Genomic DNA, 59,514 nt, shown 5'->3' with positions numbered 1-59,514 from the left:
GGAAGGGGGGGGAAGAGAGCGAGCGACTGGGGGGAAGAGAGAGCACGACTGGGGGGAAGAGAGAGAGCGACTGGAGGAAGGGGGGAAGGGGGGGGAAGAGTGGGGAACAAGGGGAGGGGGAAGAAGGGGAGGGGGAAGAAGGGGGAAGGGGGAGAGGGGAAGGGGAGTGGGAAGGGGAGGGTAGGGAGGGAGGAGGGAAGGGGAGGGGAGGGAGGAGGGAAGGGGAGGGAGGGGGGAAGGGGGAAGGGGAGGGAGGGGGGAGGGGAGGGGAGGGGGGAAGGGGAGGAGGGGGGAAGTGGAGGGGGGGAGGGGAAGGGGGAAGTGGAGGGGGGAGGGGAAGGGGGGGAAGTGGAGGGGGAGGGGGGAAGTGGAGGGGGGAGGGGAGGGGGAAAGGGGGAAGGGGGAAGGGAAGAGGGAGGGGGGGAAGGGGGAGGGGAGGAAGGGGGGAGGGGAGGGGGGAAGGGAGGAGAGGGGGGGAGTGTGGGAAGGGGAGGGGGGTAAGGGGGGAGGGGAGGGGGGAGGGAGGGGAGGCCCGCCGTAAGGGGATGCATCGCACGCCAGTCTGATTGGCAGTGATGGGTTGTAATGAGCCAAAACTTCCTTGGACGTGATCAAGCCTTTGCATTTATGGAAGGCACGTTTACAGTCTTCGCTCCATTTCCAATTTACTCCCGTTTGTAGCAGTTCGTTAAGGGGGTGTAGAACAGTTGACAAGTTCGGTAAAAATTTATGATGGTAATTTATCAATCCCAGGAACTACCTTAATTGTGAGACATTTTCAGCTGCTGGGGCTTTTATGACCGCTTCAATTTTTTCAGGTGACTTATGCAACCCTTCTTCGTTAATTATGTGGTCACAATATGATATTTGTTTCTGGAAAAATTCGCACTTGGGGCGATTTGCTCGTAGGCCCCGTTCTCTCAGCCTAGTGAGCACCTGCTCCAAATTGGCACGGTGCTCGTTGTCGTTTTCTCCTGTTACAAGGATGTCGTCTAGGTAGCATTGAGTCCCCGGAATCCCTTGCAGGACTTGCTCCATAGCTCTTTGCCGGATAGCTGGAGCTGATGCTACTCCGAAAACCAGTCGATTGTACTGGTACAGGCCTTTGTGTGTGTTTATCGTGAGATACTTTTTAGAGGCCTCCTCAACCTCCATCTGTAGATATGCCTGTGCCAAGTCAATTTTTGGTGAAACGTTTCCCTCCGGATAGTGAGGCGAAAATATCTTCTATCCTCGGAAGAGGATACTGTACCGTGTGAAGGACCGGGTTTACAGGCACCTTGAAGTCCCCACAGATGCGAATTTTTCTCTGTTCTTCAGCTTTATCATTATGCAACGTTTTCTTCATGACCGGGACAATGGTGTTGCCCACTCACTCCAATCTATCTTGGATAACACGCCTGCCTTTCCAAATTCTCCAGCTCTGCCTCGACTGCTGGACGAATTGCGTATGGCACCGGCCTTGCCTTAAAAAACTTGGGAATTGCTGCATCTTCCACTTTTGAGGCGGTGACGCCTTTCAAGGTTCCTAGTTCCTGTTGAAACACTTCTTTGGCGTTGGCCAAGATGTCTTTTAATCGTTCAGGTATGACGTCATCATCATTTTGTTTCTTACTGGTCACCGTCAGTGCCTGAATGGAGTGCCAGTCTAAACGTATCTTCCTGATCCATTCACGTCCCAACAGCGGTGGACCACCATCTTGCAGAACGTATAAATACAACTTCTGTATTTCCTTGCCGTTGTATACAACAGGCACCCTTATTTTCCCTCTGGGGTATACTTTCTGCCCCGTATATGATTTCAAGATAATGGATGTGTCTTTCAAAGGTATATGCGGAAATAGCTGCTCGTAATCCCGTCGACTTATGACGGTCAGAGCTGATCCTGTATCTAGCTCCATTTTAACTGGGGACCCCGCTATCGTGAGGGTAACCCAAATGGTCTGGTAATCTTCTTTGGCAATTACATAATGTAATTTGAGACAGCTTAGTCTCTTGTTTCCGGAGTCGCTATCGCTCTTCTGGTCTTCGGAGCTACTGTCCGTCATCATTTGTACCTTTCTGTACTTTTCCTTATTGATTTTTTTTCTGTCAGTGGATTTTTTGTTTCCAGATCGGCATACACGTGCAATGTGTCCCATCTTTCTGCATTGCCTGCATGCTTTGTCCTTGAACCAGCAGTCCCTCTGGTCATGGGTGGATCTGCCGCAGCGATAACATCTCTCGAAACCCTGTGTCATTTCATGGGTGCCGAAGTCCTGTGGCTTTTGCTGTATCTCTGCAGCTCCTCTTGCTGCTGCTTCGTATGATACAGCCACACTGAAAGCCTTGTCCAGTGTTAAATCTTTCTCAGAAAGTAGCCGTTTCTGTGTTCCTTCACTTAGGAGACCGCAGACGAATTTGTCTCGAAGAGAATCTGCTAGTCCTGCCCCGAATTGGCAGTGCTTTGACAGCTTTCTTAATTCGGTGAGGTAATCAGCGTTACTTTCATTCTTGTGCTGATTCCTCCTGAAGAATTTAAATCATTCCGCTATCAGCAGCGGTGTTGGGTTTAAGTGCTCCTGTAGGGTATCAACAATCTCTTTAAAATTCTTGTCCATCGGTTTGGCTGGAGTGATTAAGTTTCGTAACAGCCCGTATGTCCTTGCGCCCATTAGATTTAGAAGTACCGATGCCTTTTTATCATCCTCTATTTCATTCGCTGTGCAATATACCTCCACTCTTTCCACATATGTGGTCCAATCCTCTACATCACTATCGAAAGCAGTAATATTGCCAGTCTTAGGCATCCTGAAAAAAAAAATGGCGCCTCCCGCGCTTTCCTTTCTTCCCTGCCAAGAAGAAATGGCGCCTCCCGCGCTTTCCCGCCGCTGACAACGCTGTTCTCCGCGGTTTTTATTTATACAGATATTTTTAATAGTTGGAGACTCGTTCCCACCGGACTCTCTGGGACTTTTCCCTCCCTCTGCTTGGTCCGAACGCCGACCTGCTTTGCAGCGCTGGCCGTCTCCCGAGTGCTCCACCCTCCGTCTCTGTTTGCCTCCGCCTTCGCTGCTCGGCCCCGCTGCAGTGCCAGCAGATCGAGCCCCAGCCCGCTGCCCAGGAAGGATTATTGCAGTACCTGCCACCAGCCCGGCTAGCTGGTGAAACCAGAGTTTTTTCTTTTTTTTTCTTCGACCTTCGTCTGAGGAATCGATCTCCTTGAGGTGCTGCTGAATTGCAGGTAAGTCCGTTTCCAATTCGTCGCCACTGTTGTATCCGTGTGTTAATGGAGACACGGAATGCAGGAGCTGGTTTAACAGGTGTTTACTGACACTAAAAGATACAAGACACTATACAGGCTTATATAGCCCGAGTGGCCACTACCGGCATTACAGTACACAGGGGCTCTTAAAGGCACATACACCACACACCGCACTTTAGGAAGGATGTGAAGGCCTTAGAGAGGGTGCAGAAAAGATTTATGAGAATGATCCCAGGGATGAGGGACTTCAGTTACGTGGATAGGCTGGAGAAGCTGGGCTTGTTCTCCTTAGAGCAGAGAAGGTTGAGAGAAAATTTGATAGAGGTATTCAAAATCATGAGGGGCCTAGACAGAGTAGATAGAGAGAAACTGTTCCCATTGGCGGAAGGGTCAAGAACCAGAGGTCACAGATTCAAGGTGATTGGCAAAAGAACCAAAGGCAACGTGAGGAAAAACTTTTTTACGTTGCATGTGGTTAGGATCTGGAATGCACTGCCTGAAAGGGTGGTGGAGGCAGTCTCAAACACGGCTTTCAAAAGGGAATGGAAAAGTAACCAAGGGGAAAGAATTTGCAGGGCTATGGGGAAAAGGCAGGGGAGTGGGACTAGCAGAAGTGCTCTTGCAGAGAGCTGGCATGGATCGACAGGTCGAATGGCCTCCTTCTTTGCTGTGACCATTTTATGATTCTACCTCACCACCACTTCTCTCGAACCCTCTAAATTGTCAGGCTGCTTGTCCGACATCCAGAACTGGATGAGCAGGAATTTTCTCCAATTAAATACTGTATTGGGGAGACCAAAGCAATTGTTTTCGGTTCCCGCCACAAACTCCGTTCCCTAGCCACTGACTCCATCTCTCTTCCTAACATCTGTCTGAGGCTAAACCACACCGTTCGCAACCTTGGTGTCATATTTGCCCCTTAAATGAGTTTCCGACCACATATCCGCAGCATAACTAAACTGCCTATTTCCACCTCCGTAACATCGCCCATCTCCGCTCATCCGCTGCTGAAACCCTCATCCATGCCTTTGTCACCTCTAGACTTGACTATTCCAACGCACTCCTAGCTGGCATCCCACATTAGAGTCATAGAGTTATACAGCACAGAAAGAGGCCCTTCGGCCCATCGTGTCTGCGCCGTCCATCAAGCCCTGTCCAATCTAATCCCATTTTCCAGCATTTGGTCCATAACCTTGTATGCAATGGCATTTCAAGTGCTCATCCAAATGCTTCTTGAATGTTGTGAGGGTTCCTGCCTCTACCACCCTTTCAGGCAGTGAGTTCCAGACTCCAACCACCCTCTGGATGAAAAAGTTCCTCCGCAAATCCCCTCTAAACCTCCTGCCCCTTACCTTGAATCTATGCCCCCTTGTTATTGACCCCCCTACTGAGGGGAAAAGTTCCTCTTTATCTACCCTATCTATGCCCCTCATCATTTTGTACACCTCAATCAGGTCCCCCCTCAGCCTTCTTTGCTCCAAGGAAAACAACCCCAGCCTGTTTAGTCTTTCTTCATAGCTGAGGCGCTCCATCCCAGGTAACATCCTGGTGAATCTCCTCTGCACCCTCTCCAAAGCAATCACATCCTTCCTATAGTGTGGCGACCAGAACTGCACACAGTACTCCAGCTGTGGCCTTACCAGCGTTTTGTACAGCTCCATCATAACCTCCCTGCTCTTATATTCTATGCCTCGGCTAATGAAGGCAAGTATCCCATATGCCTTTTTAACCACCTTATCTACCTGTTCCGCTGCCTTCAGGGATCTATGTACATGTACACCAAGGTCCCTCTGACCCTCTGTGCTTCCTAGGGTCCTACCACTCATTATGTATTCCCTTGCCTTATTTGTCCGTCCAAAATGCATCACCTTGCACTTTTCAGGGTTAAATTCCATTTGCCACTTTTCCGCCCATCTGACCAACCCGTTTATATCGTCCTGTAGCCTGAGGCTTTCCTCCTCGCAATTTACCACCCCACCAATTTTCGTGTCATCTGCGAACTTACTTATCATACCTTTTACATTCTCATCCAAATCATTTATGTAGATCACAAACAGCAAGGGACCCAGCACTGATCCCTGAGGTACCCCACTGGACACAGGCTTCCAGTCACAAAAGCAACCTTCGACCATCACCCTCTGCCTCCTGCCACTCAGCCAGTTTAGGATCCAACATGCCAAGGCACCCTGGATCCCATGGGCGCTAACCTTCTTGACCAGTCTCCTATGCGGGACTTTGTCAAAAGCCTTACTGAAGTCCATGTATACCACATCCACAGCATTTCCCTCATCCACACACCTAGTCACCCCCTCGAAAAATTCAATCAGATTGGTCAGACACGATTTACCCTTGACAAAGCCATGCTGACTATCCCCGATTAATCCTTGTCTCTCCAAGTGGAGACTAATTTTGTCCCTCAGAATTTTTTCCAATAATTTCCCTACCACAGATTTTAGGCTCACTGGCCTGTAATTCCCTGGTTTATCCCTGCTACCCTTCTTGAATAATGGTACTACGTTAGCTGTTCTCCAGTCCTCTGGTACATCCCCTGTGGCCAGAGAGGTTCTGAAAATTTGTGTCAGAGCCCCTGCAATCTCCTCCTTTGCCTCACACAGCAGCCTGGGATACATCTCGTCCGGGCCTGGGGATTTATCCACTTTTTGGCCTGCTAAAACCGCTAGTACCTCCTCCCTCTCGATGCTAATATGTTCAAGTATATCACAGTCCCCTTGCCCGATTTCTATGTCTACATCGTCTTTCTCCATAGTGAACACAGATGCAAAAAAATTCATTTAAAACCCCGCCTACATCATCTGGCTCTACACACAGATTGCCACTTTGGTCCCTAATGGGCCCTACCCTTTCCCTGGTTATCCTCTTGCCCTTAATATACTTATAAAACATCTTAGGATTTTCCTTTATTTTGCTCGCCAGTGTTATTTCATGGCCCCTCCTCGCTCTCCTAATTTCTTTTTTAAATATGCCCCTGCACTTTTTATACTCCTCTAGGGCTTCCTCCGTCTTTAGTCTTTTGTAACTGCCAAAAGCCCCCCTTTTTTTCCTAATGCATTTTTGTATATCCCTTGTCATCCAAGGTTCCCTTTGCTTGTTGGTCCCACCCTTGACCTTTACGGGAACATGTTGGCGTTGTACTCTCTTTATTTCCCTTCTGAAAGTCTCCCACTGCTTTGATGTGGATTTTCCTATAAGTAGCTGCTCCCAGTCCACTTTGGCCAGATCCTGCCTTATCATATTAAAATCAGCCTTCCCCCAATTTAGAACCCTTATTTCCGGGCCATCTTTGTCTTTTTCCATGACCACCTTAAATCTCACCGAATTATGGTCACTGTCACCAAAATGCTCTCCTACTGACACTTCCACCACTTGCCCGGCTACATTCCCTAGAATTAGGTCCAGTACCGCCCCCTCTCTTGTAGGACTTTCTACATGTTGGCTCAAAAAGCTCTCCTGGATGCACTTTAAGAATTCTGCACCCTCTAAGCCTTTCACACTCTGACTATCCCAATTAATATTGGGGAAGTTGAAATCCCCCACTATTATTACCCTATTATTTTCGCACTTCTCTGAGATTTGCCTACATATCTCTTCCTCTATCTCTCCCTGACTGTTTGGGGGCCTATAGTACACTCCCAGCAAAGTGCTTGCCCCCTTTTTGTTTTTAAGTTCTACCCATATGGCCTCATTAGAGGAACCCGCTAATATATCATCCCTCCTTACAGCAGTAATTGACTCCTTAATTAATATTGCAACACCCCCTCCCCTTTTACACCCCCCTCTGTCTCGCCTGAAGATTCTATACCCCGGAATATTGAGCTGCCAGTCCTGACCCTCCCTCAACCATGTCTCCGTGATAGCAACAATATCGTACTCCCATGTGTTCAACAACAACTTCAGTTCATCCACCTTATTTGCAAGACTCCTTGCATTAAAATAAATGCCTTCCAGCCCTGCCATATTCCCTTTTGCCTTCACATATTTGCTCTGCCTTCCCAGCTGACTTGTTCTTTCCTCCGTATTTGGCTGTAAATCACCCCCTACTATAGCTCCACTCTGTATCCCATCCCCCTGCCAAGTTAGTTTAAACCCCCCCCAACAGTGCTGGCAAACCTCCCCGCAAGGATATTGGTCCCCCTCTGGTTCAGGTGTAAACCGTCCGACTTGTACAAGTCCCACCTTTCCCAGAAGCAGACCGTGTGATCCAGGAAACTAAAGCCCTCCCTCCTGCACCATCCCTTTAGCCACGCATTCATCTGTTCTATCTTCCTATTCCTATACTCACTAGCACGTGGCACCGTAAACTTGAGGTCATCCAAAACTCAGCTGCCCATGTCCTAACTCGCACCAAGTCCTGCTCACTCATCATCCCTGTGCTCGCTAACAACCTACATTGGCTCCGGGTTAAGCAACGTCTCGATTTCAAAATTCTCATCCTCATTTTCAAATCCCTCCATGGCCTCACCCCTCCCTATCTCTGTAATCTCCTCTAGCCCCACAAACCCCTGCCCCCCACCCACCCCGAGATATCTGCGCTCCTCTAATTCTGCCCTCTTGAGCATCCCTGATTATAATCGCTCAACATTTGGTGGCCGTGCCTTCAGCTGTCTAGGCCCTAAGCTCTGGAATTCTCTCCCTAAATCTCACCGCCTCTCTACCTTTCTTTCCTCCTTTAAGACGCTCTTTAACATCTACCTCTTTGACTAAGCTTTTGGTCATCTGCCCTAATTACTCCTTATGTCTCTCGGTGTCAATTTAAATTTTTTTTTTTATTTTTTTTAAATTCATTGATGGGATGTGGGCGTCGCTGGCTAGGCCTGCATTTAGTGCCCATCCCTAATTGCCCTCGAGAAGATGGTGGTGAGCCGCCTTCTTGAACCGCTGCAGTCCATATGGTGTAGGTACACCCACAGTGCTGTTAGGAAGGGAGTTCCAGGATTTTGGCCCAGCGACAGTGAAGGATCGGCGATACAGGTCCAAGTCAGGATGGTGTGTGGCTTGGAGGGGAACTTGTAGGTGGTGATGTTCCCATGCGTCTGCTGCCCTTGTCCTTCTAAGTGGTAGAGGTCGCGGGTTTGGAATGTGCTGTTGAAGGAGCTTTGGCGAGTTGCTGCAGTGCATCTTGTAGATGGTACACACTGCAGCCACAGTGCGCTGGTGGTGGAGGGAGTGAATGTTGAAGGTGGTGGATGGAGTGCCAATCAAGCGGGCTGCTTTATCCTGAATGGTGTCGAGCGTCTTGAGTGTTGTTGGAGCTGCACTCATCCAGGCAAGTGGAGAGTATTCCATCACACTCCTGACTTGTGCCTTGTAGATGGTGGAAAGGCTTTGGGGAGTCAAGAGGTGAGACACTCGCCACAGAATTCCCAGCCTCTGGCCTGCTCTTGTAGCCACAGTATTTATATGGCTGGTCCAGTTCAGTTTCTGATCAATGGTAACCCCCCAGGATGTTGATAGTGGGGGATTCAGCGATGGTAATGCCATTGAATGTCAAGGGGAGATGGTTAGAGTCTCGCTTGTTGGAGATGGTCATTGCCTGGCACTTGTGTGGTGCGAATGTTACTTGCCACTTGTCAGCCCAAGTCTGAATGTTGTCCAGGTCTTGCTGCATATGGACACGGACTGCGTCAGTATCTGACGAGTCTCGAATGGTGCTGAACAGTGTGCAATCATCAGCAAACATCCCCACTTCTGACCTTATGATGGAGGGAAGGTCATTGATGAAACAGCTGAAGATGGTTGGGCCTAGGGCACTGCCCTGAGGAACTCCTGCAGTGATGTCATGTGATTGAGATGAATGACCTCCAACAACCACAGCCAACTTCCTTTGTGCTAGGTATGATTCCAACCAATGGAGAGTTTTCCCCTTGATTCCCATTGACTTCAGTTTTGCTAGGGCTCCTTGATGCCACACTCGATCAAACGCTGCCTTGATGTCAAGGGCAGTCACTCTCACCTCACCTCTTGAGTTCAGCTCTTTTGTCCATGTTTGGACCAAGGCTGTAATGAGGTCAGGAGCTGAGTGGCCCTGGCGGAGCCCAAACTGGGCGTCAGTTAGCAGGTTATTGCTGAGTAAGTGCCGCTTGATAGCACTGTCGACGACACCTTCCATCACTTTGCTGATGCTTGAGAGTAGACTGATGGGACGGTAATTGGCCGGGTCGGATTTGTCCTGCTTTTTGTAGACAGGACCTACTTGGGCAATTTTCCACATTGCCGGGTAGATGCCAGTGTTGTAGCTGTACTGGAACAGCTTGGCTAGGGGCGCAGCTAGTTCTGGAGCACAAGTCTTCAGTACTATTGCCGGAATGTTGTCAGGGCCCATTGTCTTATAATGCTCCTGTGAAGCACCTTGGGGCGTTTTACTATGTTTAAGGTGCTATATAAATACAAGTTGTTGTAGATGTTCAACAATTGTTTAAGTTTGATCTGTAATCAGTTGATGGAAGCTAGGCTATATAGTAACTGACAGGAATGAGCAAACCTGACACATCCGCAGCTAGCGAAAATATAAAACATACATAAAAAATAAAATAAAGTATAAAAAATATAGTTCTGTATATTGTTTTTTAAATGTTTTTTATTTTTTTTTTTTAAACAGGTTAGCATAGTTTAACACCTACTGTAAATATAAAATTATTTATTCACTTGTTCAGCGATTGCTCAATAAATTTCATTAGCAATTTAAGCCTATAAAGCAAAGTCAAGCATTGTGTCACTCCTCATAGGCACAGGATAGAAGCAGTAGTTAAAGTAAATCTAAAGAAGAGTTTTCTGTTCATTATTAAAATTACTTGGATATGGGGCAAATGTGAACACATTTGATGATGTAAGGAGCAAGGACTAATTTATGAGAGTACTCTGAAACAAAGATGCCAAAAGTATATCTAGAGTAAGAAGAATAACAAAACACAAAAAATGCAACAGTGGTGTTAGCGTAGATGAGTTTTCCGATGCTTTGGCAACATAAGATGTAACTTGTCATGCCAATAAAGCGATTTGAATTGAATTGAATTGAATTGATAGCCTTCCCAGACAGACCAACAGCTGAAATTTAAAACAAGCAAAGAAACAGATTACAAGAGTTAAAAAATGATGACCACAGGAGCTCAAAAAGATATAGTCAGAGTTAGAATTAGTTCAGCTGCTGAGGAAAAAAGCTAGAGGTACTGAAACTTGACACAGCGAAGGAACGTGAACAAGAGAAAGAATATAGCAGGTTTAAAATGGATGAAAAGATCTCCAATTCTGGCCTCTTGCGCATCCCCGATTTCCTTCGCCCCACCACTGCCGGCCATGCCTTCAGCGGTCTAGGCCCCAAGGTCTGGAATTCCCTCCCTCTCTACCACTCTCCTCCTTTAAGACGCTGCTTAAAACCTACTTCTTTGACCAAGCGTTTGGTCACCTGTCCCAATATCTCATGCGGCTCCTGTGAAGTGCCTTGGGACATTTTACTAAGTTAAAGGTGCTATAGAAATGCAAGCTGTTGTTGCAAAGACAAGCAGCATTAACATGAGATAGAGGAGAAGGAAAAGACAGAGGAGAGGCAGCATCATTAACAGTGAGTCCAATAAGTGAGGGTACAATTCATTTCGCCCATAATCCTGATCGGGGTCATTTAATTAGATCTAATTTTGAAAGAAGGGAACAATATTGGTATTTTATTAGAGCTTTCGAATTATTGGTAAACCATAAATGGAACAAAGTAGTTCAGATTAGACTGCTGATATCAACACTTAACAGTAAAACATTCACTACTTTTTCACATGTCGACCTGGTATTAGCTGTGGCTCAGTGGTAGCACTCTCTCCTCCAAGTCAGTGGGTTCAAGTCTCATTCAGAGACTTGGGCATACAATCGAGACTGACACTTCTAGTGCAGTACTGAGGGAGTGCCAAACTGTTGTAGTTGCTGTCTTTCAGATGAGTCGTTAAACCGAGGCCCAGTCTGCCTTCTCTGGTAGACATAGAAGATCCCATGACACCATTTCGAAGAAGAGCAGGGGAGTTCTTCCCGGTGTCCTAGGCAACATTTATCTCTCAACCAACATCACTAAACTAGATTATTCAGTCATTATCACACTGCTGTTTCTGGGACCTTGCTGTGCGCAAATTGACCGCCATGTTTCCAACATTACAACAGTAAAGCGTTTTGGCACGTCCCGAGATCGTGAAAGGCACTAAATAAATGCAAATTTTTCTTTTTAATGGACACCATGGATTATGAAACTGTAAAATGTGCTATTCTTCCTGCTTATGACATAACGTTCACAAACCCACCGGTCAGTTGCAACAAAACCCATCCAGCTGTCTATAGCTCCAAGAGCCCTGGGGTGCCCAACATTTATTTTAAAAAGTGATCCATTTCCTAGCACATCTCTCACCTTGAACAAAAACAAAATAAAGACGAGTTTGATATCTTTGTACAAATATCTACATTGGACTCCTCAACTCACCAATGTCTAGTAATGATTACATTCACATCACACAAGTATAAAATTGAATGTCTTAATAAAAACCATTGAAGATGAAAAAATATATTGTGTTTCACAGAAAAGAAGAGCACAAAGTAACTCTGGCACCAAACTGTTTTATACAACAATCCATTACTTGTTTTGTCACAATGTCGAACAGTTTGGGCTTTGTGCAAAGAGATAATGGCCCAGAAATTCGGGTCTCCACGGGTGAGTACGCACGAGGTACTCACCCGTAGGCCCAATGGAAGTGCCAGTTTCGTACATGCACTGCGCATGCGTGGGAAACCGGAACTTCCGATCCCTTAAAGGAAAGGGTTCAGAGGTCGAACGCATGCGCCGGAGAGGCAGCGCATGCGCATGGAACTTACATTTTTTTTTGCAGGTTTTTCCGGGAGGGTAAGTCTCCAGGAGTTACACTTTTAAAAAGCAGGCGCAAGGCCTGCTTTTAACAAGGTAAGTGGTGAATTAATTAAAATTAAAACATTTTTTCCACAGGTTCATTATTTTTAAATACTTTAAAGAAAGGTAAGTTTATTTTTAGCCCCGTTAGAAAATGTAATTAATTTTTTCAAAAATTTAAATTATTGTTTAAAATAGTTATTTTATGTCATTTATAGTTATTTTAAAAATGTGATTTTTTAAAAATTCATTTGAAGTTTAGTGATGTTTTGGGGCTTATAGGATTTATAGTTTTGACAGCTCTTCCTGTCAATTTTATGAATGGGCATTTCCCTGCTACCGTTGGCTCTCCATGGCCCACGTGATCCCAGGGGACGCATCGAACTAACTGCGTCCCTGGGATACGCAAGCACTGCGCGCCGGCAGTTGGAGCAGGCCCAGGATCGGAATCTCACGTGGGCCCACAGCACAACGGCCGGCGCGCTAGGTAAGTGCAGGTCGGAGGCTTGCACCCGCGGGAAGCCTCCGACCCGAATTTCTGGGCCAATGTTTTGAAACTTTTGTATCATCTGGAGCTGTGACTGAGTGATTTGTATAACAAAAGTTTAGATCGCTACTCAGAATAATCATCAGTAAACAGCATCTCAGAGTCGAAGTACGGGTACTTGGAGTTAAATCTGTTTTTTGTCATGGATTTAAAAAGTTGGTTAATAATAGATTGCACCTTCACGATGCAATCAAGATAGGAGAGCAAAGATATGCGGCGTTCCTTGCGGTCCTACTTTATTAAGCTGTATTTGCATTGGGAGAGCTAGAATCTGATAACTCTCATTAATATTACAATGTATATTATTAAAATGGTGCCAGACATTACACACTGTTGTACTTTTTTGACATTTCTGACCTCCAAAGAAGATTTGACTCAACCGGATGTATTCTGTTGCACAAGTCAAACAGAAATACAACTGCACCCAAGAATTTTGTTGCTTCTTCCACTAGTTAAAGCAAAATGATCTTGGTAAGGCTTTTGATCTGGTTCATGAAGAAACTGGAAGCTAAGTGGGTACATGGCCAAATCGTGGATTTTATCTGGGTCATGTACTCCAGCTCAAGATATGCGTATGGGAAGGTGGAAGACCCATCTTATCCGATGTCTTGATCAATGAGGGGTTTCAAGAGGGGTGGTCACGGAATGTCTGTTCCAGCATTCTGAAGAACCTGTACCATTCCCAATTGTAGATAATTGTGTTTTTGTTGGTGGACTCATCCGAGATTTGCTACCCTTTACTCATCGTCATAACAAGGGATGCAGCAGTCAGCGCCCTGAAGTGCAGTATTATAGCTTGGCATGGCTTAAAAAGGAACTCGGAAGGTGTTGTTTGGAAGGTACATGAAGTGCCTGTCCTAATTGTTGATTGATAATGGGTAACTGGGGGCTCTGCCAGATGCCAACTTTAGCTTGTAAAGATTGGAAAGGGAAGCAGCAGCAGATGCAAAGCACCACTGTAAAAATGCTTTCCAATATTACACCAGGAGGTTTGTCAGGGCAGATGTTAAACCCCAAGAGATTCAAATGGAGTTGAACACAAGGATGAACAGAAAGAGTTAACATGCGAAATGACTCCTTCCTGGTGGCTTTTAACTGGGATGGCGGGAATATCACACTAACAATATCCTTATCCCCCAACATCAACTTAATTTTAAAAGACCACCTACCTTGTATAGCTCGACCCTGTGATCCCCACCTCTGCAGACAAATAAAAAAGGCAAATTACAACAACTTTCAAATAAACGAATTTTCCTGAATCTTTTTGATTTTACCGGTTTGTCATTTTCAATCCCAATTTAAAATTTAAATAATTGAAATTATCCTCTCTTCCATTATTAAAATGCAAAAGATATCATGATGATTATTACTAATAATAAAAATACAATATAAAATGTATCACCATTATAATAAAAACTTCCACCACAATAAATACTTCTCAGGGTGATCGTCTTTAAAAACTTCCAATCCGATCATACTAAATGAATGCTAACTAAGAAAATAAAGATAGTTTTAAAAAACAAAAACAATTTTAAGAAATATTTTGCAGCATTACCCAAATACTCATTTTTCTGTAGAAATTTAAATCATCACTTTAAAAATAATTGCCGTTGTTACTGAGGTACAGGATGATTCATGCAGATCTTAATTCTGAATAACAGGTTAAACTCTCAATCACAGACAGTTTTTTAAAATAAATTATATTTCAAGACAGTTTGGGCCCGCATGGTCCTTTTTAAATTAAAGAACAGGCTCCTACAGACAGAAATTAAAAGGGAAAAGGAAAATCACAGCTACTGGCTATAATGTAGACAGTAGCAAACATGGTATTAGAAGAACAAGTGACAGATCTGACGAGTGTATTGGACTATCAATTCAAATTGAAACAGCAGATATACAAATTGGTAATGGGACAGTGGGTTTGAGATAGACGCAACAAAATAAAAAATAAATTCCATTTGCCACTGTTGGCCTTCTTAGCATTTTTAGTGGAAGTGTAACTTGGGTAATCCTTCTAATAACTAAGTTATCAGCGATGGATAGCTAGCTTACTTTGGGGTTAAGACGCTGACACTCTCCCCAAGATAACAGATCCTCACTCCATGGGAGACATGTACAAGGATGGAATGAGAAGTCTTAGAGGATCTGCAAATTCAGTTAATTAAATAAATCTGGAATAAAAAGCTATTATCAGTGATGGGAACCATGAAACTATCGGATTGTCGTAAAAACCCATCTGGTTCACTAACGTACGTTAGGGAAGAAAATCCGCCCTCCTTACCTGGTCTGGCCTATATCTGTGACTCCAGATCCACAGCAATGTGGTTGACTCTAACTGCCCCCTGAAATGGCCGAGCAAGTCACTCAGTTGTAACAAACCGCTACAAAACACAGTAAGAAGCCACACGGACTGCAGCGGTTCAAGTAGGCGGCTCACCACCACCTTCTCAAAGGCAATTAGGGATTGGCAATAAATGCTGGCCTTGCCAGCGATGCCCACATCCCATGAACGAATAAAAAAAAAAAAAAAAATCTACAAACCAGAGTTGGCTGATCCAATGAAGCAATAGAATACCGGCCGCCATTCCATCAGCAATCGGTCTACCCGACACATTGTGGAGCACAACAGGAACAGCTGACCACAGAAGGATGGCCACAATTTCATTAGGGCAATCCTAATCTTAGTGTAATAGCCAACTTGGATCAGCACTGCAGCTGAACCTCAGGCAATTGATCCGGATGAAGGCACTGGAATCACTTTAAACACTCTGGTTGCAGAGTAAGAATCAGCATTGGGCAGTACCAGTCTCTGAACATGAAGTCCTGGCAGACCTGTGATTAATGCTAGAGGAGGTTGATTAGATCCGATGAGGAGGACGACACTTTTGCCCTAGACGTATAAGCCAATGCAGAATGCAGCTAATCCGGTGTGTGTATACTGTATGGGCCATTGTTGCGTTATGTTCCCTGTTAATATTCAACTCCTTATCTGATCAAGGATTGGATCTGTGGTTCTGTGCAGAAAGTGAACCCAAGGTCTTCTGCCTAAAGAAATCAGGCTTCAACATCCTTCTAGTAAGTTTAGCCTCTCAGCAAATGAACTGATTAAGCAGGCTTGATAAATTAAGCCTTGATGAAATACGGCAAAGACAGTCATCATGTGTCACCGGAAATAATCAATGTGATGTGATGCCAATTTTAAAACTTTGAAAGCTGGCATTAACCAGAAGCTGAGGCAGAGGATTGAACAGGACCAATCCAACTGAAATAGGCCTGGTGGCTGACACTATACAAGGCAGCATCAGTGACTTTACATGAAGGAAAGCTTTGCAAAAGGCAATCTAACTACAAAACTTCACCACAAAACTGAAATAGACCATGGGCATAGCGAGACTGTAAAAATATATTTTTTAAATACACACAACAAATTTATGATGTAGGATTCAGTGGTGAAAAAACTTATGGAAAGCCCAAAAAGAGGACTTGTACATTGCAGTGGGAGAACCTTTGCACAGCATGAAGCTTTTAAATGAAACAGTGCCCCTAGGCGATTATCCAACATAGAATAACAGATCTATCTATTTGTATGTGGGAGTTGAACAAATGATGATGTATTTACTAAAGGCTAAGAGGCTTATAAGCTAGAAACCCATCTCTCAATCCATGAAACAGGCTAGAACTAGAAATAGTACATGTGCTGAATGAAATGAGAGAAACTTCATGAGCAGTTGCAATTAACTGACCTCATAACCAACTCTTCTTACAGAAGAACATATGAATTAGGAGCAGGAATAGGCCATACGGCCCCTCGAGCCTGCTCCGCCATTCAATAAGATCATGGCTCATCTTCAACTTCAACTCCACTTTCCCGCCCGATCCCCATATCCCTTGATTCCCCTAGAGTCCAAAAATCTATCGATCTCAGCCTTGAATATACTCAATGACTCAGCATTCACAGCCCTCTGGGGCAGAGAATTCCAAAGATTCACAACCCTCAGAAGAAATTCCTCCTAATCTCAGTCTTAATGGCCGACCCCTTATCTTGAGACTATGCCCCCTAGTTCTAGACTCTCCAGCCAGGGGACACAACCTCCCAGCATCTACTCTGTCAATCTCCCTCAGTATCTTATATGTTTCAATGAGATTACCTCTCATTCTTCTAAACTCCATAGACTATAGGCCCAATCTACTCAATCTCTCCTCATAGGACAACCCTCTCATCCCAGGGATCAATCTAGTGAACCTTCGTTGCACCGCCTCTAAGGCAAGTATGGCCTTCCTCAGATAAGGAGACCAAAACTATGCACAGTACTCCAGGTGTGGTCTCACCAAAGCCCTGTACAATTCATAGAATCAGAGAAATTTACAGCACGGAAGGAGGCCATTTCGGCTCATCGTGTCCACGCCAGCCGACAAAGAGCTATCCAGCCTAATCTCACTTTCCAGCTCTTGGTCCGTAGCCCTGTAGGTTACGGCACTTCAAGTGTACATCCAAGCACTTTTTAAATGTGGTGAGGGTTTCTGCCTCTACCACCCTTTCAGGCAGTGAGTTCCAGACCCCCACCACACACTGGGTGAAGAAATTTCTCCTCAAATCTCCTACCAATTACTTTAAATTGTAGTAAGACTTCCTTACTCTTGTACTCCAAGCCCCTGGCAATAAAGGCCAACACGCCATGTGCCTTCCTAATTGCTTGCTGTACCTGCATGCTGACTTTCTGTGTTTCCTGTTTGAGGACACCTAAATCTCTCTGAACACCAACATTTAATAGTTCCTCACCATTTAAAAAATATTCTGTTTTTCTATTCTTCCTACCAAATTGAATAACCTCACATTATACTCCATCTGCCACCTTATTGCCCACTCACTTAATCTGTCTATATCCCTTTGCAGACTCTTTGTGCCCTCACAGCTTACTTTCCCACCTAGCTTTGTATCATCAGCAAACTTGGATACATTGCACTTGGTCCCTTCATCTAAGTCATTAATATAGATTGTAAATAGCTGAGACCCAAGCACTGATCCTTGCGGCACCCCATTAGTTACAGCCTGCCAACTGGAAAATGACCCATTTATCCCTACTCTTTGTTTTCTGTCCGTTAACCAATCCTCTATCCATGCTAATATATTACCCCCAACCCCACCAACTCTTATCTTGCGTAGCAACCGTTTATGTGGCACCTTATCGAATGCTTTTTGGAAATCCAAATATACTACATCCACTGGTTCCCCTTTACCTACACTGCAAGTGACATTCTCAAAAAGCTCAAATTTGTTAAACATGATTCCCCTTTCATAAAACCATGTTGACTCTGCCCAATCATAGTTTGATTTTCTAAGTGCCCTGTTACCACTTCCTCGTTAATGGATTCCAGCATTTTCCCGGGACTGATCTCAGGCTAACTGGCCTGTAGTTTCCTATTTTATCCCTCCCTCCTTTCTTGAATAGCGGGGTTACATTTGCTACCTTCCAATCCGCTGGGACCGTTCTAGAATCTAGGGAATTTTGGAAGATCACAACCAATGCATCCATTATCTCTGCAGCCACCTCTTTTAGAATCCTAGGACGTCGGCCATCAGGTCCAGGGGATTTGTTGGCTTTTAGTCCCATTAGTTTCTCAAGTACTTTTTCTCTACTGATATTAATTACTTTAAGTTCCTCACTCTTATTACCCCCTGGTTCCCCATCATTTTTGGTATGCTTTTTGTGTCTTTGTTTAAAGTCTCTGCCATTTCCTTATTCCGCATTATAATTTCACCTATCTCAGCCTCTAAGGGGCCAAGGATTACTTTGCTACTCTCTTCCTTTTTACATATTTGTAGAAGCTCTTACAATCTGTTTTTATATTTCTTGCTAGTTTACTTTCGTATTCTATTTTCTCTCTTTTAAATCAATTTTTTGGTCATCCTTTGCTGGTTTCTAAATTTCTCAGGCTTACTACTATTCTTCGCAATATTATAAGCCTCTTCTTTTAATCCAATATTATCCTTAACTTCTTTAGTTACCCACGGATGGATCATTTTTCCCGGGGAGTTTTTATTTCTCAATGGAATGCATATCCGTTGAGAATTTTGGAATATTTCTTTAAATGTCTGCCACTGCTTATCTACCGTCATACCTTTTAATCTAACTTCCCAATCTACCTTAGCCAACTCGCTCCTCATACTTATGTAATTGGCTTTATTTAAGTTTAAGACTCTTGTTTCGGATTTAAGTATTTCACTCTCAAACTCAATGTGAATTCTATCATATTATGATCACTCTTCCCCAGAGGATCCTTTACTATGAGATTATTAATTAACCCTGTCTCATTACACATTACAAGATCAAAATAGCCTATTCCCTGGTTGGTTCCATGACGTATTGTTCTAGGAAACTGTCTCAAATGCATTCCATGAACTCATCCTCCAGACTACCTTTGCCAATTACACGTGATGATTGATGACTTTCTTAGTACTCAGCTGAGCTACAATGAGTTGCTCCAGCTGCTGATGAATAAAAGTTTCTTTAAACAAAAGTCAAGTCCTCCTCTCTCTCCTGCCTATAATACAAATTCTTTCTACTATATGGGGAAGCCTTCCTCTGTTTGTTATTTGTAATGCAATTGTGAACTTTTTTTTTACACCCACATTTATGATTTAGCTACAAATAACAAACAGGATATCTTCCCCTATGGATGTCCCTAATTTTTGACTCTAGGAGTACAGAATTACCTCTGCAGTTTTTTTTTTTTTTTTTAAAAAGGTGAACATTCATGGTTTAAAAGTATTATCCCTCTCCTTACCTGGTGCCTGCATTGCCGTGGAAGTAAAGAATGATAGGGTAGCCTGATGCCAAGGTTTCTTCATACCACGTCTGGTCCTTTCCCCGAGATTCCTTCCATAGACTGGCAGGTACTGTGTGCCTATCAGTAAACAGAATGGATTAGTATTCTACACAGATACAGCACTGACTTTAGCAGAAGAAATACATTTTTATGAAATAAATGGGACTCTGCTGATTACAGAATCGAGTGACTAGTAGACTCAAACTGCTGGAATTATCTTTGGACTTTATTTTTGTCCTATGTCCCCCTTCCCCTCACCACAGGACCACAATCCTTGCTTCAGCCATGGCTGTGATGTACTCCATGACTGCTACCAATGGCACTGTACTAACAGCTGAGAGGAGGTGCACCTGCGGTAGATAAAAAGGGTATCAGCGAGCTTTTATCCTGTCTCACCAAAGGATACCACATCATGCTGCAGCAAAGTTATCTGAAACCTGAAAAAGTTATATTACCATAGGCAAATGCATGGAGCAAACAGCCCTGGATTCACACTCCTGATTGTAGCACGGGCATTTCACCATTGCCCCGATCAACACGCACATAACTAGCTAAACTGTGAATGCATGTGGGCGGGGCTGCCCATTAACTTGAACATTAGAAAAATGGATTTCAGATTCTAAAGTCAGGAGTTCAAGTACCAGGCTGGCCTGAGGGCGCTCCGCTTCTTCCTTGAACAGAGGCCCAACCAGTCCCCATCCACCACCACCCTCCTCCGCCTGGCTGAACTTGTTCTCACATTGAACAACTTCTCCTTTGACTCCACTCATTTCCTCCAAATTAAAGGTGTTGCTATGGGTACCCGCATGGGTCCAAGCTATGCCTGCCTTTTCGTGGGATATGTGGAACACTCTTTGTTCCAGTCCTATTCGGGTCCCCTCCCTCACCTCTTTTTCCAGTACATTGATGACTGTATCGGTGCCGTTTCCTGCTCTCGTTCTGAACTGGACAATTTCATTCACTTTGCCTCCAATTTCCACCCTTCCCTCACCTTCACATGGTCCATCTTCGACTCTTCCCTTCCCTTCCTCGACTTCTCCGTCTCCATCTCTGGGGATAGGTTATTGACCAACATTCACTACAAGTCCACTGACTCCCACAGCTACCTGGGCTATACTTCCTCCCACCCCGCCTCCTGTAAGAACTCTATTCCTTTCTCCCAGTTTCTCCGTCTCCGCCGCATCTGCTCCGACAGTGCCACCTTCCACACCAGTGCTTCTAACATGTCTTCCTTTTTCCTCAACTGAGGATTCCCCTCTACCGTGGTTGACACGGCCCTCGACCGGGTCCGTTCTATCTCCCGCACTTCTGCCCTCACCTCTGCCCCTCCCTCCCGGAACCACGATAGGGTTCCCCTTGTCCTCACCTTTCACCCCACCAGCCTCCACATTCAACGGATCATCCTCCGCCATTTTCACCACCTCCAACGTGATCCCACCACCAAACGCATCTTCCCCTCCCCTCCCCTTTCAGCATTCTGTAGGGACCACTCGCTCCGAGACACCCTAGTCCACTCCTCTATCACCCCCAGCACCCCTTCTCCTTCGCCCGGCACCTTCCCATGCAAGCGCAGGAGATGCAACACCTGCCCATATACCTCCCCCCTTCCCACTGTTCAGGGCCCAACACCCCTTCCAGATGAAACAGCGATTTACTTGTACTTCTTGCAATCTAGTATACTGTATTCGCTGCTCACGATGTGGTCTCCTCTACATTGGGGAGACCAAACGCAGATTGGGTGACCGCTTTGCGGAACACCTCCGTTCAGTCCGTAAGGGTGACCCTGAGCTTCCGGTCGCCTGTCATTTCAATTCATCGTTCCATTCCCACTCAGACCTCACCATCTGCGACCTCTTGCATTGTTCCACGGAAGCTCAGCGTAAACTCGAGGAACAGCACCTCATCTTCCGATTAGGCACTTTACAGCCTTCCGGACTCAATATCGAGTTCAACAATTTCAGATCATAACCTCGGCCCCTATTATATTTTTAATCCACACTTTTGGTTTGTGCCTTTTCCTTTTTTTCTTTCTCTCCCACACGGCAGCTGTCTTTCACTCTGCCGGCGCATTTCACACTTCATCTAGAGCCATTGTTGTTTCTTTACCTGTCCTATTACTATCTCGTCTCACCTTGAATATCTCTTAATGTCTCTTCTTTCATCCCTTCCCCCATTTCCCAGCCCCCAAACTGCCTTTTAATCTGTTTCATTTCCTGCCTTTTTTTCTCAGTTCTGAAGAAGGGTTTCGACCTGAAACGTTGACTCTGTTTCTCTCTCCACGGATGTTGCCTGGCCTGCTGAGTTTTTCCAGCATTTTCTGTTGTTATTTCGGATTTCCAGCACCCGCAGTATTTTGCTATCATTCAAATACCAGGCTGCCCGTCACTCATAAAGTCACTTTCCTCACATCAGTTTGGATTGGATTTAAGCCACAAACCCAGAGATCCAGACTGAGTGGTACAATGGCCTTTGATCTCCAGGATCTTGGCTTAAATCCAGTGCTGAGTGCAGTCTCCTCCAGCTACTGACTGAAAACATCTTCTATGTAATGAGTTTCGGCAGTCTCAGTACAGTTCCACTAGGCACAACAAAATCTTGGTAGTAAATTGAAAATTTCACTCCAAGAGGCCACAGAACAGCCTGTATGGGAAAACATCACAACAGCGCAGGAGGAGGAGGTACTCTTCTGAAGTTGAAGCGGAGGCATGTTGTTGGAGGAAAATGGATGGAGTTTGACTCTGCATCTAATTGCGTTATATCTGATCTTAAACTTTATGATGTTGACACCGGGTATCAATATGAAAATGCTCCATTCCTCCAGCATTAACATTCTTCACAGCAATGAATACAAAAAAATGAATCCTAAAAAGTCACTTTCCTCATTTGGGTGAGTTTCAGCAATGCATAGCTCAGGCTGCTGTATGGACCCACTGTACCGAACCAAGTTGGTTCGCCGTACAATGTGCCGTGCTTGCAAAGGCGTCGCGATTAACACATCAGGTCACCGAAACAGCCAAGATCCAAGCTGAAGAAGCATGCACAAGAAAATAAACGAGGAAGGCAGGTTTTGTTTTAAAAACAAAGGATTTAAGCTACTGTCCTGTAATTAAACCAGATGATCAGGAGTATGGTACTAAGCACATTTGACCTGATTGTTCAGATCCGGTTCTACAGAAGACTGCTGGCATCTTTTTAACAGCAAAGATTTTTTTTTTTGTTGATCTTTTGTTTCCCAGTTGAGCAGTAGCATATATACTGGCAGTAAAAGTTAACTTGAACAAGTTGGGCTTTGTTTAGTACAGCATCAACGCACCATTGTTAAGCTGCAAAAATGCAGATTTAAACCAGATCTGGTACCATTGTTTTGATGCTTCAATAAATATTAAATGCTCATGTCACTACGGCAAGCTTTTATAAGATCTATAATAAACAAATGGACTTTAATTTGTGTTATTTGTTAAGATTCAGTCGGAAAATGTCTCAATATCGGAACTGCACAGGTTTCAATTTCAGCAGGAAGTAAAGGGATATGGGTTTTAAAAGGATAAAAATAGGCAGATATGGTTCCTGGGTGAATGACTGAGCTGATGTGCTGAACTGTATTTTCTTGTTCCTACAATATTGGATTCAATAGCATTTTCTACAACACTTAATGGTATATTGATTCCAAAAATAAAAATTGGATAAGACTCTGGAATCTAAATCAACTGCTACAGTTCTTCACGTGATATGTTCCCAATCTGAGCTAATGAGGAATCATCTTATCTCTAATTAGTAGAAAAGGAACAACAATCAAACAAACAGCTTGCATTTATGTAGCACCTTACACATAGCAAACAAAATCCCAATGCGGTTCAGATGCTTAAGGAAAATGAATGTCAGACAAGCAGTCTGGCAGCACAGACTGAGGGATTGAGAAAGGTTGTGGAAAGGTACATCTGGGTGCCATCAGTGTACATGTAGAAAGCTGACACCATGTCTGCGGATGATGCCGCCAAGGGGCAGAAGGTAGATGAGAAAGAGGAGCGGACCAAAGCTAGATCCTTGGAGGATTCCAGAGATGACAGTGTGGGGGACACGAGGCAGGAGAAGAGGAGTGGCCATTGCTAGAGATGGTCTGGCATTGATCATATATGTGAGGGCAGTCCCACCAATCTGGACTACAGAGAGGAGGCAATTATATTGAAGACTGCAGAGAGGTCAAGGAGAACAAGGAGGGATATTGCAACATGATCACAGAGAATGTCATTCATGACATTAAAGGCCATTCCGATGCTGTGGAGCGGCAGAAACCTGATTGGAGGGATCCAAACAGGGAATTGCAGCAGTGATGGACATGGATTCAGGAGGCGACAACATATTCAAGAACTTTGCAGAGGAAAGGGAGGATGTAGATGATGCGGTAGTTTGTCAGGACAGAGGCGCTGAGGGTTTTTTGAGGGTCTGGGTGGAAAGAGAGAGGTATGACTGGCTTTGAAAGGATGGGGAACAGTGCTTGAGGAGAGGGAGCCATCTGTAATGTCAACTAGCACTGGGGCCATGCATTTAGTGGGAATGGGGTAGAGGTGTGCCTCATGGGCGAGATGAGAGAGAAACTAGGGAAATAAAGGAAGAAAGAACGACTTCCATTTATATAACGCCTTTCACAACCTCAGGATGTCCCAGAGCACTTTACAGCCAATTAAGTACTTTTGAAGTGTAGTCACTGTTGTAATGTAGGAAACCCGGCAGCCAATTTGCACACAACAAAATCCCACAAACAGCAATGAGATAATGACCAGATAATCTGTTTTAGTGATGTCGGTTAAGGGATAATTACTGACTAGGACACCAGGGAGAACTCCCCTGATCTTCAAATAGTCCCATGGGGTCTTTTGCATCCACCTGAGAAAGCAGGCGGGGCCTTCGTTTAAAAGTTCCTCCAAAAAAACGGCACCTGCGATAGTGCAGCACTCCCTCAGTACTGCACTGGGAGTGTCAGCCTAGATTTTGTGCTCAAGTCTTTGAAGTGGGACTTGAACCCACAATCTTCTGACTCAGAGGCAAGAGTGGTACCACTGAGCCACGACTGACAGTAGAGACAAGCAACTTAAAATTAGAGGGCAAGTCAACCATCACCACTTTCACTCCTCTCCCAGTAGCCCAGGTTAAGAGTACTAGTGGCAAAAAACTGAACACAGGTCCTCTGCTCAACCTCTCAGTGAGGGAATGATGCACAGCGTAATGGAAACAGAAAATGGGGAGGAAAAGTAACAAAAATCAAAGTTTCTCTCTTACGATACATTTTACACAACCTAGCCTGAAAAACATACATACCTATTCTACCCCTGTTATTATTTATTTCATTGACACTGAGGGTAGATATTCTGGCCTCTTATCCAGATATTCTTCCTGGACTTGATTTCTGCTTGGATCTCCTGACTGTGCTGTACTGATTGTCAGTAAAACAGTGGTTGTGGGATGGTCGCAAGTTTAGAGAGTTTTCTAAATCAAAATTAAATAGAAAATGGAAGACACAAGAACTGACTATAACAAACAGAAAATAGTAACAGAAGACTATACTTATATCTATTTAAAACTATAGATGTTGGTGATTAGTCTGTCACAGTTGCTGCAATTTTAACAATTTACAAAATTTATGTCTACTGTAGCCAAAACTATTATTCTGTTTGCTGAAAAATTCTCATTTTAAAGATGGCTCTTAAAAAAAAAAAAAAAAAAAAAAAAAAAAAAATTAAAAACTGCACAACTTATTTTCATTGAAATGTTATGCTTGGGTTCGGATTACCACATAATGAGGGAAAATGTGATACTAGGTTCTAATTCCTGCATCAGATTATTTTGGTATTGCTGCACATTTTTTAAAAATTTCTCGGGATGCGGCCTCGCTGGCAAGGCCAGCATTTATTGCCCATCCCCAATTGCCCCGAGAAGGTGGAGGTGGGCCTTCTTTTGGAACCACTGGTAGTGGTTTGATACAACTGAGTGGCTTGCTGGGCCACTTCAAAGAGCAATTAAGAGTCAACCACGTTGGTGTAGAACTGGAATCACATTTAGGGCAGACCGGGTAAGGACGGCAGGTTTCCTTCCCTACAGGGACATTAGTGAACCAGTTGGGTTTTTACGCCAATCCAACAGCTTCATGGTCATGTTAATGTGGTGCTGGACTCCACTATATGGCAGACTGGGTAAAGACGGCTGGTTTCCTTCTCTAAAGGACATTTAGCGAAAGTTTATTGTGCTTTCAATGTTAAAAGAAATTACAAGCATTTTATCATCGAATCATAAAGGATTTTTCCATTAACAGTCAGAAGCATGTCATTTAACAGCTCCAGTGCTTGGATGAGAATAGTCTGCTTTCAACCATCTGTTTGATCTTGCCACTAATGGATATATCTTATTAGCAATGCAAGGCTAGTTGCCATATAAAGTTGCATTTATTTTAGCAATAAATACAAGGGGAGAACAATTCAATCTAAATTCTTTAATAAAAGTAAATCATAAAAGCTTAGAATGGTGGTTTTACAACAGGTAAAGGCTCCTGGGGATTTGCTGGACAGTTTGCTAAAGCTGTTGGCTCAGTGTTCAGTGGCAGTTAGGAAGGCAAGCAGAATGTTGAGATATATGGATAGGAGTGTAACCTATAACTTGAGAAGTAATTCTAAAATTACACCTAGTCTTGGTGAGACCACATCCAGAGTATTGCATGCAGTTTTGATCCCAATTTTAAAAAGCTGCTAGCTTCATTTCCAGAACTAAGGCAACAGAGCTATGAGGACAGGTTAACTATCTTGGGACATTTCTCTCTTCCAAGAAGATCTATCTTTTCAGTAAGAACATAACATAAGAAATAGGAGCAGGAGTAGGCCATTTGGCCCCTCGAGCCTGCTCCGCCATTCAATAAGATCATGGCTGATCTGGTCTTGGCCTCAACTCCACTTCCCTGGCCGCTCTGCATTACCCTTGACTCCTTTATCGTTCAAAAATCTGTCTATCTCCACCTTAAATATATTCAATGACCCAGTCTCCACAGGTCTCTGGGGTAGAGAATTTCAAAGATTCACGACCCTCAGAGAAGAAATTCATTTCTTCATAAGACAACCCCTTCATCTCAGGAATTAACCTCGTGAACCTTCTCTGAACCGCCTCCAATGCAAATATATCCCTCCTTAAATAAGGAGACCAAAACTGTACGCAGTACTCCAAGTGTGGTTTCACCAACGCCCTGTACAGTTGTAGTAAAACTTCCCTACTTTTATACTCCATCCCCCTTGCAGTAAAGGCCAACATTCCATTTGCCTTCCTAATTATTTGCAGTACCTGCATGCTAACTTTTTGTGTTCCATGTACAAGGACCCCCAGATCCCTCTGTGCCACAGCATTTTGTAGCCTCTCACCATTTAAATAATAATTAGCTCTTTTATTTTTCCTACCAAAGTGGATAACCTCACATTTTCCCACATTATATTCCATCTGCCAAATTTTTGCCCACTCACTTAACCTGTCTATATCCCTTTGCAGATTCTTTGTGTCCTCTTCACAACTTGCTTTCTCACCTATCTTTGTATCATCAGCAAATTTGTCTACATTACACTCGGTCCCTTCATCCAAGTCATTAATATAGATTGTAAACAGCTGAGGCCCCAGCACTGATCCCTGTTACAGTTTGCCAACCTGAAAATTACCCATTTATCCCGACTCTCTGTTTCCTATTAGTTAAACAATCCTCTATCCATGCTAATATATTACCCCAACCCCATGAGCTCTTATCTTCTTCAGTAACCTATTATGTGGCACATTATCGAATGCCTTCAGGAAATCCAAATACACTACATCTACTGGTTCCCCTTTATCCACCCTGCTCGTTACATCCTCAAAGAACTCTAGCAAATTTGTCAAATAAGATTTTCCTTTCATTAAACCATGCTGACTCTGCTTGACAGTATTATGATTTCCTAAATGTCCTGCTACTATTTCCTTAATAATGGACTCCAGCATTTTCCCAATGACAGATGTTAAGCTACCCAGCAAGAGGATAGTCCGTTGTACATGTTTATCAGTAAGGGTCGTGGAACAAGAAACTATATTTGGGAACGGTAGCATAGTGGTTATGTTACTGAACTAGTAATCCAGAGCCCTGGTAGTAATAATCCGGAGACGTGAGTTCAAATCCCACCATGGCAGCTGGGGAATTTAAATTCTTTTAAAGAGCTAGTATCAGTAATGGTGACCATGTCGTAAAAACCCATCTGGTTCACTAATGTCCTTTATGGAAGGAAATCTGCCGTCCTTACCCGGTCTGGCCTATATGTGACTCCAGACCCACAGCAATGTGGTTGACTCTTAACTGCCCTCTGAAATGGCCCAGCAAGCCACTCAGTTCTACCAAACTGCTATGACAAATGCAGTGCTGTGGGAGTACCTTCACCACACGGTCTGCAGCGGTTCAAGAAGGCGACTCACCACCACCTTCTCGAGGGCAATTAGGGATGGGCAATAAATGCCGGCCTTTCCAGCGACGCCCACATCCCAGAAACGAATAAAAAATTCAGAAAGGGACTAAACAGGTTCCTGTTTGCAAACGGGATTCAGGGCTTTTAGATTTAGAATTGCATCATCAACAACAACTTGCATTTTATATAGTGCCTTTAATGTAGTAAAATGACCTGACAAAAATTGACTTCGATAATCTCATGAGAGTTTAAAATAGGTAGACTAGATGGAGCAGTGGTCTACTGTTGCCTGAAAATTTCTACTAGGTAAAAGTGTTTTTAATGTATTTTTAAGAGATTATGAAAGTTAAGTAAATTAGTTCAGATTCAATAGAAAAATAATCAATTTAAATAGCAAAATAAAAAAAATAGCTGCAAGTGAGAACAGAGAATGCAGAATAAAAAAAACAGGGGTCAGCCAATCTAAAGTCTTCAAAATGTAATACTTAAATTATTTTGTGTTTATCTCTGTAGTTTAAATATTACAATAATATAGCTACTTTTAATACTGGAGTTGCTTTATAACTGTAATATTAGTCAGGGAAATGGGGTTGAGGTACAGATCAGCCATGATCCATTCGAATGACAGAGCGGGCTCGATGGGCTGACCGGCCTACTCCTGTTCCTATGCTCCACTGAAATTTAACGAGTCGAACCTTCTCTTTTAATATAGAAGGGCAGCAGACTAGGAGATCTGTTTTTAACGGAGTCTTGCTGGGGCAAGGAAATGTGCTGACCTAGCAGCAGCAAAGCATTTACTGGCGGTGGAATCACAACCGCCTCACGCAATTTCCAGCGGTTAGGTCGTGACGTCAATTTTCATTGGCATGATGCCAGTTCTTCAGGCATTCACGCCGGCCAAACTGTCATGGCCACTCTGCGACTGCACGAAACAGCAAGACTCATGGGTATAGCTTGTCTCCAAGTAAATCAGCTGCATCATCCACAAGTAAAAATGGGAAAGAGGTGCCCTTGGACTACTCTCTCAAGATCGAGGCTTGCAATATAAAAGCAGCTTTAGAAGAAACAAAATCAGCGAACTCCATTAAAAAAAAAAAAAATTCTCGGGATGTGGGCGTCGCTGGCAAGACCAGCATTTATTGCCCATCCCTAGTTGCCCTTGAGAAGGTGGTGGTGAGCCACCTTCTTGAACCACTGCAGTCCGTGTGGTGAAGGTACTCCCGCTGTGCTGTTAGGGAGGGAGTTCCAGGATTTTGACCCAGCAACAATGAAGGAACCGCAATATATGTCCAGGATGGTGTGCAACTTGGAAGTGATGGTGTTCCCTTGTGCCTGATGCCCTGGTCCTTCTAGGTGGTGGAGGTTGCGGGTTTGGGAGGTACTTCTGTAAATAAGAATTGTATCGTCTAGCAATAGCCATAGTGGGCACTGACATTCCCTCTAAGCTGTGCAGTTGCGCAGCTGTCTCCTGGTCCTGCACAGCCCAGGACCGGGTTTTCCCAATGTGAAATGTCGGACATGCGCAAAGCTTTGAATGGGCCAAGCAGCCCGTTAAAGGGACCGCGCACCTAAAGTTTAAATTAGGGGGAACATTGGTGGGCACCATGATTCCAGATAATAGAAACCATGCTGGTTTTCATGGGAAAAGGCACTCAAGTCATTTATGCAATCTCTCAGGCTGTACAACAATATTCAAGCTAGAGGAAGGAGAAAAAAATATATATATTTTGATTACATAATCTAAGGTGGAAATAAAAACCTTAAAAGTAAACCAGTAGCCTAGTAGTTATGACTCTGGCTTTCAAGCCAAACAGAGATCCTTGGCCCAGAGAAGACTGCATTAAAATCTAGTTAGTAAAATGGGGCTAACTAGTCAGCTCTCTGCCAGACACAATGCCTCAAAATATCAGAGCATTCACAGAGAAGGCTCAAGAAACAGGGTGACCATTTCATTCTAGCCAGGTCTCTTCTTGACGGATCACAAGAGCTGCAAGCATGCTCCACAGCCTGGACAAGTCTGTCCTTCTACCTGAAGGCGTTCACATTGCAGCAAGTCTTTTTAATGAAAAATAAATGCAAGAAAGTGGCACAAAAACACTTTGCTACTGTGAATAGCATCAAACTATTATACAGAGAAAGAACAGGTTGTGTTGGGGACTGAACTACGTACATCTGGTCCAGGTATCCCCTGCCCTCTAACCTCACTTCACCTGAACACTGCACTTGGTCTCGACTCCCTATGTGAAATGCCACAGGAGAGCCACAATGTATTAAACAAAACCATTCTAGATACAAAAAATGCACAGCAAAAGTTTGCTTCTATCATTCTCCGCATGGCAAATGCTGACCTTAGCCATGCTGGAGAGCCAACACTACCCCAAAGGAAGGGGGATATCAGAGGGTGTAACTCAATGGTGCTGTTATGTATTTGATAATAGCCAACATAGGCAGCATTACTGGAGGCATTGGAGGGTCTCACCAGCTCTCTCCTTCAACTGAGGAATTACGTGCAGTCTAAGGAGACCTGGGGCAGGGGAAACAATTCATTAAAAAAGAGGTAAAGGAAAAACATTTCAAAACAGATGTAACTAAAATCAGATTTCTATTTACCTGAAAGTAAACAGCTTAAAAGTTTACATTTTAAAAAAAGATAAAGATAATAGAAAGCAATGAAATATGTAACAGTTAATGAGTCTTTTAAAAGGCATCTCACAATTGAGGGGTGCTGATGACAGAATCATACAGCACAGAAGGAGGCCATTCGATCCATCGTGCCTGTGCCGGCTCTTTGAAAGAGCGGTCCAATTAGACCCACTTCCCCTGATCTTTCCCCATAGACATGCAATTTTTGTTTCCTTTTCAAGTATATATCCAATGCCCTTTGAAAGTTACTATTGAATCTGCTTCCACCATGCTTTCAGGCAGTGCATTCCAGATCATATCATCGTCAATCATTATGGCAAAGTCCAAGTGTTAAGTTATCAGCACTCTGTTACTGCGTGCAACTCACTCCAGGGCAATTAGGTACCACATGACCAGAATGTCAATGTAGTAGCTCTGCAAAGGTTTGTGACAAGTGAAATCCTACAGGAATCCAGGCTGGAGCCACTGCTCTTCACCTTCTTCATAAATGATATGGATGAAGGAACAATCCTCAAACTTGTTGAGGCGAGAACTGGGGGCATCAGTATAAAATACAAAAGCAAAACACTAGGTTGGATGCCAAGAGGTATTTCATTTCAGTCATCAACCTGTGCAACCAATTAGCAAAATGTGAGGTAAGTATCAGTTCCTTCAGACCTTCAAAAGGGGAACTGGACCCGTGCAAACCTCGAGTTATAGAAGGTAGGTTGCAGGATAGCCGGGATTAGGGATATTCAGTGAGTTACTGTGGTCTCCTGGAGCTTTGCTTGATTGACTTTGGGGGTTGGAGAAGAAATTCCCAAAATTGGCCTCAGTTTTGGCGCACGCCCCCACCCCCCCAGCTCGAGTTTTTGCCTCTTCCAAGAGATTGAGAGACAATGAGAGGCAGGGGGAAGGGCTGATGGGGCACATGGACTGCGACATGTCCAAATGGGTGGGCCTGATGGACCAGGTGGTCTATTCCTGTCCTTTTTTGAATGGGTGTGTGTTCAATGAAGAGTTGGTTTTGAGCGCACATCATCTAAATTTTCTTTTTTTTTTTTAAAATAAGTTTCCTACTTTTCAACCAGTGTAAGAGTTATGCGTTGACTAAGTATTTATTTCGGACTGTTGCTGCTATGGAACTCACACAACAAGATGCTATTCAGGTTTTACTTCAATAAAGAAAGTTTTTAAAAGGTCTTGTGGTTTGACATCAGTTTCTACAAAGCAGTCATCACACGTTGGGATGCAAGCTCCTTCCTTAATCTTTTATGCTGATGTTTCATGACAGGAAACAAATACAGTTTCCACAGACGTAATGATGGACGAACTGATTAGGTCCCTTTCTTAAAAAGGAAGAAAACAAGGTGTCTCTTAATTAACTATTCAAATAAAATCAATATAACAAAGATTACAAGTCAAAAGAAATATTTCTTCTCTTCCTAACACCACCAGTGCACTACAATAATTGACATATTAACACCATTAAGTATCTATACCAATGGACTGAGGGAGGAAGGGAGGAAGGAAAGAAAGACTTGCATTTATATAGCGCCTTTCATAACCGTAGGACGTCCCAAACAGCCAATGAAGTACTTTAAGTGTAGTCACTGTTGTAATGTAGGAAACACTGCAACCAATTTGCGCACAGCAAGCTCCCACAAACAGCAATGTGATAATGACCAGATAATCTGTTTTAGTGCTGTTGGTTGAGGGATTGGCCAGGACACCGGGGAGAACTCTGCTGCTCTTTGAAATAGTGCCAAGGGATCTTTTACGTCCTCCTCAGTTTAACGTCTCATCTGAAAGACGGCACCTCCAACACTGCAACACTCCCTCAGTACTGCACTGGAGTGTCAGCCTAGATTTTGTGCTGCAGTCCATGGAGTGGGACTTGAACCCACAACCTTCTGACTCAGAGTTGAGTAGGTTACCAACTGAACCTAGGCCAACACGGCAACAAAAACGGAAATCACAAGAAACCCACAGCAGGTCAGACAGCATCTGTGGAATCAAGACAAATTTCCAGCATCTGCAGTATTTTTTTTCTACAAGTCTCTTTGCTCACTTACCAAGCACCAATAGTAATCGTCTCTTCAGGCTTAAGATAGAAATTGCATGTGTGGTTCAACCCTTGGTCCTGTGGCCTCTTCAAGTCAATGAAATACGGTAGCCGCACTATGAAAGAAAGAGACAGAAATAAAAGCTTAGGAGTTTTAGGACAATAATGATCACGTCAAAGTACTTGCATGTAATTAAATTTAAATTTGCAATGATTTTATTTTGTCTACATTTAAAAGCTGTATTTCCTTAACAAATCAAAATCTTTAGGAATGTGCTCGGTGCAGAAGAGACCTAATCAATTTACTGACATCACACATTTTTTCCAAAAGTTATAGCAAATTCTAATTTGTACATTTTCTAATATTTAACTATCAAAACTACTCCACTAGAAATTGAGATTTGTAAAGAATCAATATTTTGGCTGTCAAAATCTAAACATTCTTGCTCTCGTCATAAAAGCTTTTTCACGGTGAACTTTGGATATTTTCTTGTTTTCTGTAGTCCCAAATAAGCCTGTGGTTTAGAAACCCACCAAACATTCCCCAAATTATGATTATCTTAAGTACTGTTTTGTCCTCTTCCTCTCCTTGGGGCTTTGATACTCTTACTGGGATATGAACCTTGACAGTGAGTGCCAGCTGGTTATTCAGTTATGGGAGGGGGCATTGCAGCAAAACCAGTCCTGAAAACCCCACAAAGCGCACTTCCAGCAGAGCTGTTACAGTATATAACAATCAGGCGTAGAAACCCTGACTGGTTTTCTGTTCATTAACCCTGGGGAGTTGTTGCCAACTGCTGCTTCAGCTGATGTCCGTTAATTCAGCACAGAGCACAGACAAGACCTGGGGCCTTCCTGGCCTGTATGGCTCAGGGGCCTTGACTTTAGCTCAGAACTAATGGGGAAGCCCCTCAAATAATACTTCAAATGCAAAACGAACATTTTAAATAATCCATATAAGCAACAGTGTTGTAAGTGGGAAGAACACAGCTGTAGTGTTTTTGTACTGATGAACAAAAAAATGGAAGTACTTCACTTACTGTCTAATTCCAGGGAATGGGATATAGAGTAATATAAGCACAACTACGCTATTTATTAAGGCAGATCTACAGGATTGCACCTGGATGCATTTCTGCATTTTTACGGAGACGTGTTTAGGTTATAGTGAGTGACACTTGAAGCTTCCATCTACCGTGCATTAAAGTTCATGAGTTTTTGATCAGTGGAATATGACTATTTAATTTGAGGGTGGAAGAGACTAAATAGCAACATTTGCTTAAAAGTACAGTGACATTGACCATAGGATCCACTTAAATTATATGTGGATGTTAAACCACCAGCTATTTTAATAGCAAATACACAGTGTCTTAGAGCTACACCAAGACCTACACTGGTACGTCTCATGTAATATTCTGGTTCAGAGCTAGAGCAAAGACCGTAGATGATGGGAAGAATGGAGGAAACAGTCACTTTTCCATCTTGGGGTATTTTTTAACATACAGGACTGCAGCTTTGACGAAAGATGTACTTCATTAGATTTAGAAATATGTGGAGATTAGCAGCTGTGAAAGGGAGGAGTAGAAGGGAAAAACGCACAGATATAGAAGGATTTAAAAAAAGCACAAGAGCAAGTTCACAAGGGGAAAAGGTTCAAAGCTCAACAACAACTTTTATTAAAAATAAAAAAACAGAAAATGCTGGAAATACTCAGCAGGTCAGACAGCATCTGTAGAGAGAGAGAAATAGAGTTAACGTTACAGGTCGATAACCTTTCGTCAGAACTGGAAAAAGTTGGAGATGTAACAGATTTTTAAGCAAGTGTAGGGACAGGGAGAGGGGGAGGGGAGGAAAGAACAAAAAGGGAAGGTCTGTGATAGGATGGAAGGCAGGAGAGATTAAGAAACAAAAGGGGTGATGGTGCAAGGCAAAAGGAGATGGTAATGGGACAAGTTAAAAACAAAAGATGGCTCTAGATGAAGTATAAATGGGAATGGCAGAATGATCAACAGCTGCCATGTGAAAGAGAGAAAAAACGATAGGGGCAGAGGTTATGGTCTGAAATTGTTGAACTCTATGTTGAGTCCAGAAGGCTGTAAAATGCCTAATCGAAAGCTAAGGTGCTGTTCTTCGAGCTTACGTTGAGCTTCATTGGAACAGTGTAAGAGGCCAAGAGCGGAGAGGTCAGAGTGGGAGCGGAGCGGAGAATTAAAGTGACAGGTGACCGGAAGCTCAGGGTTATACTTGCAGACTGATTGGAGGTGTTTCGCAAAGTGGTCGCCCAATCTGCATTTGGTTTCCCCAATGTAGAGGAGACCGCATCGTGAGCAGTGAATACAGTATACTAAGTTGCAAGAAGTGCAAGTAAATCGCTGTTTCACCTGGAAGGGGTGTTTGGGGTCGTGGACAGTGGGAAGGGAGGAGGTATAAGGGCAGGTGTTGCATCTCCTGCGCTTGCACGGGATGGTGCCGGGCGAAGGGGAAGGGGTGATAGAGGAGTGGACCAGGGTGTCGCAGAGGGAGCGGTCCCTTCGGAATGCTGAAAGGGGAGTTGAAGGGAAGATGCGTTTGCTGGTGGGATCACACTGGAGGTGGCAAATAAACTTTTATTTATTTGGTAGGAAAACGTCACAAGGCTCTTCACAGGAGTGTAATGATCTAATTGAATGGCAGAACAGGTGTGAGGGTTCGAATGGCCTGCTCTTGTTCCTATGTAAGCAGACAAGTTTGGTCACCGGGGGAAAGGAGACTTTAGGAGGGTGCCCAAAAGCTTGGTCCAGGAGGTAGGGTCTTAAAGGAGGAGACACAGGTGGCGAGGCAGAGGGATTTAGGGAGAGAATTCTACAGCTTGCAGTCTAGACGGCTGAAGGCACCCCACCAATGGCTGCTGAAGAACGTTAAAAAGGTATAAAGTGATATAATTCATCGAATTATTACTCAGTGGTACATTGTACTATACTCACCAAAATTTAAGAAGACCAGCTTGGCTTGAATGGCTGGACACAGCTTTACTACGAAAGGAATGCATATGTACACTGCTAACAGCCACACAGCTAGCTTCTTGGTTCTGTACAACAACCGAGAACGTCTAAAACTAGGAAGAAAAAGAAAAAAGGTCACTCTACAAACAGGCTAAGCATTGTAATCATTCATGCTAATTTATTATATAGTGAAAAAACAAAAATCCTCTTCCTGTAATCATATTTCATTCCTTAATTCTAATCAACTGCAACATAATAGTCAATAAAAATGAAGCAAAGATAAATGGATACCAGGGCAATGTATTGTTTTAAAATCTCATCATAGAATCCGACATAAAAGCTCCAGGAAAAAGGAATACTGTAACTTTCTAAGTGCCCTTTCCTCAAAGAAAAACTACAATCAGCATGAACTTGTTTATCTTACATATATATACTGAATTCCAGCCAAATACAGCAGCAGCAGATCTCCAATTATAGTTAAATTATGCATTTCTGCAAATGAAACAAGTTGGCAATGTGCTCACAAAAGTAATTAATCAGACAAATGGGACGTTTATGTTCAAACGTCCATTACTTGCAGCATTAGCTTGCCCAACACATCATCCCCAAAAATGTAGCATAAACAACACAACAACACCTGTCGTATGCCCAACCATGGAGGCCTCAGCTTCAATCCTAGATTTGTGCGAGGACAACAACTGGGGCATAATCAGCTGAGTATCCCTGAGATAGACACGGGGTGGGGGTGGGGGTGGGCGCGGTTGGAGATAGTCACAGCCCTCACTTTTGACTCACTGTTGGAAACTATACATGTGGACTGTGGGTGAGGGTAGTATTGGGCTTGGAACCATACTCAGCACCTACCTTGATTACTGGAAAAAACTGTTGAGGGAGGGAGGGGGAAGAGAGACCCCACAGCAGTGCTTTAGGATGTGTACAAGATAGTGAAGATTTTGCATATTACAGGAGTTGTTATTATCGGAACAAGCCAGCAACCAATAGATGCTGGATTCATTATTATACTAATAAACTAATCTGTGTTTCTGCTATGCAAGGCTTTTTTAAAAACACACAAGCAAAACCCTTACTCTTCCTGGGCAAACACAACTTTCGCATTATTACTACATTGAATAGTATGTGTGATGTTTTAAGAGTTAAGGGTTGCACTACAAGGGAGGTAAATGATTTTGGCGTTTTAGAACAGTTTTAGCTAGAGTATCTTTAGCTAGAATATCGCTGCAGAAAAATATGAGGCCACAATGCCAACACACAACTTCACGCCCTCGAGCCCATTGAAACAGAAGGGTTTTTAAAAATTAATTCCTGGGATCTGGGCATCGCTGGCAAGGCCAGCATTATTGCCCATCCCTAGTTGCCCTTGAGAAGGTGGTGGTGAGCCGCCTTCTTGAACCGCTGCAGTCCGTGTGGTGAAGGTACTCCCACAGTGCTGTTAGGGAGGGAGTTCCAGGATTTTGACCCAATGACAATGAAGGAACGGCAATCTATTTCCAAGTCAGGATGGTGTGTAACTTGATGGGGGAACTTGCAGGTGATGGTGTTCACATGCGCCTGCTGCTCTTGTCCCAGTTCTTCTAGGTGATAGAGGTCACGGGGGGTTTGGGAGGTGCTGTTGAAGAAGACTTGGCGAGTTGCTGCAGTGCATCTTGTAGATGGTACACACTGCAGCAACTCTGAATGTCGTCCAGGTCTTGCTGCATGCGGGCATGGGTTGCTTCATCATCTGGGGAGTTGCAAATGGAACTGAACATTGTGCAATCATCAGTGAACATCCCCACTTCTGGCCTTATGATGGAGGGAAGGTCATTGATGAAACCGCTGAAGATGGTTGGGCCGAGGACACTGCCCTGAGGAACTCCTGCAGTGATGTCCTGGGGCTGAGATGACAGAGCTCCAACAACCACAACCATCTTCCTTTGTGGTAGGTATGACTTCAGCCAGTGGAGAGTTTTCCCCGATTCCCATTGACTTTAATTTTACTAAGGCTCTTTGATGCCACACTCAGTCAAATGCTGTCTTGATGTCAAGGGCAGTCACTCTCACCTCACCTCTGGAATTCAGCTCCTTTGTCCATGTTTGGACCAAGGCTGTAATGAAGTATGGAGCTGAGCGGTCCTGGCGTAACCCAAAATGAGCATCGGTGAGCAGGTTATCGGTAAGTGCCGCTTGATAGCACTGTCGACGACACCTTCCATCACCTTGCAACTTCCCCAGGTTGGTACCTCATTTTTTAGGTACGCCTGGTGCTGCTCCGGGCATGCTCTTCTACACTCCTCATTAAGAACATAAGAAGTAAGAGCAGGAGTAGGCCATATGGCCCCTCGAGCCTGCTCCGCCATTCAATAAGATCATGGCTGATCATCGACCTCAACTCACTTTCCCGCCCGATCTGCATATCCCTCGATTCCAAAAATCTATCTATCTCAGCCTTGAATATACTCAAAGACTTAGCATTCACAGCCCTCTGGGGCAGAGATTTCCAAAGATTCACAACCCTGAGTGAAGAAATTCTTCCTCATCTCAGTCTTAAATGGCCTACCCCTTATCCTGAGACTATGCCACCTAGTTCTGGACACTCCAGCCAGGGGAAACAACCTCTCAGCATCAGCATCTACCCTGTCAATCCCCCTTCAGAATCTTGTATGTTTCAATGAGATCACCTCTCATTCTTCTAAACTCCAGAGTATAGGCTCATTCTACACAATCTCTCATCATAGGACAGCCCGCTCATCCCAGGAATCAATCTAGTGAACCTTCGTTGCACCGCCTCCAAGGCAAGTATATCCTTCCTTAGATAAGGAGACCAAAACTGTGCACAGTACTCCAGGTGTGGTCTCACCAAGGCCCTGTACAACTGTAGTAAGACTTCCTCACTCTTATACTCCAACCCCCTTGGAATAAAGGCCAACATGCCATTTGCCTTCTTTATTGCTTGCTGTACCTACATGCTAGCTTTCTGTGTTTCTTGCATGAGGACACCTAAATCTCTCTGAACACCTGGTTTGATGGTAATGATAGAGTGAGGGATATGCCGGGCCATGAGGTTAAAGATTGTGGTGGAATACAATTCTAATGATGCTGATGGCCCACAGCGCCTCATGGATGCCTAGTTTTGTGCTGCTAGATCTGTTTTGAATCTATCCCATTTAGCACAGCGGTAGTGTCACACAACATGATGGAGGGTGTCCTCAGTGTGAAGATGGGACTTCGTCTTCACAAGCATTGTGCGGTAGTCATTGCTACCAATGCTGTCATGCACGTATGCATCTGCGACAGGTAGATTGATGAGGACGAGGTCAAGCAGGTTTTTCCCCTCGTGTTGGTTCACTCAGCACCTGCCGCAGGCCCAGTCTGGCAGCTATGAGCCTCAGGACTCGGCCAGCTCGGTCAGTAGTGGTGCTACCGAGCCACTTTTGGTGATGGACATTGAAGTCCCCCACCCAGAGTACATTCTGTGCCCTTGCTACTCTCAGTGCTTCTTCGAAGTGGTGTTCAATATGGATGAGTACTGATTCATCAACTGAGGGAGGGCAGTAGGTGGTAATCAGCAGGAGGTTTCCTTGCCCTTGCTTGACCTGAAGCCACGAGACTTCATGGGGTCCGGAGTCAATGTTGAGGACTTCCAGGGCCACTCCCTCCCGACTGTATACCACTGTGCTGCCACCCCTGGTGGATCTGTTCTGCCGGTGGGACAGGACATACCCAGGGATGGTGATTGAAGAGTCTGGGACATTGGCTGAAAGGTATGATTCTGTGAGTATGATATGTCAGGCTGTTGCTTGACTAGTCTGTGGGACAGCTCTCTCAATTTTGGCACAAGTCCCCAGATGTTGGTGAGGAAGACTTTGCAGGGCCGACTGGGCTAGGTGCGCCGCTTCCGTGTCCGAACCCGGTGCAGAGGTCGATGCCCAGTGGGCTGTCCAGTTTTATTCTTATTATTGTTTTTCGCAGTGGTTTGTTACAACTGAGTGGCTTGCTAGGTCGTTTCAGAGGGCAGTTAAGAGTCAACCACATTGCTGTGGGTCTGGAGTCACATATAGGCCAGACCGGGTAAGGACAGCAGATTTCCTTCCCTAAAGGACATTAGTGAACCAGATGTGCTTTTACGACAATCCGATAGTTTCATGATCGCCATTACTGATGCTAGCTTTAATTAACTGAATTGAAATTCCCCAGCTGCCGTGGTGGGATTTGAACTCACGCCTCTAGATCATTAGGCCACAGTCACACACTTCCTAACAGCTGGTTACATTGGTAGACCCCTGGGAGCAGCTTGTCTGCCCATCCGCGTGTTTTTAAAAAAATATCCATTCATGGGATGTGGGCGTCGCTGACAAGGCCAGCATTTATTGCCCATCCCTAATTGCTCGAGAGTGAGGTGGTGAGTCGCCTTCTTGAACCGCTGCAGTCCATGTGGTGAAGGTACTCCCACAGTGCTGTTATGAAGGGAGTTCCAGCATTTTATCACAGCGACGATGAAGGAACGGCGATATATTACTAAGTTAGGATGGTGTGTGAGTTGGAGGGGAACTTGCAGGTGGTGGTGTTGCCATACGCCTGCTGCCCTTGTCCTTCTAGGCGGAAGAGGTCGCAGGTTTGGGAGGTGCTGTTGAAGAAACCTTGGCGAGTTGCTGCAGTGCATCTTGTAGATGGTACACACTGCAGCTACGGTGTGCTGTTGGTGGAGGGAGTGAATGTTTAAGGTTATGGATGGGGTGCCAATCAAGTGTTCTATGAATGGTGCATGGTAAAGGGAGGCCTGAGAAAAGAGATAACAGAAATCTCTCTTTAAAACAAAAAAGAGCTGCTTAACTTGTTATCAAAAGTGACAGCAGTATCCACAACTCAACAGATAAGATCACAATTATTTTACATATTGCTCTCAAGCACCCATATGAAGTTGGCATTGTTTAAGATTTTCAACTAAAGTCTTATTGAAATTATGAGAGATGTACATTATGTGGTTGTGCTGAATAGGGCAAAGTGAGAATTCTTGACAATGACACTAATCGTGTTGTCTCAGCCTGGTTTTACATAGAATTTACAGCACAGAAACAGGTCATTTGGCCCAAGAAGTTTTTCTGTTACATCTTTGAGTAAAGATTCCAATATCGAACCTACCACTGACGTTAAGCTAACGTTGCCTGGATTTGTTCCATTTCCTTTTTTAAATTTAGTTGGTAGTTTTCTCATATCTTGAGCCAGATGGTGAGACTTGAAGGTCCACTGCAGGAACACATATTTTATGCTAACACTCCAGTGCATTTTCATAGATGCTGGCCTTTAGATGAGACATTAAAACCAAAGCCCTCTCTGCCATTCGTGATGGTTCATGTGGGCCTTAAAGATCCCATGGTACTATTCAAAGTTTTAGAGTGTCAAAAGCCTACTTTCAACTCACGACACAGTGCGTCAGCGGGAGAAATCTCGGTGGGAATCGCGGAGCGGCGACTATAAAAAGGCCCCAGAGGCTCAGGTAGGCCTCAGTGCGTCAGCGGGAATCGCGGAGTGGTGACTATAAAAGGCCCCAGAGACCAGGTAGGCCTCAGAGCGGCGGCGGCGGGAGGAATCTCGGCGGCGACTATAAAAAGGCCCCAGAGACCAGGTAGGTTTACTATTCTCCAATCTCAGAGAGGGAGAGAAGTAAAAAGTAATCGAAGTGTGACGTCACCAGAAAGCAGGTCAGTGATTGGTTGGTGAGTATTTCTCTCTTTATAAACTTTAACTCTGTGGTTTATAGTTTCTAAAGTCACTGTGGTGTAGCGGGGACTGTTTATAAACCAGGGCCCTTAAATATACTATTTACCTGTAGTGTAATTGGTGGGATTGATTTGATTTAATATAATTGCAATTAATTAAAGGGTAAATCATGGCAGGAGAGCCCGGTGCCGTGGTATGCTCCTCCTGCGCTATGTGGGAACTCAGTTGTCAGGGACACAGGAAGTGACCCTATGTGTGCAGGAAGTGTGTCCAGCTGCAGCTACTGGCAGACTGCATTGCGGCGCTGGAGCTGCGATTGGATTCATACTGGACCATTCGCGATGCTGAGGACGTCGTGAATAGCACGTTTGATCAGTTGGTCACACCGCAGGCAAAGGTTGGACAGGCAGAAAGGGAATGGGTGACCAACAGACAGAGTACTAGGCACAGGCAGGTAGTGCAGGGGTCCCCTGTGGACATCCCCCTCTCAAACAGATACACCACTGAGTACTGTTGGGGGGGATGGCTTACCAGAGGAAGGCAGCAGCAGCCAACTTCCTGGCACCAGGGGTGGCTCTGCTGCACAGGACGGGAGGAAAAAGAGGGGTAGAGCTATAGTAATAGGGGATTCTATTGTAAGGGGAATAGATAGGCGTTTCTGCGGCCGCAAACGAGGCTCCAGGATGGTGTGTTGCCTCCCTGGTGCAAGGGTCAAGCATGTCTCAGAGCGGCTGCAGAACATCTTGGAAAGGGAGGGTGAACAGACAGTTGTCGTGGTGCATATAGGTACCAACGATATAGGTATAAAGCGGGATGAGGTCCTAAAAGCGGAATATAGGGAGTTAGGAGGTAAATTAAAAAATAGGACCTCAAAAGGTAGTAATCTCAGGATTGCTATCAGTGCCATGTGCTAGTCAGAGTAGAAATAGAAGGATATTTCAGATGAATACGTGGCTAGAGGAATGGTGCAATGGGGAGGGATTCAAATTCCTGGGACATTGGAACCGGTTCTGGGGGAGGTGGGACCAGTTCAAACCGGACGGTTTGCACCTGGGCAGGGCCGGAACCGATGTCCTAGGGGGAGTGTTTGCTAGTGCTCTGTGGGACGGTTTAAACTAAAATGGCAGGGGGTTGGGAACCTGAGCAAGGGGACAAAGGAAAGGGAAACAAGGATAAAAGCAAAAGATAGGAAGGAGAAAAACAAAAGTGGCAGTCAGAGAAATCAACGGTTTAAATCAAACATGGCCACAGTAAATAATAATTCTAATAGGCCTAAGAGCGTTAAAAAAACAAGCCTGAAGGCTTTGTGTCTTAATGCGAGGAGCATTCGTAATAAGGTGGATGAATTAGCTGCGCAAATAGAGGTAAACGAATATGATTCGATTGGGATTACGGAAACATGGCTCCAGGGTGGCCAAGGCTGGGAACTCAACATCCAGGGGTATTCAATATTCAGGAAAGATAGGCAAAAAGGAAAAGGGAGGTGGGGTAGCATTGCTGGTTAAAGAAGGGATTAACACAACTGTAAGGAAAGATATTAGCTCTGATGATGTGGAATCTGTGTGGGTAGAACTGAGAAATACCAAGGGGCAGAAAACGTTAGTGGGAGTGGTATATAGACCTCCAAACAGTAATGCGGAGGTTGGGGATGGCATTAAAAGGGAAATTAGAGAAGCGTGCAATAAGGGCACAGAATCATCATGGGTGACTTTAATCTACATATAGATTGGTCTAACCAAATTAGTAACAATACTGTGGAGGAGGAATTCCTGGAGTGTTTAAAGGGATGGTTTCCTGGACCAATATGTCAAATTAAACAACTGTCTTGAAATGGCACAGATGCCCTTCTACGTGCAAATCAAATTTGAATTATCCAGTAATTCGAATTAAGTGCCTTTCAAATCAACAAGAGACTGAATTAACAGAGGGCTGTATAGCAACATACTAAAACAGCACTTTCTTTCCCTACCATGCAATACTTGAATGGCATGAACATAGCAACAAGGGACAAATGACAAAAACGTGAAGACCTATAAATCCAGGACATAAGGGGTTGAAATTCAACTTGGGTGGGGGGGCGCAAAGCAGACGACAGTGGATTGGCCGCCCATTAAAGTCACTGGAAAGGAAAATCAGACGGGGTGTAGAACAGGCAACCGATCCAACAGCACCAGCTTCACCCCCTCCCAAGTTGAATTTTACCCCCAAGCAACGTTCCCTCTAATCCTTTTTTTGGGCTGCGCTGCCCCCTTTAACGGGCTGCATGGCCCATTCAAACTTCCGTGCATTCACTTTTTTTGCATTGTGAAGCCAGCAAGCGGCCTGCACAGAACCTTCGAGACCGCTGTGTGGCCGCGCAGTTTAAAGGGAATATTGCCTCCAAGGTGTTATTACATAGAATTTACATCACAGACCCAGTGAATTCGGCCCAATAGATCCATGCTCCACACGAGCCTCCTCCCACCCTACTTCATCTCACCCTATCAGTATAACCTTCGATTCCTTTCTCCCTCGTGTACTTATCGAGCTTCCCCTTAAATGCATCTGTGCTATTCGCTTCAACCACTTCCTGTGGGAGGGAGTTCCACATTCTCACCACTCTCTGGGTAAAGTTTCTCATGAATTCCTTGTTGGATTTATTAGTTATATATTTTAGAAAACATCTTAACTGGATACATCTGCCAAAAAAAATCAAACAGAAGTGTAATCCCTGTGGTTTATAACATAATATACAATGGACATAGACATTTGCAACTACAGATTTCCTATTAAACGTGCCTAAGAGCTTATCATTTTATTGTCTGAAAGTCACCACCCAAGGGCAAGGAAAGTACCACAAACAGCCCTGCAATAACAGGTGTCAGTACAAAAACTGACTAAGTGCATAATCAAATTCCACCTGAAATTATTAGAATAGTTCTGAAATAATATCTAATCTGTAGGGGGTTTAGATAAAAGGGACAAAAACAGCCTGAACTTTACTCTTACAGTTCATGATGCCGTCTGAGCCCTTTAATTACATTAATGTCAAGCTGAATGATAGCGTTTCCAAGGTTTAAATAAAACATTCTGGAGTTTACAGGAAATCAGTTAGAAATGTTCCAGAACTTTTCCTCCAGACATTAAATAAAGTGGAGTTTTGTCAATGATAGGATGGATTTTAGAAATCCAGGGAAAAAAAGGCTGATACACATGAAACAAGACTACCAGCAAGGGTTGCAGTTCAAAAAGGAACTAGACAGGATCCCGTCAACAAATATAGGATTTAACTTTAGATTTAGGAATAAAGCAAGGAAAGCGTGGAGGAAGTTCAGTGGGTAAGCTGGACGGATCAATGGTCTACTCCTACCTGGAATTGTTACCACAGCAGCAATTTCAAGGTTGTCAGCTAATCTCTCACTCGTGTTATTTACGATACCACCTGAATTCCCTTGACGGAATTACTGCACAGTAATCCCTCCTGGGTATCCATTATCTCCATGTAATACATTCCAAGCCAGCTATTATTCCATTTGTGTATGCTAAACAACACAACTTGATGCCATGCCAAAGGTGCAATATGTGTTTAGAAGCACTGTTATATGAGGCTGTTAAATCGTATTAATCTTTCTCGAAGTCTAACAGATTTGAATAAAGAACTTTTTAATGCTTAACTGTACAAGAGTTATTGATGAATTAATATTTCACACTACATTCATTCTTTACAGTAATTATGTGTTTGCATACATTTAAAATGGGAATAGGATTTTATAATTGCTTACAAATTTTAAAATTAAAGCCTTAGGTCCCTAGAGTGGGACTGGAACCCACGACCTTCTGACTCAGATATGAGTGCGCTACCACTTCCTTCTCAGGTGGATGTTCAATAAAGAAAGCAAAATAGTAATTTCACATGTTGACAGGTCAAATTTTCTAGAAACTGCATTTCAGGCCATTACAACTTTCATCTGATTAAGATGCTCTACTTTGCACGTACAGAAACTGAATCAGATTTAGATGGGCACAGCCCATTCGGGTTTCTGTTAGGTCACTAGGTAAATATCTGGTTTCTACTAGGTTGGCCATAGAGAACTAAATACAACATGCAAACAACTTAATAATTAAGATAATTACCTCAAAACACAAGGTCAGATTGGAACTTTCCAACTATGAAGGAGCTGACCATATAGAAGTACAGAGAACACAAAAAGAAAATGAAAAAAAGTCCATAAAACTAAAAAAAAGTCTAAAGATTGTAAACCAACTTTCTTCTTAAGCACTGTGCACCAGATGTTTAGAGGTATACCATTTGGGATTATTACTACAGAAGACCATTTTTTAATCTGCACATTATGCATAATCAGTAACACATTAGATTAGAAATGGAAAAATGCTGGAATGTGAACTGACAAATGTATTTTTTGAGTAAATTTACCTCTTTTGAGCACTTACAAAGAAACACAGTATTAACAAAAATCAATTCTCTAGTATATTTAGCTGAAATTTTTCTTGCTGAGGCTGGCTTCCTTGGAGGGAAAGAGCTGACGTGTCCTTTCCCTCTACACTGGAAAATTTGTTGAGAGCGAAATAAGTCACAGAAGAAATTTGTCTCTAAACATTACTCAATCTCTGAAAGCGCAGTTAGTTCTGTTTCAAGGACTCGAGTGAAACATGGGAACTAAATGCTTTCTAGACAGACGGCAACATATGTTTAGGCTTCAGGTGCGTGGTTACTCTTGATTCACACTCAGATTCTAAAAGGAGTGCACATGCCCTTGGTTAATTTAAAAAGGATGTATGCAATTGGCTCACTGGCTAGCACTTGTACTTCTGAGTTAGGTATCAACCATGACTCACTGGTAGTGCACTCACATCCGAGTCAGAAGGTCGTGGGTTCCAGTCCCACTCTAGAGACCTCAGCACATAACCTAGGCTGACACTCCAGTGCAATACTGAGGGAGTGCTGCACTGCTGGAGGTGCCACCTTTCAGATGAAATGTTAAACGAGACCCCATCTTCCCTCTCAGGTGGATGTAAAAGATCCCATGGCACAATTTCTAAGAAGAGCGGGGGAGTTCTACCCAGTGTCCTGACCAATATTTATCCCTCAACCAACACCACTAAAACAGATTATCTGGTCATTATCACATTGCTGTTTGTGGGAGCCTGCTGTGCGCAAATTGGCTGCTGCTTTTCCTACAACAGTGACTATTAATTATCTGTAAAGCGCTTTGGGATGTCCCAAGGTCGTGAAAGGCGCTTTATAAATGCAAGTTCTTTCTTCAAGAGATCAGGGTTTCAAGGCCCATTCCTAGTTTTGGGTACATAATCTAGGCTGACAATTTAGTACAGTACTGAGGTGAGACTCCTCAGGTTTAGTTTACCTGTACAGGTGGACTATAAAGATACCATGGAACTGTCAAAAAGAGCAGGGAATTCTCCCAGTATCCTGACAAATATTCATTCTTCAACCACACCATTCTTAAACTAGTCATACATTTCATTGCTGTTGGGGCGATCTTGCCATTTGCAAAATGGTTGCTCTGTTTCCCTGCACGAGTCATTGCACTTGAAAGTAATAAAAGCACTTTGGAAAATTTGAGAGAGACATGATAAGATGTTATAGTCCTTTTTTTACATACTGGTGACAGGCAAGCGCACATAATGTTCCAATATCTCTTAAGGGCATGCCTCAAGGTGAATCTCTTGATTAAAAATGATCAAATTGGCTTTGCCAATTTGTACTATCCTAACCCTTTCATAAAACAAGTCCTTCCTTTTGGAAAGACAGGGTCACGAGAAGGTTTTCTCAATGGCTCAAGGATTGACTTTAAATTGAATTATTCAAAACAGGAATTTTTAAAAAATGTTTTTTTAATTGGTATGGGTTGTGGGAACTTGCGAGCCAGAGAAGCATTCCATGAGTGGCACTCCCACCGGTTATAAATCTCATCATCAAGAAACTACTTATGAAATAACGCTGGATGGCCAGCTGGTGGCGCCGTCCAAGGAGTATAAATACTCAGGTGTGGGCCCCAGCTTTCCAGGGACATTTTGTAAGACAAGGAGCTAGTGAAATACAACTAGACTTCCATGTTCTGCAAAAAGTTGATTAAAGCTTTGCTTTATGCTCAAACCAAGTGCGTAGAGAGTTTGGGTGATTTCGGGAACAGCCAGCTACGACTTGAACCGTAGAAGGGAACTCAGACAGGTAATCGATCCATCATGGAGAAACTACTCAGCCCCGCCCATCTCAACTTGGACCCGAATTCACTTACAACTGCTAAGGTATGGAAACACTGGTATCTTACTTTCAGCAACTTCCTCAGGGTGTGTGGTGAAAATGTCCCTGATAAATTAGAGTAACTTGCGAATTATGTATCCCCTCATGTGTTTGATTATATCGAAGACTGTGTAAACTATGACGCCGCTATCCAAATACTACAGCAGCTATATGTCAAGTCCCCAAATGAAATTTTTGCTCGGCATCTACTGGCCACAACTCGACAACAACCCGGGGAATCACTTGACGAATTCCTTCAGAAACTTCGCAGGCTCAGCAAGGATTGTAATTTTAAAGCTGTTACAGCTGAGCAGTACCAGGAGGAGTTAATTTGTGATTCCTTTATTAATGGTATTGCGTCTCCCTTCATACGTCAGCATCTGTTGGAGAATAAAACCCCCAAGTTACAGGCTGCCTATGACCAGGCATGTTCTCTGGACTTAGCAAAGAGGAATGCAGATACCTATCTTTCACCACGTGCACAGGCTGCTGCTATCACTTTTAGTGACTCCTTCGATAGGCCTCGGGCGGAAGCCCTCACGGATGACGACTCCAACCTGGCTGATGGCAACCCTACCCTAGAAACCTACACTGATGACGACCTCGCCCTAGAAGCATCTTGGCAATCCGGAAGGAAGTGTTTCTTCTGTGGAGGTGCGTTCCATTATAGGAAATTTTGTCCTGCTCGTAACGCAACCTGCAATCATTGCAGTAAGAAAGGCCACTTTTCTAAAGTATACCGGTCGAGAGCTCCTGTTAGTTTTGCAGCTACTATCTATAAAACTGCTCCTCCCCCAAGAGCCACTACTAAGGTTACAGCTGCAATCTATAAAACTGCTCCTCCCCCAAGAACCACTACTAAGGTTACAGCTGTCAAGGGTAAAACTGCCCCTCCTCCCATCACAGCTGTTTTTCCCCAAAGTCTGTCCCATGCAGCCACGAAGGTTTCGGTAAATGGACACATTTTGAGTGCACTAATCGACTCATACAGCTCTGACAGCTTCATTAGTGAGCGGGCTGTCAGTAAGTTAAAACTGCTTATTTACCCCTCAAGACAGGGAAATTGCAATGGCTCCGACGACACTGACCACCAATTCTTCCGGCTGTTGTCTTGTCGACCTTATCCTCAATGGTCGCACTTATTTCTCCACCCGGCTCGGGGTGCTCAAGAACCTATGCAGTGATGTGCTCCTGGGACAGGATTTCCAGAAACAACACAAGACTCACTTTTGAGTTTGGAGGGTCAAAGCCAGAGCTTACTATTTCCAAAGTACCGTTTTGTGTGCTTTCGGCGGCTTCGTTTGACGAGCCCTCCTTGTTTGCCAATTTCCCCCCCCCCGATGTAAGCCCATAATCACGAAATCACAACGTTTCAGCCAAGATGATCGAGCCTTTATCGACGCAGAAATCTCTCGCCTTCTAGCTGATGCTATCATTGAGCCATGTTCATCTCCCTGGCGGGCTCAAGTCGTCATTGTTAAAAATCCTCTGAAGCAACACAAGAAACATCTTTGCATCGATTACTCACAAACTATTAACCAGTATACCGACCTGGATGCCTACCCACTACCACGCATCGATGACATGGTCAATAACCTTGCCAGCTACAAGGTATTTTCAACTTTTGATTTAAAGTGCGCATATCATCAAGTGCCTTTAAAGGACTCTGACAAAAAGTATACAGCCTTTGAGGCCAATGGTCGGCTTTACCAGTTTTGTCGCCTTCCATTTGGGGTCACCAATGGGGTGGCCGTCTTTCAACGGGCAATGGATAGCCTAGTCAAACAGGAGAACTTAACGGACACTTTTCCATATCTGGATAATATCACCATTGCTGGTCATGACCAGAAGGAGCATGATGCAAACCTCCAGAAATTTTTTGACGTTCTCCGTCGTCGCTACTTAACCTTAAATGAGTCCAAATCTGTGAAATCAGTACCATCAGTCAACATCCTTGGCTACTGGGTGGGCAACGGTGTCATCAAACCAGATCCGGAGCGACTTCGTCCACTTCAGGAGCTCCCTCCCCCTACGAATCTCAGCTCTCTTCGTCGGGCACTCGGCATGTTTGCCTATTATGCGAAATGGATACCCCACTTCTCCGACAAGATCCAGCCCCTGCTTCACACCAAGTCATTTCCATTGGAGGCAACGGCTATTTCAGCTTTCAACCTCCTCAAGCGACAACTGGAAAAAGCCACGCTTTGTTCCATTGATGAAAATCTTCCTTTAGTGGTCGAGTGCGATGCATCGGATGTGGCGATCTCTGCTACCTTGAATCAAGGTGGTCGACCCATTGCATTTCTGTCCAGAACTTTGCAGGGTAGCGAGCTCCATTATCCTCCTGACGAGAAGGAGGCTACGGCCATCATCGAAGCGGTACGTAAATGGAGTCATTTTCTCACTCGTCGCCATTTCACACTTTATAACCAATCAGCGCTCCGTGGCCTTTATGCTGGATAACTGGAAACTCACTAAGATCACGAATAATAAAATACAACTCTGGAGGATGGAATTGGCTGCCTTTGGATACACCATGCATTATCGACCCGGCAAAGAGAATGTGGCCTGGGATACCCTCACGCGGGTATTCTGCTCTTCTATGTCAACTTCGACTCTGGCGGATCTTCATACTGACTTATGCCATCCTGGCGTTACCCGTATGTTGCACTTTGTGCGATCTAAAAATCTCCCATTTTCTACGGAAGATGTGAAAAGAACGTGCTCCTCCTGTAAAATTGGTGCGGAGTTAAAACCGCAATTCTTCCGTCCATCGGATGGCTCGCTCATACACGCTATGCAGCGATTCAGCATTGACTTTAAAGGGCCATTACCTTCCTCAATGCGGAACACCTACTTACTGACTATGGTGGACAAATATTTATGCTTTCCCTTTGCTTTCCCCTGTCCCCATATGCTTACTTCCACAGTGATCAAATGCCTTGATCAAGTCTTTTCCCTTTGCGGTACGGCCAATTTCATCCACTCTGATCGGGGTCCCTCCTTCATGTCAAGCGAACTCAAAAGTTCTCTCTCTCTCAACGGGGAATCGCCACAAGTAAAACGACACCGTACCAGCCCATTGGTAACGGACAGGTTGAGAGATACAACGCTATCATTTGGAACGCTGTTCGTCTTGCACTGAGGTCACGCAATCTACCAGACCAGCAGTGGGAAACTATGCTCCCTGACACGTTGCATTCCATCAGGTCTCTCCTTTCTACTTCTACCAATGTCACACCTCACGAACGATTCTTCAGCTTCCAGCGTCGCTCCACCCATGGGACGTCTCTACCGTCATGGTTGGCAGCTCCTGGCCCCGTGCTGCTCCGAAGATTCGTCCGATCGTCGAAAACCGATCCTCTAGTCGACGAGGTAGAACTTACGGACGTCAACCCCACGTACGCACACATGCGGTACCCGGATGGCCGGGAGTCCACCGTTTCGCTCAGGGTCCTGGCTCCCTGTCCGGCTGGTTCCGCGGACCCAACTGATGGAGGGACCCGCGGGGATGAGGCCGACACTCTGCGCTCCCCCGAGGATGACTCCCTACCTGGGACGTCGAGGGATCTGCCGGCTGCCCCGCCGGATCCTCTCGGGGAGCCGAGCGCTCCCCGTGGGATGGCCACCCCGGGCCAGAACGCCGGTCAATCCCCGGCTAACCAACGGGACGAAGCCAGTTCTGCGCCTGTGGGGACCCACACCCAGAGTCACGATCTCCCCAGCCTCCCTCGGGTCGATCAGAGCAACACAGGCCCTGTCGATCCACCGGTACGGATCAAGCGGCCCAGGGACCAAGACATGGTCCGGGGAGACGTGCCTTCTGGCCATAAACAAAAATCTAAGACTGCGGCTATTCGTGGTCCGCCTAATCCGTTAAGAGGAAGTTGTCGGACTTCCAAATCTTTTAGGCAGGAAGAATGTTATAAATCTCATCATCAAGAAACTACTTATGAAATAATGCTGGACGGCCAGCTGGTGGCGCCGTCCAAGGAGTATAAATACTCGGGCGTGGGCCCCAGCTTGCCAGGGACATTTTGTAAGACAAAGAGCTAGTGAAATACAACTAGACTTCCATGTTCTGAAACAAGTTGATTACGTCACCACCAATTTCCAATCTTCTTGTGGACTAATGATCCAGAGATGCAAGTTCAAATCCACGGCAGCTGGGGAATTTAAATTCAGTTAATTAAATAATCCTGGAATAAAAAGCTAGCATCAGTAATGGTGACCATGAAACTATCGGATTGTCGTAAAAACCCATCTGGTTCACTAATGTCCTTTAGGGAAGGAAATCTGCCGTCCTTACCCGGTCTGGCCCATATGTGACTCCAGACCCACAGCAATGTGGTTGACTCTTAACTGAAATGGCCTAGCAAGTGTGGAAGTACAGTTTCTCACTTAAGACACAAAATGGCTTCCTAGGCATAGAATAAAAACTCAAATGGCCGACAGCATGATTCACTAATCAGTTTCAAGGGGATGAGACAATTTAGGAATGCTACATACGTACTCCTTATCTGTGACAAGCTTAACAAGGAGCCTCGTTTACCAAACAAATAGCCAAGGACAGGATAAGGTAAACATCGGCCCACAGGCTCAGTTGGTACAGTGGGACAACAGAAGGATCCCATAATAAAGGATTAATTAATCTTATCTCAAGGTATTTCTGTTCGTTATTCTAACGAAGCCTGGAATACGTTGTTCCAATAATTCGCAAGGTCTGTGCCTTTGTAATCAGGTATGATTCAATACTATGTCATGTGGCATAGAAAGCCTGTATTGTTTCTGTACTGTATAAATATGTTACAAATTCTGTATTACTTTGAAGAGGTCTGATGTAGCCTTTGACTACACAACCCTTCCCTTGCAAGCAAATAAAGCCTGTCTTTGACGATACTTTGTGTTTAAGAGTCTTACTCGGGAGTCGAGACTTCGACACAAGTCACTCAGTTGTAACAAACTGCTACGAAACAAAATAATAAGACGGACTGCAGCGGTTCAAAAAGGTGGCTCACCACCACCTTCTCAAGGGCAATTAGGGATGGGCAATAAATGCTGGCCTTGTCAGCGACGCCCACATCCCACAAACAAATAAAAAAAGTGCAGCAGGTTCTTGATTTAAAATGAACAGTCATGAATTCAAATAGTTTTTTCATGGATTTTCGCTGCACATACCTACAAAAAATTGGGAGCAAATGGAACTTTGTGGAGGAACAATTCAAACCAAATAAAAACGACAATGCATGCATATTTCCATGCAAGTGCTGGCTAAAAGTTTCACGTGCTGGAATTGGGTTAAAAGCTGTGCTAAAATTACAAGAACTCTTTGTTCCCACAGATTTAACAGAGCAGTTGACTGGTAGCAGCGTAGTCCTGGCATTCTTTTGTTTATGCAATTATGTAACATCTGTATCTCCATGCCGATTGGAGTTTGAAGAATCATATGCAAAATATCACGTTCTCTTTCTTTTGTGCACTTTCACCATTTTCTGTAAGGCAACCCTCAGTCTGTTTTTTTTTAAACCCGATTTCTATGTCTTGCACAGTTCATTTTGATCAGGTCCAGCTTTTCCCGGTGATCAAACAGGAGCGAATTAGGAGACACACATGGAAGCAAATATATATTTACATTAAGAATTTCTCACATTTTATGTAAATATCTTTTTAATGCTAATTCACGACATAACTATTTCATTGCCAATTTCTCCCCTACCCTCCCGAAAGCACTGACTCGTTGCGAGATAACGTTCAATGTACACTGGATGACCTCTATTACCTTGTACAAGTGGCTACACTTCATGCAGAAGACTAGACAGCGAGCGACAGCAGGCTATTCAGTCATGGAGGGCCTCATGGCCTAGTCAGATTCCAAGCTCACTCAACATTCACACTTTCCATCAGAGGACCAGTGGACATCAATCAAATCCCCCCCCGCCCCCTCTGGCTCTGGGGCACTGAGGCCAATTGGAGCACACCAACTGCTACCCAGGCTGAAATCAGTTAACTCTGCAGAATCAAGGAGGCTAACCTGCGATCCTCTGGGCCATGCAGTTTAGTGACTTTACCCACTAGGCCATGAGGGGAACCAAACAATGTTTTCTGGGTTGGTGGGAAGCCAGTGGGGTGGGGGGTGGCACGGAGACCAGGGATTAATCTAAATATGGATCAAAGAAGGAGCTGAAGCACCTATTATTAACCAGATAGAAATAATGGAATAAGAGTGCAATAGATCTGTGCAGTAATAAGAAATAACTACTTAGGTTTAAACTACATAATAGACGACTGAATAAGGTCAGAGCATGCAGAGTCGGGGGACAAGTAGCAGAATGGAAAGCTAGCTGGCTGCAAGACAGAAAGCAGAGAGATGGGGTAAAGGGTAGCTATTCACAGTGACAGCAGGTGAAAGTGGGGTCCCACAAGGATCAGTGTTAGGTGCACTGTTGTCACAATTTATATTATCAATTTAGACTTTGGAATCAAAAACACAATTTCTAAATTTGCAGACGACACCAAATTGGGAGGGGTAGTCAACACTGAGGAGAACTGCAACCAATTACTAGACATTAATAAACTTGCAGAATGGCCATATAATTGGCGAATGAATTTTAACATAGTGTGTGAGGTATTACTTTTTGGTAAGAAAAATAAGGAGGTCACATATTACTTGGAAAATAAGAATCTAAATGGGGTCGAGGAGCAACGGGATCTGGGAGTACAAATACACAAATCATTAAAATTTGTGACACAGGTCAATAAGGCCATAACGAAAGCAAACCAAGCACTAGGGTTTATTTCTAGAGGGATAGAATTGAAAAGTAGAGAAGTTATGCTAAATTTGCATTGAACCTTGGTTAGACCACACTGTGTACAGTTCTGGTCACCATATTATAACACGGATATAGATGTACTGGAGAAGGTGCAAAAAGGATTTACAAGGATGATACCAGAACTGAGGTTATACTTATCAGGATGGATGAACAGGCTGGGTCTCTTAAAGCTGAGGGGTGACCTAAAAGAGGTCTTTAAAATTATGAATGGTTTTGATAGAGCAGACACAAAGAGATTGTTTCCATTTGTGGGGAAGAGCAAAACTAGAGGCCATCAATATAAGACAGTCACCAAGAAATCAAATGGGGAATTCAGAAGAAACTTCTTTACCCGGAGAGTGGTGAGAATGTGGAACTCGCTACCACAGGGTGTGGTTGAGGCGAGTAGTATAGATGCATTTAAGGGGAAGCTAGATAAGCATATGAGGGCGACGGGAATAGAGGGTTACACTGATAAAGTTAGCTGAGGAAGGATGGGAGTCGGCTCAAGTGGAGCATAAACGCCGGCATGGACTGGTTGGGCCGAATGGCCTGTTTCTGTGCTGTATATTCTATGTAAACTCACTAAAATATCATTGGCCATTTCCTCAGTCTCAAAACAGACACTGGATGGTATGGAAAATGAAAAGTTCACACTGGTGCAGTAGTCGGTGCAGTTCTGGGCCTAAGGCACACAGTTGGAGCAAAGCAAAGTTTTAATCTCCAGCTGTCTGTGCTATACCTGACCTTGGAGTACTCAATGCTAGCACTGGATGAAAAAAAAAATGTTTCACACTCCCCAGCATGGATATCGTTCACCTTGATGAGCACAGAACCTTCTCCCCACCTCTGTAACCTACCTATTTTCTCAAGCAACAGCAGTCAACAAAAATAAGTGAGTGTACAGTCATAAGTTAAATCTGGTTTGTGTGTTGAACTAAAATATATATATATCTGCCAAATGGCATTTAAAGTGATTGCTTTTGGTCAGCATGCTGCTCCTGCTTCAGCTTGCTAATCATGGCATCACTGCACTGTAGGTTAGGGGAAAATCCCAGCTAACATCTATCTGCAATGAGACTAAATTGCTATAGGGACAATTTTATTTTGTGAAACACCAAAATACTGCAAATAATTTTATTCTATGAATGCTTTCAACCATTTGAATGCCTTTTTTCAATGTTTAATGATCTTAATAGAGAGACACAGGCCTCCAACAAAATACTGACAAAACACAAATGGTATAGTGCAGGCTTCCTCTTCCCTCCCCTGCAATTAAGCAAATCACAGAAAAGCAAATTAGAGGATACGTAGATTCTGAGATAGTATAAAACAGCTAACAAAAGAAATGTTAGCGGTGAATAAGAACTCTGCAAAAAGTAACAAGCATATAATGTAGAATAAATATAGAATGTAATCTATCAGCACAAGGCCAATCAGCTCTTTGCATAAGACTAATCCAATGTTTGAGTATTAAATCTTCTAAAGCTATTTTAAGAGGTTCCATTAACGTAGGGCAGCAACGTAATAGCACCAAGCTTGGCAAGGTATGCTGTATTTAGTATGCACTTTGCATTAGAGCCGCAGCATTAAGGAGCTCCAACCTTTAAGCCTCATTTGAAATTTTAAATAAAAATTGAAGATTTATTTCAGAAAATAAAATTTTGGGACACAGTATAGGAGAAATTTGAGACATGACTTGTGGCAAGTGTAGTGTGCTTGGGAAGAAAAGGGCGGCTTTAGACCTATGGTTCCCAAAGCTCTCCGCACTGGGAATTTCCCAGTGTCATGTCTGGGGCTTTTGTAGACTAATTAATGGACATTGACTGCTATGATTAGTCAACAACTCCATTATCGTTGTATCATGCGATTACCTGGATGGTAGAAGGCAAACTAGATGGACCTCTGGCATTTATCGTCAAGCTATTCTTATATTCCTAGTATTTTTTCTCAACTAGGTTGTAATCTCTGGATTACTCCCGGTGCCACGTGCTAGTGAGTATAGGAATAGGAGGATAGAGCAGATGAATGTGTGGCTAAAGAGTTGGTGCAGGAGGGAGGGCTTTAGTTTCCTGGATCACTGGGTCTGCTTCTGGGGAAGGTGGGACTTGCACAAGTCGGACGGGTTGCACCTGAACCAGAACGGGACAAATATCCTTGCGGGGAGGTTTGCTAGCACTGTTGGGGGGGGGGGGGGTTTAAACTAACTTGGCAGGGGGATGGGATACAGAGTGGAGCTATAATAGGGGATGATGTACAGCCAAATATGAGGAAAAAACAAGTCAGCTTGGAAGGCAGAGCAAATATGTAACGGCACAAGGGAGTAGGGCAAGGCTGGGTGGCATTTATTTTAATGCAAGGAGTCTTGTGAATAAGGTGGATGAACTGAAGGTGTTGATGAACACATGGGAGTATGATATTGTTGCTATCACGGAGACATGGTTGAGGGAGGGGGCAAGACTGGCAGCTCAATATTCCGGGGTATAGAATCTTCAGGCGAGACAGGGGGGGGGGGGGGTAAAAAAGAGGAAGGGGTGACACAATATTAATTAAGGAGTCAATTACTGCTGTAAGGAGGGATGATATATTAACAGGTTCATCTAATGAGGCCATATGGGTAGAACTTAAAAACAAAAAGGGGGCAAGCACTTTGCTGGGAGTGTACTATAGGCCCCCAAACAGTCAGGGGGCGATAGAAGAACAGATATGTAGGCAAATCTCAGAGAAATGTGCAAATAATAGGGTAATAATAGTGGGGGATTTCAACTTCCCCAATATTAACTGGGATAGTCAGAGTGTGAAAGGCTTAGAGGGTGCAGAATTCTTAAAGTGCATCCAGGAGAGCTTTTTGAGCCAGCATGTAGAAAGTCCTACAAGAGAGGGGGGCGGTACTGGACCTAATTCTAGGGAATGTGGCCGGGCAAGTGGTAGAAGTGTTAGTAGGTGAGCACTTTGGTGACAGTGACCATAATTCGGTGAGATTTAAGGTAGTCATGGAAAAGGACAGAGATGGACCGGAAATAAAGGTTCTAAATTGGGGGAAGGCCGATTTTAATATGATAGGCAGGATCTGGCCAAAGTGGACTGGGATCGCTACTTGTAGGAAAATCCACATCGGAGCAATGGGAGTCTTTCAGAAAGGAAATTGAGAGAGTACAATGGCAACATGTTCCCGCAAAGGTCAAGGGTGGGACCAACAAGCCCAGGGAACCTTGGATGTCAAGGGATATACGAGAATGGATTAGGAAAAAAAGGGGGGCTTTTGGCAGATACAAAGGACTAAAGACAGAGGAAGCCCTCGAGGAGTATAAAAAGTGCAGGGGGATACTTAAAAAAGAAATTAGGAGAGCGAGGAGGGGCCATGAAATAACACTGGCGAGCAAAATAAAGGAAAATCCTAAGGTGTTTTATAAGTATATTAAGGGCAAGAGGATAACTAGGGAAAGAGTAGGGACCAAAGTGGCAATCTGTGTGTGGAGCCAGAAGATGTAGGTGGGGTTTTAAATGAATTTTTTGCATCTGTGTTCACTATGGAGAAGGACGATGTAGACATAGAAATCGGGCAGGGGGACTGTGATATACTTGAACATATTAGCATCGAGAGGGAGGAGGTACTAGCGGTTTTAGCAGGCTTAAAAGTGGATAAATCCCCAGGCCCGGACAAGATGTATCCCAGGCTGCTGTGTGAGGCAAAGGAGATTGCAGGGGCTCTGACACAAATTTTCAAAACCTCTCTGGCCACAGGGGATGTGCCAGAGGACTGGAGAACAGCTAACATAGTACCATTATTCAAAAAGGGTAGCAGGGATAAACCAGAGAATTACAGGCATTTCCGGACTCGGCACGTGTTTCTGATGTCCGAAGTCCGGAAATATCGCAACCTGGGCTCGGGCGTTTCCGGACTTCGGACATCAGAAACACATTCCGAAGTCCGGAAAAACACAAAAACTGGCTCAGCCTCGGTCCCGAGGTTGCCGGATTCGGGACGCTCAACCTGTACCATTATTCAAGAAGGGTAGTAGGGATAAACCAGGGAATTACAGGCCAGTGAGTCTAACATCAGTGGTAGGGAAATTATTGGAAAAAATTCTGAGGGACAGAATTAGTCTCCACTTGGAGAGGCAAGGATTAATCAGGCATAGTCAGCATGGCTTTGTCAAGGGAAGATCATGTCTGACCAATTTGATTGAATTTTTCGAGGGGGTGACTAGGTGTGTGGATGAGGGTAGTGCAGTGGATGTGGTATACATGGATTTCAGTAAGGCTTTCGATAAAGTCCCGCACAGGAGACTGGTCAAGAAGGTAAGAGCCCATGGGATCCAGGGTGCCTTGGCACATTGGATCCAAAACTGACTTAGTGGCAGAAGGCAGAGGGTGATGGTCGAAGGTTGTTTTTGTGACTGGAAGCCTGTGTCCAGTGGGGTACCGCAGGGATCGGTGCTGGGTCCCTTGCTGTTTGTGGTCTACATTAATGATTTGGATGTGAATGTAAAAGGTATGATCAGTAAGTTCGCAGATGACACGAAAATTGGTGGGGTGGTAAATAGCGAGGAGGGTAGCCTCAGTCTGCAGGACGATATAGATGGGTTGGTCAAATGGGCGGAACAGTGGCTAATGGAATTTAACCCTGAAAAGTGTGAGGTGATGCATTTTGGAGGGACTAACAAGGCAAGGGAAGACACAATGAATGGTAAGACCCTAGGAAAGACAGAGGATCAGAGGGACCTGGGTGTGCATGTACATAGATCCCTGAAGGCAGCAGAACAGGTGGATAAGGTGGTTAAAAAGGCATATGGGATACTTGCCTTTATTAGCCAAGGCATAGAATATAAGAGCAGGGAGGTTATGATGGAGCTGTACAAAACGCTGGTTAGGCCACAGCTGGAATACTGTGTGCAGTTCTGGTTGCCACACTATAGGAAGGATGTGATTGCTTTGGAGAGGGTGCAGAGGAGATTCACCAGGATGTTACCTGGGCTGGAGCGCTTCAGCTATGAAGAAAGACTGGACAGGCTGGGGTTGTTTTCCTTGGATGAGAGAAGGCTGAGGGGGGACCTGATTGAGGTATACAAAATTATGAGGGGCATAGATAGGGTAG

The 59,514-nt window shown here is 44.2% G+C and overlaps 1 long non-coding RNA gene across 6 annotated transcripts; it reads right to left on the bottom strand.

The window, feature by feature from the left end:
- Positions 1–9,828: 9,828 nt before the first annotated feature.
- On the bottom strand, positions 9,829–35,770 carry LOC147121547 (uncharacterized). Of its 6 annotated transcripts, none has more exons than XR_015077570.1 (7): positions 35,610–35,770; positions 32,660–32,765; positions 30,311–30,486; positions 24,826–24,993; positions 19,468–19,587; positions 13,851–13,881; positions 9,829–10,306 (listed from the first exon to the last, which is right to left on the bottom strand). It is a non-coding gene; the product is annotated as an uncharacterized LOC147121547 (long non-coding RNA). The 6 variants fall into 6 exon arrangements; XR_015077573.1 differs by having other exon boundaries at positions 24,826–24,940; XR_015077571.1 differs by having other exon boundaries at positions 30,442–30,486; positions 35,610–35,769.
- Between the last annotated feature and the right edge of the window lie 23,744 nt (positions 35,771–59,514).

This window comes from Somniosus microcephalus, chromosome 3 (genome assembly GCF_052327205.1).
Source record: "Somniosus microcephalus isolate GS21.2 chromosome 3, FLI_Smic_1.0, whole genome shotgun sequence".
NCBI classification, from domain to species: domain Eukaryota; kingdom Metazoa; phylum Chordata; class Chondrichthyes; order Squaliformes; family Somniosidae; genus Somniosus; species Somniosus microcephalus.
Note: the sequence above shows the minus strand (reverse complement) of the source record. Positions and strands in the feature narration are given on the sequence as shown.